Raw genomic sequence first — 54,680 nt, forward strand, 5'->3', positions numbered from 1 at the left:
TATAAAATTTAATTATACAAATTAGAGAAAGATTAAATTAAAAATGTTTATAATGTAATCATTAGCATTAAATATAAATTTGATATTATGTCTTATATCTTTGATATAAATTTATAAGACAGATATAGACTTGTTTATAATAAAAAAAAAAAAGTAACTGCGTCACTTTGATAAAGTAGCCAATTTAATTCGGGATAAATGCACGACGGGTGGCGCGGCGTTGTTTGAGAAGGTTTATATATTTGCCAATAAAACGATTGCTTATCATGTCCAATAACGACCAAGAAGAAGTTAATGTGCTCCTGAAAGTCTGTTTTAAACTGAAGCTGAACGTTCTCTACCCTACCTATTGAGTTAGCTCCAGGCTTGCGAGAGTGGGTGGGTCCGACACACGGTCGATCCAAGAACCGAATCGGTCGGTTGGTACCGGTACAACTGGTAGGGAGAGACGGATGCCGTGTAACAGTCGGGGCCCTTGGGGCCTCTCTAGCGACTCAGAAGAGGGGAGAACAGGGGGCAAAGGCACATTCCAAGGCAGAACGGCTGCCAGTGAAGGTGGAAGGCTCCAACACTCTCTCACGATATCCTGCTCCGCGTCTCCTCTCCGTCTCTACGTTATCGCGGTAATAACGTGAAAATTTTATCGAGAATTATCGATATCGTGTTGAGTTCCGACAAAATTTGAGAATATCTTTATTTCTTTTCCTGCTGTGCTGGATCACGTTTCGGAGTTCGACGCATTCTTGTGATTGTATGAGCCTACCTGTGTGTGGCGTAGTGTACAAATTGTGAAAATTTCGTCAGTTTAGTGAAGAGAACGGAAATTACAGTTTTTGCTGTTTGTGATTTATCGTGTTGGGTTCAACATCAGCGTGACATCGATATAAATTTTGTGAATAACAAATGTGAGTTCTAAGCTGTTCGTTACAATAATTAACTGCATTGAAGAATTCGTTCGTCGTTAGAATTTACTATAGGACAGACTAGAAAACTCTGGAAATTTTAAATTCCAAATTGTATGCAAAGTTCTTAAGTCGCCATTAATCAAGACTGACTAATTTCAAATATTTAACGGTTCTTGCCATCACAACGCTTGTTTGTGAGTTTATATATCAGTAATCCATAGTAATTTATAGAGAGAATCAATGTGCACTTCATCTTTCGACATTGCTTTATCAAGAAGCTCCGTATAAATAACCGATTGCTCAGCGAAATTTTATCGCCGTCAACGGAGGAACTCTCGAGGAACTCTTGCATCTGTTGCGCCGGCTCGTTACTCCTGCTCTTTGCCATGGGACTGCCATGGTTCCTTACGATATGACGCTTCCAGAAATATCGAAGCCTCGTTAAGAAGCGTCGCATCGGCTAACAATTGGGAAGGCAGAAAAAGGAAGAGAGAGAGGAAAAAGGACTTTGGGACACGCACCTTTGGAAAATGCACTATCTCGCAATAGCAGGAGGCTATTCCCGAGGGATAACGAGGAACGAAGACCGTTCCGTTGCACAACGGGGCCTTGCATCGTGCGCCGATCTTCGAGCACGCGGAAGGCAGAGCGCAGTCGTCGGGCGACAGTGATTGAGAGGATCCGGTCGACTCTCGGGAAAACCGATTCGCAGGTGAGCGCAAACGACGACGTTACATTTCGATCGCGCCACAGATTACGGCGGGCCTTTAAGTGCAGCCGAGCGATTTCGTAACGCTCGTGCGAAACGCGGGGCCTGTACCGCCGACGAAAAGGTCGTCACTTCTTCTCACGGTCTCGCAACCGCATCGGCGAGTCGTATCGCGAAAAGTAACCTGGAGAAACTCTTAAGCGTGATTCTGCGCATAATCGATTATGTCAACGGGAATTACTTAAAAGATATTTACGTGTTACATATCGCGCAATATTCTTTGGATGATGATTCGTGATTCGCATACGTTAAAACGTTCATCACGGATGCTATCAATTATTTTTCACTTCGTTGTTACTTATTTCGCAAATCAGTTTCGATCTAACTTGTAGATCCATTCCGCAATTTCGAGATCACAAGATTAGGCTTAATCGACAGTCTCAATCGATTAAATTGGATCAAATTTATGATTACGAAAAGTCACACCGGAATGTTCTTTGTAAGCGAGAGTGCTGGATCGATTTCATCGATGAGCGAGCGCGACGAGCGTTCAACTGTACTTTTCTGGATATAAGCGAAATTAAATCCACGTGTCGCGAAGATATTTCCATTCTTGCCGACTACTGCGAGATCATCGAACGACAGAAAAAAACTTGCGGCGTCCGAGCCCAAGCCATCGGCATCGAACTTGACCGTGGCCTTCGAAGTCTTTGCGCTCGTATAACGAGATACGAGGAATGTGAGCGGCCCGGAGTCACTGGTTGTACTTACGAAGACCACTTCGGACTCTGGTTGTAGCAGTTAGATGCCGGACATCAAACGAACTCGACGCGATATTAAAACGTACTTTCGCAAGGCAAAATTTTTATGCGCAAATTTTTTTTAATTTTTATAGATTTTCTCGTGTGGATGAGTAACTTGCACAAATTGGAATGGATTTAACGAGTTTCGAATGATATATCTGACACTGATTAAGAGAAAAGTTGCTGAAAGTATCTCATAAAACGCATCTCTTTAATAATTTACAGTTTTGCTTTATATCAGCAGAAATTAATAACAAAAATAAAATAAGAAATAAGTATTATAGACAAAAATTTAACAAGTTTTGTCTTGTTTTCTATATGCTATCAACTCTAAAAGAAACCAGATACATTTGATCTAAATTTTTTATTAACTATATCGCTGGTAATAACGCAATTTTATTTTGAATTATATTATATTTTTGTAAAAGAAGACTTGTTGTAAACCATTTTATATTTATTATATATGTATACATATTTACAATTTTTATAAAAATTAAATCAATATTTTTATGAATTCTGTCAAATTTCTTAACTCGTACCATCAGAAATTTTACTATAATATAAATAATACTAATGTAAGATTGATAAGTGATAACAGTGAAACTAATAATCGCTTTGAATAAAAACATGTCAATATGTCAATTATAAAATTAAATTTAAACTAATTTTATTTCGGTATTTTTACTGTTTTTGATCGCTATTTATTAATTATTAAATATTTGATCGCTTTTTTGATAAATTATTAATAAAATAAATATTAGTTAATAGTTCCTTATATTCTTAATTAATTTAATTCATAAATTTGGTATTTTTGAAGACGATACGATTTAAGAGATCATAAGTGCGCTTTAGGCGACCAATTTTCTAAATCTATATCTTTTGCAGCGTATTACAGAGAAGCTTATAATAAATTAATTTGTTATTACTGAAAAGCTTAACATGTAATGATAGATATCTGAACATAAAGCTACTATTACGAACTTTGATTTACATCCAAAACAGCTTCAAATGTAAAATGTAATAAAAAATTAATTTAAATGACATGCATTTGTCAACTTTTTTCTATAATCTTATTAATTAGTAAAGAAACAACAGAAAGATTTTGTATAAATTTTCTCCAGATTTAAGCAAATGGAACTTTGATAATTTTTAAACACATCTTCATTTCTTCTAAAAAAATATTAATATATTTTTAAACGTATCTAATATTATATTTCTTAAATATAAATATTTATTTAATTAAAACGAATCTATCTGGATAACTATTTTTAATAATTTATCTACACTTAATTATCTGTTTAAATTACAATCTGAAGTTTTCTCATGCCCAGTATAATAAACTTACAATTGAAATCCGTAACAATTCCTAACGAGGTAAACGGGTAATAAACCGCTTCAGTGCCTTCTTGAAGTCTTCTCACAATGCTTGGTCGTAAAAGACCTCCCATCTTTTGAAAAGTCATGACGAACCACTAAAGTCTTTTCAAAGATGTTTATTCAAGTTCGGAGGAAAGTCATTGGAAAAGTTTTAACGACGAATGGTGATAAAGTTTCGCGAGCGCTTTTGCATCCGACACCACGCCATCGTGGCTTGTCATAATTTAGAGATGCGTCAGTTTCATTAGCTGATTTCTGCTAACAAAATTAGCTAACAAAATCTTTTCAATATTTTAATATTTTTTTGTAATTTTATAGAACTTTTTTACCAGAATTAAGGATATTCGGTAAATTGTAAAAAAAAAGTTTATTCTAATAATAAAATTAACTATTCAATGTTTAATATAAAATTTATGAGATTTTCTCTTTAACATTATGAGCTCATTTAAAAATCATATTTGCATAACTTGTTTAAGAAATTATTTTAAAACTTACTTGTAACATTTACAATATAATACTTGTAATATTTGTTTAAGAAATCTATTTAAAACAATACTTTTTCAATTTTCCCTTTTCGCGTCACGCCGACAGAAGCGCATGTCAAATAGGAAAACTGGATTATAGTTATTCAGCAACGGCTCACGGTTTTTATTCGATTGCAAATGGATTCAACTCATTACTGTCATACGCGTGATAGCTCGAGACGAGGGTTGGCAGCAACGGCGTTGACATACCGGCCGTCTAGATCAGGATCGATGCGTCGAACGATTCACGAGTGCGCGATGACCGGTATTTTGTGTATCGCGACGAGTGGTGGTTCGTTTTGATGTCCTGCATCGTTGCACTTGATAAATCGCTTTATATTACGAAACAGCGGGAGCTACCACGAGCAACATATAAAAACAGAGATCGACTGGGGAGATCCGTCTAGCGAGCACTTTGTTTCACATCTTCTCATATTTATTATGCAGTTGACTAATACACTCCGCGTAATTTCTCTGTTATTTTTTGAGGAAGAATAAAAATCTTTATGAAACTAAGCTAGTCATTAAAATTCCTTTTTTTTACAAAATGAGTAATAATAATTACAAAAATTATTTGTATAATTATATTGTAGTAAGTTTTTTCTAATGTTAATAAAATTAGAACAAATTATTAAAAAATGCGCCAAGAAATCAGAATAAAAAAATTCTATAAAGATTCATTATTAAAGTTTCTTGAAATTGAAGCAATATTTAAGTATGTATTGTGAATCTTGCAGATTAAATCTGTATGTTTTGTACATTATTTCTAGATCTTAAAATGTCTCAACCAGAACTGATTAGCGATTTGGATGTGCCTGAAAATCCACAACATCCCTGTCAGTGTTCCACGATCAACAATATGGATCCCATGAGGACACCGAGAGACAGAATGGAAAGAAATATAAATAGTAGGATCTCCAACAATCAAGAACTCTCGCGAAATCTGGAGAACTTACAGAACGTTTTCGAGCCAATACGAAGGTTGGACAGTCCCCATCAAGATAAATCGCAGATCAATCTGGACAACGCTAGGAATGCCAATCTTCTGGAACATCAAACAAATATGTCGCCTAATTCTAGATCCATGAATAATCAGAGTTCGTTGCTATCCCTTCACGGACACAATCTTTCGTGCAGTCCTCGTAATTTAGATCTGTCTCGCAATCTGGCTTTCGAGGCCGCCCGAAGAGTCCAAGAAACATCGACTCTGCAGGACAACCAGCACAATTTAACTTCGAGTCCTAGTCCTTTGCTGGAAACAGGACCGAATTTGCTTGACACAACCGGCAAAGAATTAGATAAGCAGCTGGAAGATCACGCCAGCTTGTCGCCGCAGAAACAAAGCTCCAGCAAGGAAAAACTGAAAAACGTGCAGCAGGTGTTGAATCCTTACCAGCATCATCACGAGCCCGCGGCGATGGAGCGTAGCGTCCATGGACACTTTCATGGCGATATACACAACCACGTTCACAAGCACGCCGACAATTTCAGAAGCAACACGAATATCGATGAAAGTTTAATGGGTTTTCAACAACACCAACGACAACACACGCATCATCATCACAGCAATGTGAAAACGAACCATCATCATGGATCCGGAACACATCACGCGCATACGCAAGGGATGACCGGACATCATTATGGAAGTATGACAACTAGTCTTACTAACCACGTCCATGGAAATTCTGGTGCTTTAAACGGATCAGGTTTGTGTCTTGTATTTTTACAATCTTTCTAATCTTAATAACTATCATATGTTGTAATAAGTTGGCTGTTGTCGTTCCAGGTTCCGGTTCTATGAATCAAACCAGTTCTGCCACTTCTATCGGACACCATCATTCTACGGCGATGCCCATTGCGGCCACGATAAACCACTTAAACTCCCCCCACAGTCATCATCGGCTCAATGCCGGCTCCAGCCTGGCTCATCACTCGAACACTGCTTTCCCCAACGATCATCACGGTACTTCGGGTGCTCTAAGCGGCGCTTCGTCGAATTCGAGCATGATGAACCATGGCGGATCGCCCACGGTGCATCGGCACGTGGTCAATGTCAACAGTAGCTTATCGACGACACCCTTGGGTGGTCATCATCACGGCAGCTCGTCGGGTAGTTTAACTGGTCACTCTAGCGTGAACCATCATCACGTTAGTTCCGGTATATCGTGCGAGTCCTCATCGTCAAACGCTAATACTAGAACGCACAGCAGATTGGATCACGATCATCATCATCACCTGCAATCGGTGCATCCATTGCACGCGAGTCATCCCGAGACCAGGCCAAGAGATCGAGCGCCATCAAGTTTGGATCACCATGGACATCTCCATGGTCACGTGCACAATCATAGCCATCCGCACGGGCAGAGCGACACTAAAAACGCGGCTCTTATGGGCATCGACGCCATTCAGGTATGCAAATCTGGATTATTTTGATTTATTCTACATGGAATTCATGAACTTTTTGCACAATGACTGCTTGAGTCATTACAAAATTTAAAAACCTTCTCGCCTCCTCTGCATCCTCTCTTGTAATCGTAAAAGGACAGTAGAAATTAATTAGATCTTGCACGATTGCACTTCCATAAATTTTCTTCGTGCTTCGCCAAATGAGGAGAATGACTTATGCCACCGTTCCGCCCAACGGCTCGTATATTCCTAGCCGTTTTTGCCGCCACATCTGAGAAAATACATGTTCGTGAATCGCCATATCTCTATCCGCGCACGCTTGAGTTACGTTCGCCGTGTCCTGGCCACGCGAGAAGCTATAAATCGTGTACTAAGCAACGGTTCTGCCCTTAGAGCTTATATCAGGAAATATTTTCAGCCGAGGGCCAAATGTGCAGCGCGCGCACGAATGATTAATGATCGGTGCCCGTTGCAGAAATGTTCGAATTTCGCCGCGAGTGCGACAAAAAATATTTTATCGGGCATTCTTTGCCCGCAAGTGTTGATAACGAAGCTTAATGAGATGCTGACATTGAAAGTCATACGATCTAGTTCTCGCTCGACTTTTATAATTACCGCCTAGAGCTAGATAGTTAATGACCGAGAAAGAAAGACACCATATATATGTATAACGTCATTAATAATAACACATAGCGCACAGTGGACATTTACTGCTCGTAAAAATTAATTATTTTACTTTTATTATTTCGATACTGCTCTTAAAACTCATTAACAATTCATGCTCAGTATCCTTAGCAATTTGATATATTATGATGTAAATTAATCTGCATAAATTATGATTAGTTACTTCAGAGTTAACGATATAACACTGTTAGGTGTACAAATGATCCACTTTAAAATTTAGTATTTATTGTTGACACATACCGATATAGTTTAATGATGAAAGTAATTCTCATTATTTCTTAACAATTTCTTTTACCTTTTACGCCTTTATAGATTCCGGCTCGATATGAAAACTAGTATTTCTTGCAATAAATTCATCAGTTCATTTTTTACATTTCTTTTTTTTATTAAACAAAATATGTCGCATCAAACAAATAATAATCTAATCTCGTCAGACGAGGCCGAACATTGTCAAGCACCAATTTAATTGAACGATGACCTTTTCTTATCATCGCCAGTTGCAAATAAATTATTGCAACTTTCCTTCACCAGATCTGGCGTACTCATATAACGCTTTAGGATTATCATTTGTTCCTTCGATACAACACGCTTTATGTGATAAAAAAATAGATAAAAGTCAAAGAAATATGAAAGTAATGTCATCAAACAAATTTATCACAAGAAACTTTCTATCGAATTGGAATTCACAATTTGTCTGAAACGTGAAGAAAAGTATTGAAAAATAACACTCCGACAAAATTTAACTTTTTTTAAATTGTTTTCAAGTAGAGCGTCATTTCTCGAAGATTTTTTATTGCATAATTTAAATCCGTGCTCAGAAAAATACTATCACATCACATTTTTGAAAAAAATAGTGTAATATAGGCAAAACATAATAATTTGGATCATATTTAAAATGGCATCAGGTTTAAAAAAATTTAATTTTTGCAATTTTCTTTTCGCTATTTTAAAATGCAATCTTTTACCTGCAAAATAAATTTTTTTTTATTTTTGTACGATTTTTTAAGACCAAGTTACATGGGTTTTAAATTAGGCATCTCTCTCTCTCTCTCTCTCTCTCATCTATCTAGTAAGTATTATATTTTAGTTCGCGCGCACTTTTATTTTTGTGTGTATTACATATTTTGTATTTCTTGGACTTAATATTCTGATATTAATATGAGAGTAAAGATCAAATCGCTAAAAGATCATTTAGCTACAATATATATTTCCGGACCACGCGTAGGCAGCCTTTGTTACACTCTGTTTTTTATATTTCTTTTTATTTCACTTTTTTATTTTTTACTTTTTATTCTTGTTTTATTTTTATTATTTTTTATTTTTGTCTACGTTTATTTTATTTACAAAGTGACACACGGCCGACCTCGAGTGAGCGCCAGACAGTGATAATTTTAATTTCAAACCCATGTAACTTGGTATTAAAAAATGATAAAAAACAAGAAATCTTATTTTCAAGATAAAAGATAATACTTTGAGATAGTGTATAATAAAATTGGATAAATTAAATTTCCTTAACCGCAATATCATTCTAAATATGCCCAAAATTGTCATTTTTAGCCTACATTACCCTAGATTTTTTCGGAAATGTGCAATAATGCTTGCAAATTCTAAGGATAGTATTATTTTTAGCGTTAAAAGATACTCTAGAAATAGTATTTTGTAAGCCAAAGATAAGGTCAATATTAGACAGCGTAATGGAGATTAATTTTATCTTTAAATTATACAGATATTTTTCGATAATAAATATTTGATAACAAATAGTGGATCATTTATTTGTACGTCTAAAATTGTTATTGCAATTTTTTAATTTTATTCATGTAATGCAGAAAGATTTTTTATAAAATGCTTTCTTGCATCCTCCTTTGTTAGACGAACGCCATTGAGTCTTGACGTAATTTAACATGAGTACTTCGACCTTTTAGGTTTCAGTTCCAACAAAGAACAAATGTCAATGTCACGTAATGCAGTCCGGTGGAAACAACGGTGGAACTGAAGGCGAGAGTGACGAAGGCGTTGAAGTGGCATCAAGAACGCACCAACCTCCTGCTCTTCCACCGCGTCCTCCACCGAGGCCAATGAGACGTTACGAGGCGACTACTGCCAATCAATGTAAGTAACTTGATTTTTGCACGCTCTATTTACATAATTTGTATTTCTTGAAACAATTGGAGAAAGTAATATGTATAAAAAGTGGCATGTACACAAGTTTCGATACTCTTTACAATCGTCAAATCTAAAAAAATAAAAATTGAGTTTACGCAGTTTTTATGTGATTTCTCTCTCTACGAGATTTAAAGAATATTTAGAATTAATGTAGAACAACTATTAAAGCTTCAGTTGTAATAATTAAAAGTAAATTGGTTAACTATGTAAATTAATTCTGCATATTAAAATGTATATAGATGTCACTTTTATAGTTATCACTATTCTTTTTTCTTTGAGTTATAATTATGTTTGACTAAAAAGCTGCCGACGAAAATGTAACTCTACGTATAATACATAAAACGTTTACGGTTTGCTCAATTTATTATAATTAAATCTTCTATCAAATCTTTGCTTCCAACGATAAACTTTATTTATTATTGAATAATTCATGATAGCAAACAGAGTCATATTCTTTAGGGATTTTATTACCGCGTGCAATATTTCCCGTTCTTGCATGCCGATGTGAATAGTCGATATGGATGACGTTAACACCCACTCCATATGACTTAATTTCCATTCGAGATTGAAATGTCAGGCAGTCGTTGAAACGTCAGGCGGCGTTTCCTGAAAATTCGACCGAAATGACGTCGGAACGTTGGTCGGTGGTAGCTCCATCCTATGCCGGGTAGTTTCACGATCATGCCGACAATTGCACTAACAGCCGGATGAGGAGGTGGCGATGTTGGCGCGGGTGTCTTATCAGACGCGGACGCGCGTTATCGACGACCACGCGTTAGATTTCTACCCCGTTCGCTCGGGGAATTGCATCCCCGCATTCCTACAGAATTTCAACCCTCGGCCGCGCCGGGTCGCTCGAATCATCCGGGGGTATATCGACCAGTCGATGCACCAACCGAGAGTAGGACGATCCTCCCCGTTGAGGGATGCGAGCGACTTGAAAGTGGCTCGACGATACGATAGCCACCGCGCTAACGATGTGGTGTTTATGTGCTAAGCGTGTTTCGAATCGTCTCCTTGATATTAAAAAAAACTCGGTTCACCTGAATCTCGTGTGAACTTGACAAAATCATCGCTCACGGCAGCCGCCACCTGTGGGACACATCACAACGTGTCCGCCAGCGACCACTGTGAATTCTCTCGAGTGCGCGATCGTCGATACGAGAGTGAATTTTCGTGTCTTGGGAAGAATAGACGATGGAAATCAACAGGATGACAATTGAATCACTTAGATCTAACAAAGATCTGTGCGCGAAGCTAAATATTGAATGACAATTAATTGAGAATATTGGAGTTGACGTTAGTAATAATTTTCGATGACGACTATTAACGGTGAAAGTGAGTTGACCCAGCCGGAAATGCACGACGAACAGGTGACCTTGGAAAATGGAGAACTCTCATGGTGACACGTGACCCACGTAGAATATCGCAGACACGTATGGTCGAATGATAGCTATGCATTACTTATTATGTCGATTAATGCCGCTATAAATATTGAGTTTTTGTTCATAACGTCCATTATTCCTACGTATATAAACAATTGCAATTTTTGTATAATAATGAAAAACGGTTATTGCGTATAATCTAATTTATTTTAACTATCTTACGCTTTTCTCGAAGAGAATAATTTAGTTTTTATTAGTTTACATTTCAATGTAATGAAGTTAAAACAATTAAGTCATTTATACAATTATTTTCTTCAATATTTATGCAGTTTTTCTTTTTTTCAAATATACTTTTGCATTTATGTCAAATAAATTTTTAATTGATTTTTATTATTATTTTAATGGAGAAGATTTCGAGGAAAGAAAAAGAAGAAATTATAGATATTTATAATACATTTTTTCAAAAATAATCTAATGATTGTATCGTATTACAAAAAAATTTTTAACTTAAAATTTTAAAAATATTTGATAAAATAGTACTTTATCGCGTTAAAATGGACAAGCATTAATAATAATACAATTCTAAAAATTGATGATATTAAAAAAACAAAATGCTTCAAAACGAATTGTTAATCATTGCATTCTGATGCTAAATTAAATTTTGAACAATTTGTATTAATATGTTATTCATCCTTGTTCGTACTATTTTTATTCTATGTAGAATCAATCGAATGAATCAAGAATTCTACCCGATTTAGTCAAAATTATTCGCCGCAGCGGCGCGGTTAAATTGTCGGCGGCGCCATGTGACGACGAGTGATAAAAACACAGGAACGAGCACGCGGGATTATTGAAGATTGTCGTGAGCTGACGCAGAGCAACGCGAGGAAGATGGATGGCTACCCGGTGCTCCAAATAGTGCGTTGTCGCCTCGGAACGGAAATGGAAATGGACAACCAGGGCTATCCGTTCCCGATAGCGGCACACTCGCACTCGCACTTGCCGCATCCGGCGAATCACGCGCATTTCCCGAGGCCGCATTATCCGCATCCCTGTGGTACGCCGACAAACCCCTTTCGCTTATCAGCCACCCCTTTTCACGCTCCCTTTTGTGCACTCGTGTGCATGCTTATTAATAGGCACCGCGTGACGCTGTCTTAAGGCAAGGTCAAAGGTTGCGGCACCTCGCTCTTTCAACGCTCGCATAATACGCTGGATTTTTACAATACAATTTAAAATTAATAATTTTTAATTAAATATCGATGTATAAAATTATCAATCTTAATCAGCGCGTTTTGTTTGAAATTATTATTATTTTTTTTTATAAATGTCGCAGTATTCACAAAGTAACAAACTTCAGACGAGAGATCTCCTTTCGTATAATTTTTTTTTTATCGGGGAAAGAATGACTTTATATGTGTCTTCTCTATCAAGAAATGTGACGGCACAATTTGAGATTGCTTTGCTACAATATTAGATTCCGTTTCTATTTGCACTTTCTTAGACAAATATTAGATCGTAAATTTTCTGATGCGGCTATTACCGCAACTGATCCATATCACCAAGCCGAATAGTACCATAGCAAAAGTTGTTCTCGATGTCAGCTATCTACGCCACATATGTATAAAATATTTTTAGCTACGCGGCACTGAAATAGCATTCGCGAAATATCTACAATTTAGCGAAGATTCTTCGCGTCAGATTGTTGTACATTTGTATAAATTAGATCTAAAGAGACTACACAAATCTTTTGTTTCATCTTTATTCCCGTGGTAGCTGCAAAGTATCTCAGATATTCTGTCATATATTTTGTCACATTAACGAGAAACAACATGTAATCTTACATGTATTTTCGCATACAAGACTCAAAATCCTGAAAACAAACATGAAATACCTAATTCGTTCTAGACCCATTTAGGCAGAAATTTTTTCCGGCGGTAAATATAACGCAGGTAAGGCGTGCCGTGACAGGTCGAAGGTCTAGACATTGTGTTAGACCCAAGGAAGACCACAGAGCTTCATCCATTTCCCAACCGTGAATATTCCATTAAAGTAGGATGAGCGTACGTTTTGACGTTAAGGTCACCGTTTTTCCCATCATTGTCCTCGGAAACGTGAAAACGGTAGATTCACTCCCCCCGGAGAAAGGAATCGAAAGAGAGGAGTTTTCTTAAGGATTCCATTCGACTTTTCCCCTCTGTAAGAATTTCCACTCCGTAAATTTTATATCCCGCCTTTTCCAACGGTATAGATTAGGATCAGAAGACGCATCACGCTTCAGGTACTTTTTGAAGATATTTGTCGAAACCCGTGCTTAACGTATATCGAATCCCTCCCTGGAGTTTAAATCGTTCTTTCACCCCGGATTTTTATTTCAACAGGTCCTTTCAATTTTCACTAGTTATATCTTACGTTGGAAGCAAATATAAATTTTTGACATTAATAATTGCTTCTCGTCTTTATAAATATATTTTTAATGCCGTTTACGCTCCAATATTTTGTTCTGAGATATATTTGTAGTTCGTTTTAATTTTAAGATCATCTTGAGTATCACATCAAAAGATACTGATACAGCTTTATGATTGATTTACATCTTAATCTTTACTCTGCACTCAAAGTGATTTTAAATATAAAAACGGACTAGAAAAATTGACCTTAATTTTCCAATATTTTTAGCGCGTCAACAATTATCCGATAAAAAAAAATTAATTCTAAGAGCCTCCTAAAGATAGGAATATTAGTTCATTGTCTTCAAAGCTATGCGGTATATCGACGTTCGAGAATTCATTAAGAGAGAACTTCCAATACGGTTGGCGCACTGGACTCAATAGAGGAAGCTTTTGACAATGGAAGTCGAACCCGGATGCCGTCAGGCGGAGTAACACACAGCTGCGTTGAACGTTACAAAAGCAACGTCGTAGGCATTCCCCAATGTGGTCGGGATAGAAGCGGAAATACAATACGGTGGTTTCTGAGTTTCTACGAGAATTGCGAGATAGGCAATAAAAGCGATTGAAATTATTCATTCAGTGTTTTCGAATGAATAAACTGAAACACATCGAGCGCCACTTCGATTCCAATGCCTTTGCTTTAATTCTCTTTCATTCATTAATTTACGAGGCTCGACATTTTTCATTACTCGCACTCTTGTGATTGTTATCATTTATCACGTGTCTGTAAGGGCCTATCCGACGGCCTTAAATGTCCTTTGTGGGACTATCGACCCTTTCCGGGAGAAATCCCAGCGGGAGTAAAGCGTGCTGGGTCCTCGGTTAGCGGGATAATGATTGTCCTCGCGTGAGAACCCAACAGCCGTAGTCCTGATCTGGTCACAATGAGAAACGTGCCGCGAGCGAAATTCCTCGAATATCCGTAGACAGCGATTACCTTCGAACTCACGTTGATATTCACGTTTCGATAATGCATCGTCGGCGAGACTGAAATTAACTGCAGCCTTGACATCACCAGATTTACGATCCGCGTCATTGCGCACCGATAGCGAAATGCTCCTCGTGTATCATTTTATTTTTATCTCTAGGACCCGAGAGAAATTTGATAAGAATATTTTGTTTGCTGATATTCAGCAAACTTATTTTTGAAAAATCAGTTCGATTTGTCGTAATATTAGAAGTGAATTAGATTGTTGAATTCTCAAGGGAAGAAAACAACAATCACCTGCAAGTAGTTTTAGATCGAGTCGTGATCTTGCATTTATTATCAAAATATCGTATCCTGTGCACGCGCAAGGCTTTTCATCGAAGCGATTAGAATTTCATGGATCTGTTTTGCAGGTCACACCGGCGAAGGTGGTTGCTGCAAGAAGTACGTTGTCCTTTGCTACCTCTGCGGTGGATTGAGCGCGGCGGTCGGCAGTCTTTTTTTGGCGGTGCACGCGATCCTTTCGGCCCACACGGACAGTCTAGCGCTCTTCGAGACCGTACCGTCTTACATTCCCGGCATTATGGTGAGAGACAAGGATCAATTGGTCGTATTGCCAAATGCGTCTTGGCGTACCGATAACCATGCTGATGGACGCATGCAAAAAAATGTTAATGTATCAAGCAGTAGCATATCAAGCAGTAGCATCACAAGTAAATTAACTCTAGAACGTTAGTCAAGTTTTTTATACCGCTGGCATAATTATGCACATGATTAATTTCTTTTAATTTTATGAGCTCTCGCACAGCGAATCCGTAATGCGTAGTGTTTGTTTTATTCGTTTGATTACTACGCGTATAGTAAGGGAGAGTTGTCGAATAAGTACTCCTTAAGTTATTTTTTGCTTTTTATGTTTCCCATTTGGTACTGATTTATATACAAATAAACGTAAGAAATTATAACTCGATGTTTCAAGTACAGATTAATTATACGACTTTTTGCAACAGGCTGCAAAAGATATAATTTAAGCAACCGATTATTTAAATTGCACATACCTGTGGATCTCTCAAATTTATTTTTAATAATATTGATTTCTTCAATTGAAAATGTAAGATTAATAATAGAAATTATTAATTAATTTTTATTTTATTAATAATTTATATTTAAAAAAACAAATATTTAATAATTAATAAATAACAATAGTAAAAACATAAGGAAATTAAATTAAATTATTTTTGTAATTGACATTTTTAATTTTACATAAATATCACTTATTGTAATAAAATTTCTAGTGATTTAAGAAACTTGATAAATTTTATAAAAATATTGATTTAACTTTTATAATAATTTTTAATGTATACAATAAATGTCAAATATTTTACGATAAATTATATCTCTTTTACGAAAATATAAAAATTTAGAATAAAATAATTGTACGATTATACATTATTATCAGCTACATAAATTAATCAAAAATAAACATTAGTTATTTCTGATTTTTTAAAGTATTATTAGCATACACCAAGTAAGAGTTATAATTTGTTAAATTTTTGTCTAATCAGTCATTTTATTTATTTCATATATTTGTCAGTAAATAATGCTTGTATAAAATAAGAATAAAAAACGTTAATAAGGTACGATTTAAACTACCAAGTACATTCAACAACTCTTCCCTAATATTTGAAGATACATGTGATTTAATGGCGACCAAATAAGCGTAAAATCATTACTGTCATATTATTCAATAACAAAAATAATTATTCAATAGTATTTAATGTTTTTCTATATATGTTGTATACAATAACAATATGAACAAACTCTTACCATAACTCGGAATAATTTTTAAAACATTTCAACATCATGTATCGCAATCCTTTTAAATAATCCCTTTAAAAAATGTATACAATATTATTTTAAAATATTTAAATCCATAAAATATTTCTAAATGTTATTTTAATATTTCTTGATTACCAAAATAATTAATTTGTTGTTTCGTAGTTGATTCTGATGGGTTTCTTCACAATGCTGTTAGCTAGGCGAAAGCATAGATACGGACTTCTGGTAAGTTCGCCGCGTAAACTTTTCGTCCCCGCAGGAAAGCCGTCATTGCCGCTGACAGTTCTGCCATTAAACTGGGTTTATAACTTTTGCAGATGAAAGTCTGCGGTTCCGTGGGAGTGGTGTGCGCCCTGGTGTGCGTGCTCGTCACCGTCACAACTACGGTAATTCACATGTCCCGATTGCAGAACCTCCGCGAGTGCGTTTACACTGCGCGTGCGAGGTATGTATATCTCCCGCTTTCGTTTATTATATCCCCGAAGAAATTACGGCCGTAAAGTGGCAAAGCGCCTCGGCATCATTATTTACGAAACAGCCATATAGTTTGCGATGATAATAACGCTTCGCGTTATTATAGAAGTTAATCCTGCTATACAGTCAAAATCTCTCTCGTATAAATGTCAAATAGCCAAACGAATCTTTCTTAATTTATAAAATACGCAAGCGTTTTAAAAGTATCGATAGTTTTGCAAAACGAGCATCCTGCACAGATATTCATTTTGAGTTTCCACGTGATGATTCGTACAGATCGTGCACGTGTTACGGTGCACAGTCGAAGGGAGGGGATCCCGGTGTGCTTTTCGAAGGGACGCCTCACTGCGAGGCGGTGCACGGCGCGCTGTCGGACTGCCTGAGGGCCCTTTTCGGCGTGTCGGTGGCCGGTATCCTGGCTTGCATATTCTCGTGCATGCTGGTGTATCAACTGTTGAGCCATGAGAAGAAGAAGATGTACTGGGAGCAATTGGAACTAAGATGCAGATCGTTGTACGGCCAGGGCGGTACCGTGGGACCGCCGGCCGGGTCCTGCGGATGCTGCAACGATTGCGGGGGCGCGAATCCGTGGTGGGCACAGACACCCGGAAATCTGTACACGCCAAATCCTGATATGGCGCCGTCCAGGTATGTACGCAAGATAATAATATTATTCAGAAAATAAATATTTAAGAGCTATATTCATCATTCTCTTCAATAAAATTTTAAGGTACGATAAAACTTTTACTGACTAAAAATCTTTAAAAATCTCAAATAAGCAACATGTATTTTTTTGAAAAGAGTCTGTGTTTTATAATTATGTGTAATTAAGTAGCAAAATTACAGCTAGAGTCACAAAAGTAATAACAAAATATTGAGAGATTATTTTATGTGTTTACCAAATATTATAATTTTATTGGGGAAACTTGATTAAAGATAGAAACTTATTAATGATAAATATTAGAAATAAACTTGTAAACAAACTAAAAAAATTTACTGGATTGTTACTAATAAAAGATTAAAAGATATAAATGCAAAATAAAATTGCAATAAAAGTCTGATTTTGCTTTGCTTCTATCTTAATCTGTTATTGCTTAAGTCTGAGAAAGTGTGTAAAAGATGGTAAAATTGTAACAGAATAATGTTAAATAAACAAGATAATGTTACGAAACTAATTGTCCGGACACATAGATATTGAAAGTTTATTTTATGATACAAATTAAAAACGTACATTTGATGGAAATGCATCATTGACAAAGATTTTCACTTCCAATCAAATTTTCTCTAAAATATAATATTTACTGAATTTGTAATATATAAAATAAATTTCCGTATCTTACATCCGGACAATTAACTCGTGATTGTACATTTAATAAATATCTAGCAGACCTCAATATTAATACTTGATAATGATGAGTGTGCCGTGTGTTTAATAAAACTGATAAATTTTAAGAATTTTATGCAAAAATAACGTGCAATAAACATTTAAAATATAATATACAAAATAATGCATCCACGTTTTGCATTATATTCTCATAATCCGTTAATATACATTATTGATTAATACGGCATTTTTCTCGGTTTTCAATATTTGCGAAAAGATTTTTCAAGTCTCGGAAATGTATTTCAGTGAACAAAGCACCCTTTGAAGTTTACTTTTATTCGCCATGGCACGAACTGGCAATAAAACGCACGACCACGCACGTCAATTGGTTTTTAAAGTACATACACCAACACACTGACGCGGCTCAGTAGATATTTCTTTGAACACTCTATCCAACGAGATACCCGTCTGGTTTGGCATCGATTCTGAAAGTATACAAAAGAAAAGATAAAAGAAGATTATATTTGTATTACGTATGATACTCGAATCAGTTCGCGAACTGTCAAAGTTTCTCTTGAAGAATGATATTTCATAGTAGATGTAATTGATAAGACAACATTTTTATCAGCGTAATTTATTTTTAGTTTATAATAGAAAAAACACATCGAGAAACACAGGAAATATTTCTACAATTTTATTTTTGAGATTAAATCAGTAGCCGACAAACAAAATTTGAAATATTTTATTTTAAAATATTTCATATTTTCTAAAGTAATAATTATATATTATATTTTAACTATATATTCAATTATTTATTCAATTATTTATTTATTTATTCAATAGAGATAATTTGATAGAGATAAAAAATTATGGAATTATTAATATATTAATCTTAAATGTATTAAAAGTTTTAGAAAAGTAGAACATGTTGTAACGAACAAATTCACTTTTATCCCTTTAATTTTGGGATAAGAAAGTTTATAATTTTAATATTAATAATAATTATTAAACTAAATTAATATTATATGAATTAATATTAATAAATATTAATTCATATTATTTTGCTTTGTAGGAGATGGCGATTACCTTGGTCGAGGTCGAGAGGTCCAGCGCCGAGTCCGGATTCAAATTATGGCTTTCACACGCAAACACGACCAACGGAAACCAACGTGGAGACCGGAACCGGCCCTTATAGTGTCTTTAACTCTCAGTCGAGTGGTCCTTACTCCGTTTTAAACGCTCCGAATGCTCCATATACTCCGAGCACCGCATCATATAGCGTTTTGGAAACTCCAGTGCCATTGTGGGGACCGCCACCTCCGTATAGCGATCCTAACAGTCCCGCTAGACGACCGCAAATGACTGAGTCGAGAGCCAGAATTGCTAAGAGAATGGATAACTTTGAAAATAACGAAGGTAAAATATCGATAATAACAAATAAAAAAACTTTGAACAAAATAATGTTAAATAATAATCAAGTAAGAAGATCGAAAAGCATATACATAAAGAATCATTAATTCACGTCATTAATTTTGGATATTTAGCATTAAAAATTAAGCTTTTGTATTTTTCTGAAATGTTTAGATCATAGATCGAGGTCCGTAAAGCGTCCTTCTGATAATTACGAAAACGCCGAGGAGATTTCTAATAGTACGGACCCCGAGGGCGGGAACGAGGGAACCATCAAAAGTCGGAGAATTAGAAAACCCTTGAAGGGCGTGGAAAATGGGGCATTTCAACAAGAAGCGAATCCCGGCCCAAAGCAATCCGAGAGCGAACTATATTTTGGTGACGTCTCCTCGTGTTGCGGACCCGAGAGCAGTTTTTACGATCTGGCTGTGGAGAAAGAAGGTACTTATTAAAATTCTGTCTGCAACAACTGAATTGCAACTATTTCAATTAATTTTATGTGACGTTAGACTAAATATCACTCTTTCATTATTAGAAATTCTTATAAATATTTTTATTCATTGAAATTCTTTACCTAATTCAAAGAATAATTTATTTCTAAATTATTAATCTCAAAGTTAAAAATTAAATAACAAGTACAATTCTAGCTCTATATATGTATGCGCAATATCAATTTGTTAAAAGGTCAGAAAAGAGCGATAGTTCAGATGTTGGAATAAAAAATATAATTTATAACTAAGAGTTTTTACATGTACGTGATAAGTCGAAATGATAGTTCGACTGTAATTAAATTTCTCACGTTTTGGATAATGTAACCATTTAAATTGCGGATAAGCCAATCTTTGTTGTCCATTCTATTTTATTTTAATTCATTCAATGTAATTTCCATATGTTGATAAGGGACAAATAAGCCCGAAACATACATGTAAAAACTCTTAGTCGTAATTATATTTTTTACTCCAACATCTAGGTTATCGCTCTTTTCTGACCTTTTACAAATTAAAATTTTTTTAAAAATTTCTTATATTTTTTGCATGTTTAGGAGTATTTTTAGCAATATTTTTCTTTTGCAGGTGCAGAACATACGGAAGGTGTAGATTATCTGGCGAGCAGGATGGGCAAGCGTCAGCTTTCGAAGAGGTCTCGATTGCCACTTCCTTTGCCTGCAGTCAACAGCGATATTCCCTGTGACAATTATGCGAACAGCGACGAACCAAGAAGCGCGAGAGGTCCGTTCCTCGCTCCAGACGCGCAATACGAGGTGATTCAACAAGGTCGTTACGGGTCCTATTACGGTTCGAAGGATGACGAGGAGCTGCAGGAGGGTCCTGCGAGTTCCAGTTACTTCCGGGAAGACGAGAACGACAGGGGACGTGAAAGGGAATATAGGGATTACAGAAATAATCAGGAGGAGGAAACACCACAGTGTTGCTTGAGCGATTCGACGACTTTAGACTCTGGTTGGCAAAGCGGAGAGCAACAGCAATCGGACGATAACGTTCGACCGGTGAACGTGTGATCTTAGACTCGTATGATTCTCACCGAAAAGGAGACAAAAGTGACGAGCAACTCTATTGGTCTCCTGCAGGGAAATGTTATACGAAAACAGTTAAATCGAAATAGCGAAAGAAATGCGCGACAATAGCTTCTGATCTGTGAATAATTTAGATCGATAGTAAGTAGGTCTTGTTCTTAAGTAAAACAAAGCGAGTGACTGAAATTGCTGGGATCCAATTCTTTGAACTTAATTTACGGAATAGAGAAGTTAGGGGAATGTTCGAGTTTGACAGATCCTAGTCGAATGGTAGGTTCGCTTTTAAAAAGCGTAGCTAAACTTAATTAAAGTTAATACACCAAGTTTAAATAACGTAGTGTAAAATACTCTAGAATAGTATGCGTGTCAGTTCATATCGATTTTCCTTCTCGAAACAAGCAGAATCGCTAGAAAAGAAATGAAAGACAACATTTCGCGCGTTTTAAATAAATTAAGCAGTCATGAATGTGACGCACGGCGTAAATAATAATTATTTAATAGTTATTAATTTTCTTTGCTAAACAAACTTCGATATTTTCATTTCATTTTAGGTATTAAAATAAATATTTTTATCGTTAAGCCCGTGTCACACAGGTTGTCGTGATATTTTTTATGTTAATATCACGAAAGTTTTGAACCAGCTTCGACCGCAATAAGCTACTTATTTGTTTGTTTCTCCTAAGCGGTCTAGTTTATATTATATTTTTATTTCTATGTGAAGTGATTGACAAACTGTACAGATGCCATAGAAAGCACAACGCTAGAGTGAATACGCAGACAAACTTTAGTGATAATTTGTAGTGATAAAAAGTTATGAAATAACGTCAAACACAAGTGCTAATCTCGATTTTGACGAGAATAAACTGCCATTAATTCCTCTCGCAAGAAGCTTGCCAGTTCAATAATCTATACGTGTAAATTTTCTCTTTTAATTGAAGAATAGACGTGATACAAATAAAATACGATCAAGTAAATAATTTATGCTATTTCTCTATAGAATCGAGTAATGTGAACAATTCAAATTCGTGCGTAAAAAAATGCTTAAAAATTCGTCGTGTTTAGCATTGGATGTAAATCAACGATCGTAACGGATCAAAGCGATGTTAAAGCAACTTGATCAATCGTATTAAAACTGTTAAAAATGTTAATCCTGTAGGACAAAATATTCGCAGCAAATTGATCTGAGTATTTTTGCTAATTGCAATGTTGCTCGTAAATAAATAAATAATAGCAAGTGTTAAGTATAACCGACAAATTATTTGCGACTGAGGAACGAACGAGATGGAGAGTGGAAGAGAAGGGAATAAATATTAGTTTCGTAGTTCGGAATCGTTTGTTGAAAATACATATCCGCTTCAATGAACGGATGTACTATATAACTACTTTAAGAGGACGTTTGCTTTATTAGATATTCATTTATTATTTCGTACTATTTATTGTATTTGTCATTTGATAAGTAATTACGTTATAAGTACTTTTACCTGATGTTTTGCTGAAATTTTATTGGAATTAAAATCGACAATTGTTCTTTGTTGGATACGCGATAAATATCATGTACAAAAGTGTGCTTTACTCTTGCCAATTAGGTGTTAGCTGTAATTCTCAAATCGCTGACTATCTCTGAGATATCACCGATCAAGCGACATTCATTCTTAAACGTAAGAATTATATTTATAATGAGAGTTTAATCTTTTGCGATTAAATAAATCGTTTTATTGCCATTCATAATTCTGATTTATTTCTTAATAGCGTTATATCTGCGACTGAAACGTCATTTGTTCCGTATTTTCCTCTCGGTTGAGAATTTTATGTCAATCTTTTATTTGACGATTGTGTGCTGTTATAATTATAATATTTTATTACTAATTTCATTTCTTCTTTAAATATTGCGTCGCGAACATTTGCTTTTGGAATCACAATTCAGGTGGACCAAGGACAATATAGAGAGAGATCAATCAAACTAATTAGACTGCTAGAACACTCGTCGGTTGTCTATTTTCGTTATCGGCCGCTCGAGATACGCAAACGCGAATAAAACGCATATTTTATCATTCGGAAGCGGCAATAGTCAGACTGTAGCGCAGTAGCTTAATGCCATTTAAGTGAATGAAGTGTACCTTAAGGGCGAGCCGCGAGTCGTAGTAAGTCCGATGCGCCATCGAGCAATGTACTTGATAATGATTAAGAATAAAGAATGATTTTGCGAGGAAGGCTGCGCGCGATACGATGGTGGTCCTCTCCTCAAACCGTGGCTTGTTCTTCTTGTTATCACACAAATGATTCGATATGTGATAGATGTGATAAGCCGAGGCGGAAATCCCATTGCATGCTAAACGTACGTGTAAATCATATGATAGAAATAATAATATTTATCTCACACACAGAGTATATTTCTTTGTAATATATTTACTGCGAATACAATACCTCTCGCATTACCCATTCAAATTTATGCGGTACGAAAGCCGGCGGAGCATGGTTCGCAACTTCGCGCGCGTGAATGAAGGAATGCGAATTGCAAGGCGGCATCGCTATTGTTCGCAGTTTTCTTAGCGAATTCCGGTAGCTTCGTTGGCCAATACTGGATTAATATATTGTAACAAGCCGTTAGGCTTTCACAATGAGAAACGACGCGTGGCGTATAATGTTCTTTTCCCTGTGGTTCTCGCGAGACGCGCAGTTTTTTCAAAAGTTGAAATTTCTTGAATATTTCTCGAGAGATGTTGCAGTCTCATTAACATATCGTGCGATCAGCGTGCACATGTTATTTTTCCTAGAACCATTAGCAAGTAGAATGCAAAAACGGATGACATATCTTTAATACTAACATTAAGTACCGTTATTAAACTTGATTGGAGTTTCGTTTACGTGAAAATAAAATATAATCTCGTGTCACGCAAAACAAGTCTTACGGAGTTTTGTAGATGTTGTCAAAGCTTCCGGAACTCTGTAAAAACATTCTGTAGATATTGCCCCACGTTGTTAAGCGGTAATATATACGAGATACGTATCGCAGAGCACGTCAAATGTTTTTGTACCGTACGACGGAGCGCTTAATTAATCAGGCGGCGGCGAGCACATTCGTACGAAACTCTGTAAGATACGCTTACCTGTTTATACGATTATCGTGCGCATGATAAATATACGGTAAAGTGGCAATGGCTTTAAATAATTAGCTCATATAAATAATTACCTTTGGTAAATAAATTGCGTTTACTCAATCTCGAAAGTCCAATTGCAAACATGTTTACAGAACAGGTAATTAATTATTCTCGCTCGATTTTGATATGAATTCATATATTAATTAACCAATGTGTGAGAAAAGCATTTCTGATGTCTGTAGGAAATAATAGCAATTATAATTAGTATAGTTCATTGCTCGCCGCTGCAACATTTGCAATCAACGTTACGTTTGAACGCGATAATGTCTCGTGTCTTTCAAACGTCACGCAAATGAGTAAGTAAATAAAAGTTATTTCAGTACAATAGATGTAACAAATAGACGACTAATTATTCTATTTATAATTTTACAATTAAAAATAAAGTGTATATACAGCTGCTTCACACAAAAGAAATAAGTAGAGGAGAAGGTGAAATTATGAGCCGTGTAGGTATTATGATCTCGTATTATCTCTATTATTAGATGAACCCTAGCAATTATTTATGGAATCATTTGTTTAGAAGCTTGTCGTTATGTAGTGGCGCTGATATGACAATACACAATAACCAACTTTTGTTCCAAGGAATTAATTACTCTTGAGCACTTCGAAACTTTTTCAAATTATATTATTTTAATATTTAATTAATTCATTATTCTATTTAAACTTTTTATTCGGCTGTAAACATTTTGAGTTTAAATAATAGCATAGAATTTTGATAATGTGAAATCTGCGTACTATCTCAGGCCTAATACTGTTTCTTTTTTAAATCGAAAAAATTATTCGATAAATTAATTGTAGTTTTATTGCTAATCTATAGTTTACATTTTAGTACTTCATAATATATACGGAAGAGGTAGGTTATATGAACGTACATTTTCTTATATTGTGCATATTTTATTGTTACTGTAATTAAATATATAATTTTATAACGTATACTCTATTTTTCTTTAACAAAATTGATTTTTAAAATTTATTTTTGTGTCGGGCCATATTACCATCTCTCTTCCTGTTCAACCCATTGTATCCAGTGTCGCTACATTTTTATAAATAATATTCAATATAATAAATATGTCATAGCTCTAGAATCTATTAAAGAACAGTTTGATGAATAGAATCATCAAATTTTTAATTTAAAATTCAATTTAAAATTAAATTGAATATTAATAAACTTATTGTGTAAAATGTAAGTTGGTGGCTATAATATCACCATCTCCTCTACAAGTAATAATAAAGTAATACACAATATAAGAAACTGAGATCGGTGTAGTATTATTATATTATATTACCTATCGTATTAAATTATAATTTCTAATTTCAGGAATATCAAACAAAAATATTATAAAATATTTTCAGATTCTTAAGTAATAAAGCATTAATAACAATAATGACAATCGTAACAAAGAAATGCATGAAAAAGAAAAGAATCAGAAATTTTCTAAATATTTTAAGATTCCTGTGAAAAACTTATCAAAATTTGAGTCCATTTGGTATTTTACAATTCAGCTTCAAGCGCCTTCAACAATTCTATGCGCTGCCTGATTTACTAAGAATCTCTCTACTCTTTCTCTAAATTCTCTGTTAGATTCCGGTAAGGGTAGTCGCGGTCCGATACCAGCAAGACCTTGCAAATTCTGAAGAGCCTCGGACAACCGGCGATCGTGATCCAAGATGTCTGGTTTGGGTGCCGGGGATTTTCTCTTTTGTAGCGGCAATCTCGTCGTTTTTGACTTGACGATGGCATTACCGCTGTCTGGTAATTGGTTCGTCATACCGCAGAACGCGATCTTTGCGCTGAGCAGCGACCAGAAGATCTCCAAAAGAGATGCCATCAGGACGTTTAAGGTCAGTAACATTCTGGCGTGCGTCGAGTCCTCATAATGGGTGCGCCAGAAAGTCTTAGTTTTTTCCTTCGTTAAATTCATTGATTCTTGCGTAACGTTTGTAGTGCCTTTGTCCTGGAAAACTTCTCTCGATATCATCATCCTTTCTTCAAATATAAACGATGCTTCTGTCATCATGAGATCATCGTGATTGTCGTTTTTGGCATCCACACCGAAGTTTGATACGTTTAACTCGCTGCTGACAGATTTTAAAGTAGCAGGTAATTTATTGGAGTCGTTAATCTTCGAGTCATAACCTTCAGTTACGTCGAATGAATTATTTTCCATCGACGTAATATCATCCACGTGAGTATCGTTTGTAAAATCCTTGGCAGGATGAAGGGAGTAATGTGGAGTGTTGAGGATCTTCTCCAACGGCCATAGAGATCCACTGGTGCTGTTGGAAACCGCCGCAACGTCGAAGATTGTAACGACGAAGCAGAGGATCGCGACTATCAACGAGAAGAGGCAACCGTAGAAGAAAATTGCGATGTTCCGGTCGATGTACCAACGTCGCCAAGCGAGGAGACCTGTCACGAACGGCACCAGGCACGCAACAGACAAAATTGGGCCCTGCAGGGACAAGGCGAGGGTGCCCAGAAGGAGGGACAGCGCTCCGAGGCCAAAATGGACCAAGGACAGACCGCCGACTGTTGACGCCGAGTAACGACGCTCCGATGGATACAAAGACGACAACGGCGGTTTTGTTTTCACTTTGATAACGTACACGTTCTCCGTCATTGTCATCTTAACTCGCAAGTACACTTGATTGCAACATTCAATTTAGTAGATTTGATAAAAAAAAAAATCCGTCAAGTACAATGTGTCCGACACATTTACTCAAGATATTTTTAATTCGTGTAGTTCGTACGATTCACTGTCTTTCTCGTTCACATCTTTAAAACGCTTTACACTTCTATAAGTATCTGTCACGAGGCTGCAGAAGATATCATCCAAGTAAGGCATTCCTAACACTTCCTGTCCTGCACTGTCAAATTAAAGAAAAAAAATTTAATGAAATATAGTAGCCACTTGTTTGCATTATAAAATATAATTAAATATTATAATTAACGAATGTATGAAAGAATTTATAAGTTGAAATATTAAAAGCCACCCAGAAGTTGACATAAATTAATAAAGCTTTCGGAATATAAAATAAGATGTATTATTATAGAACTGAGTTATCAAAGACATACAGGTTTAAATTTATTTTTGTAATTGACATATTTTTATTTATAGCATTACTAGTTTTACTATTATCACTCATCAATTTTATATTAGTATCATTTTTTTTATAATAAAATTTGTGATGATACTAATTAACTTAAAAAAATGTATAAAAATATCAATTTAATTTTTATATTTGTAAATATGTATGTACAATAAATGTAAAATATTTGACAATAAGCTTTCTTTTATAAAAAACAATTCAAAATAAAATTGCATAATTACAATATTATTAGCTATAAAAGTTGATAAAAAAGTAGATATATTTAATTTTTTAAAACGTTGATAACACACACAAAGTAATATAAAATTTACAAAATTTTTGTCTGTATTATTTCTTATTTATTTTTATTTTTGTTACTAAATGTTGCTAATATGAAATAAAAATATAAAATATTGAATAGACATGCTTTAGGAGACCGATACATATTCAGTAACTTTCTCATATACATACGGTTGTTATTATTTATTATCATTTTTATTAATTTAATCAATAAAGTAATAAAGATCTTTAAACGAAGTCTTAATGTCTTTGTACATTCTTTATATCAAATTTATTTTTCAATTACTATTGCTTATAATAGCACATATAGCACATATCGAGCACAAAGTAAATTGGTAACTTGATTGATTGGAAAACAGAATATATAATTGAAAATGTATGCGATCGATTGTGGGTAAGCAAACGAGTCACGATGCGCGATTCCGATAATGTTATAGTCATTTATTTGGCATTCGATTATACCGGATATGCAACCTATAATGAAATTTAAGGCAGAATTGAGTTGGATGATCAAGAATGTTGATACGGCGTAAATTTGTCGACATTTGACTACGTAGCAAAAAAACCACATTGCAATGTCAGTGAAAAATCGACCAATTATCGCAACCACTTTTCGTGTAACTTAATTGAAGTCTTCGTCGCCCTCTGCGCTTGGATTCTGCTCCACGCGGCTTTCCGCGAGATAAACTTCTTACGCAATCTGTGGATAACAATCGCCCGCTCGTGACAGACTCTCGCGCAACTCGAAGCAACTCACATAATAATAAATATTATATTTCTGTCACAAGCAAAGTAAAGATGGAACAAAATTATATTGGAAGCACACGATTTCGAAATTGGTTTTTTATGCTAATACTGGAACACTTTGTAGAATAACGTGATATTAAAAGGAAATTGTACGCGATAATTGAATATAGTAAAGCAGGTAATTTAACTAATATAGTATAGCAAGCAAAGAATTTATTTCAAAGAGTTGCAATTAAATAAACCTAAAACCGGTTCTTATTTTGTAATTTGGTTCACGTGAATTGCAATGACTCGTGTGACTGTTTCAGTTAACGAGCTAAAGGATTAGATGCGTTGTTGCCGTCAATCTTTTACTTTTTTTCTCATACTGGATTATATAACTGATTACGAGACGCTGCGATTATGTCGCAAGTGTGCTCCTGTTTCCTCGCGTATTCGTTTTCACGTCGTATTAGCACGTCAAACGTGCAAATCTTCAGTGAAATTTTTAACAAACAATAAAACTATGTTTCAAGATAGACGTTAGTACAAATGTATAAAGAAGATACATTGAGAAAAAGTTGTTAACATGACTAAATTTTTTAACGTGATTAAATTTCTTCAAGTACTTATGTATTTAGATTCTATAATTGATTAAATTAAATTAAAATAAATGCTTAAATAAAAGTTCATTTTATGTTTTTGAATCAAATACAAAAATAATTGAAGTTAAAAAATTTAGTCAATTAAACAACTTCTTTTCTAAGTGCAATATACAGACAAAAAATTTTTCCTTTTTACACATAAAATTTAAATGAAAAATTCTTTTGCATTTAAGTTTTATGTGTAAAAAGGAAAATATAAACTTTAAAAAATTAAATATTAAATTTAAAAATTAAGATATTTCTAATTATAAATTTCATTAAATATTAATTGACGTAAGTAATATTAATTTTGTCAGCATAGCTCCAATTATTTTTTAAAGTCCAACATTTACTAATGTAAAACATTTGCTATATATCAAATTATCTGATATTCAAATCAAAGAAACATAATTAACTTCATAAACATACTATAAGACCAATGCTTTAAAACTCTACAAGAAACAATTAAATTAACAATATTTAAATATTGTTAAATTAATTATAAACTTTTAGTTAATAATTTGTGTTAATTTTATAACAATTTTATATTCTTAAATATAAAAATTTGAAGATAAATATTGACCCACAAAAACACATATGATATATTTAAATTTTGCATACTTTATATTATCGACGAGCTTATCAATGTGCAGTGGCGGTAGTACATTGACCACATCCGACCTTTTTCTTGCGGTAGTACACTGGCCAAATCCGACTTCTTCCTTGCGCCAAAAATTATTTTTAACTCAACAGAAAACTTTCAAAGAACGCGCTAGCTATTAAATACTGCATTTCGTCTAACTCGTTTTAAACTCGTGGCTTGATAAGCGGTCACTCGCGCGCGTTACTTGAATGACGACTGAACTATGAAGACTAGTTGAAATTGCTACAAAATCCTGAACGAGCCTCCCACGCAACCGACTTGCAGTGAAAGGGACAACAGAGAACCGCGCTGGATAAGCGTGCCTTCGACTCGCGTCTTAAATCCTGTTCACATCATCGACTTGTACTCACGGCCAAACGATCTTGGCAATGGGAGGCAGATATCATCTTGCATTTTCCTCTCACCGTCTATATTTATTTCTATATATAGCAGCATGCAAAAGAAAACAATGAAAAGTATAAGAAAAGAAAAAAATAAAAATAGTTATTTTTCAAATAAATTTCTGTGTTACATTTTTAAATGTTTTAATAAGAAACGAGTATATTAATACACTAACAAAATTCTAAATATTTAAGTTCTTTGACTCGGAGACCTTTTCGAAATAGTAATAAACTGACCTCACTCTCCTCTCACGAAAACACGACCCTTCCACTCAGTGTGAAAGTCCCGTTATAATCGAAGGTAACTCTCTCAGAGAGCAAATGTATCCCAGGGTCTTCGCGCATGAGCCAACCTTTATTGTTAGCTGCAGAACACGTGGGTTCAGCGCACGACCTTTTCGTTTGATCACTTGCAGATTGCGTTACGACAGAATGCCCATAGATGAATACGCAAAACAATGAAGAAGCGGTACAATTTTTCGGCTGCTACTATCTCAACTAGATTATAATAAATATGAAATGATTACTCTCTCAGTTTGTTACTTTCAAACGTCGTTTTATGATCGATCAAGCAGAGAAATGTAGCAAAAAGTATTTCTAGTAAAAGTTATTCTAGATATCGAGGTCATCTATTATAATATATTATCGTATAATCAAATTGATTGTCATGATTGTTGATGATATCCTAAGATGGACCATGTATATTTGAGCTAATATTCATCATTTTTAATTACAGAGAAACTTTAACGTAGCCAATTAAATCGTTAAAAATTAATAATTTTCTTCCACAGTCAATTTTATTATCTAGATCTCTGTTTTAAATTATTATATAAGTATCGAGTTTCTATTCAATGCAAGATAATCTTAACATCAAAAGCATATAGAAAATAACACAGAGATGAAAGACGAAAACCGCATGCAATTACCGCGTCTCTACTGAGATTTCTTCACGATAGTAATCACGGATATATAAGGAGTACAATTGCCTAATGCAAAGTGTGGTCCTAACAGGACCATCGTTATTAGTGTCGTTGTGTAATTAAGAAGACGATCGAGAAAGTGTCTTCCAATAGCTGCGGCGGATAAACTGCACATTGCACCATAACGGTGTACATCGCAACGGATCGCAAGAATCCGTTGGATTAGACGACTTTCACGATGTTGTAGCAAAATCGTTCCGCCGTCAATAAATCATTCATGCGGAAATTATGAAGTGCTTTCGAGAAGATCGAATGTCGCATCGGAGACGTCGAATTTCCGGTAAGATCGATTGAACCGCAAACTCGCTCGAGCGAATAATAATCGTGTTTTCAAGGAATATGAGAAAAGAACCAAAATCCTAATGCGTGACTCCTTACAATGCGGAGATAACCGCGATCTTTGCGATCTGTTGCACGTGACACAAAGAACGCAAAGACACAAAGAATGGCATAGCCATTTACGATGTCACGGTTAACGTCCTATGGAATGTGTTGGTTTTAAATGCTAGTCTACCGCTGTTGGTTCTTCTGACGAGAAGATGCGGTTTTCGACATTATAAACAAGAGTTTTCTTGAGTATCGCCATCTTTTTAACCATGAAAATAATCATTGCCAAAATGCTAATTTTTGTGTAAAGCAAGAATAATCGAGCTATATTCTGGCATACACATACAATGGTAACATAACATCATGCACAAATTATGTGAATATACATAATAAAATTCCTCGCACTACAAGAGTAAAACAAAAAGTTTTTGAAGACTTTCTTCAACTACTACACGAATTTAACCGTACTACGGCGACATGAAAGATCGTAATAAAGAAACAAAATCTGCCGAAGAGAAAAGTCCATCGTAAAAAGGAAATAATATTTTATCTATGTTTGAATTATGTTTTAAAGTTTAACATTTATAAATTGTAATAATCAATTAATGATACCGTCTATACTAATTGTATAATTTACTAAAATTAAAAAAAAGCAGTTACATTTTTAAATACACTATTTCATAAAAAAATTGTTTGTAAAATCTTTAAACTTCAAGCAATAATTGAATTAATAGTTATAGCATTTAAAAAACTTAAAAAATAATTTTGTCTACGTAAAAAAATTGTAAACGGAACAGATAAATATTGTACGAAATATTTCACGAAAGCGTATATAAAGTGTATGTAAATTTTACAAACTCTTTTTATTGGCAAGCTTGTCGATTAAATACTGGCAATATTAGAACAATTGTGTTTGATATTTTTCCGCATACCGAGAATGTTTTCGATTTAATCAGCTTTAAAACATTTTCGATTATTATTTTTCAATAGCGTGCGACATGATGTACAATCACTCACGAGCGATATTTGAATAACAACTAAACTAAGAAAACTAGTCTTTATTGAAATTGACTAGTCTTTATGAAATCCCTACAAACTTTCCTTAAAATCGTCTTCCTGTGAAAGAAATAACACAGAAAAACGCAAAAAAATCGATTTGCGTTAAATCTTGTTCATGTAAATGATGGCTGCAATCCTGGTTATAGGAGTTAATTGAATAGAATTAGATAAAATTAGATCATTTTCGTGGACAACGTTTTAACAATAGTAGTTTGTTTTAAAATGTGATTTTGGTTTTTAATATAGTTGAAAATTTTTTGCGAACCATTTGTGAATTCTTAATATAGAATTACTTTTTCCTCACATATCTGACATATTTAAATATAACATCTCCCAAACAACAAAATTTAAAATCTATAAGACGTCTTTAAGGCTACTTTTAAAAATGTATTTGAATAAAGACTTCTTTTAGATGACTAAAAAACATCTTATGACCCGACATCAAATAATCTGAGTAAGATAACCTTAAATCGGGAAGAGAGACTTAATGTCATCTGAGTCTGTTATTGCAAACATTCTTCTCATTAGTTTTAGTCTGACATTACTGTTGCGGAATCTTGATAGTATAAAAACGGATACAGTGCAAAACGTTTCTACAAAAATTTAATTCTGTATTATTTCATTATTAAGCCATGTAGTGCAAATTGCTGGTTTCGCATACATAAGAGTCATTCGTATATACGTGTTTATGTTCTCGCATTCGTATGTAAACTTCTTATAAAACGAAAGTGTTTCATTAAATTCAAATTGGTAATAAAATTTTTTAAAGTAAAAAAACTAAACTGTAAATAATCTAATCTAAATAATTACATGTACAATAATTGCAGATATTGTGCCAGGGTAATATATTTATTTTTATTTTAATAATCATAATCTTACAAAAATTATATGCGTTGATAATGAAAAAAATGGAGATGGGCATATTAATATTTCTTATCTTTGTGACTCAAGCACTACTTATTGTTGGAAAAGTAATTTTAATACACAATATTTTAAACCATGAGATGACATTGATATGTATGTCTGAATATGATGGCGGCGCTCTTGTATGGAATTATCGTACGTCAATTGTCGGTGAGGATAATATACTTGCTTTTATTTTATTAAATAACTTTAATTATAATCAATATTTAATTTACTTTCTGATATATTTTTTTGAAAAATATATATTGCTTTACTTATTGAATTAAAAAACAACATTCCTTTAACCTTTAATAAACATTTTCTTGAAATTTTTGAAAAACATTATTATAACATAATATTTACAAAACATTGCTTTTAACGTTAAAATAAACATTTTTTTTAATAAAAAAAATTATCTTTTCATTTTTAAATAATATTAAATAATTATGAGCTTTAAATAATAATTAGTTATTAAAAATGTTTTTAAAATAATTTTTAAAATATTTTTTAAAATAATTTTTTTCTTTTTAAGTCTTGCTTTTTAATATAATAACAAAAAAAACTTTTCTTATTTTTGGAAACATCACAGTTTTAGAATGAACATAAAAGATCTCCTGTGGTAATTTTAGAATTTTTTAAAATTTAAACTTCATTTATGAAATGATATTCAAAGTGTCAAATAAACAACACTAAGAAACGTTTTATACTAGAGCTAGTGATATTTCAGACAATTTTAATGTTTGTGAAGTTAAATGTAGAAAATAATCTTTAAATTTGTTATTAACACTAACTTTGAAAAGCTATAACTTTAATTCCATTCAATATATTTCAACTTTTTTTTATAAATAAAAATTTAGACTCTTAAAAATGTAACTGCACAATCGGCATTGCCGAAAAATGAATATTGTTAAAATATAATGAAAAAATCTTTAAGTAAAAATAAAGCATTATTTTTTAAATTATATTTTTGTAACAAAAGAATTTTACAATACAGCGTTTTAAAGCTAAAGAATATACATAGTTAAAAAAAAACTATGGTATTGTCATTTCTTTTAAAAAGTATAATTATGTAATAAGTAACATATGATATATTTTTATGAGTAACACAAAGTGTCTCGGATTAAAAATTGATACATTACAATATTAATTATAATTAATATATACACGACTATCATAAAATTACGCAAACAAACTTGTTTAAACGTGTCGTGTTCGGAAAACTTTTATATAAGATTACTAACAAAAAAGTTACACTTACACACAATATGGATTTTAAAGACTCCAACAAAACTGTTGCCGTTTGAACTCTAGTTGACTTATAAAGTTGGTTAACTATATATTAACCAAAAAAGGATATTTCAAACTCCTCCCCCTCCCCCATCGTCCTGTTTCGAAACACCAATCTCATTCTATCTTTACTTAACAATTAAGCGTTCGAAATTTTGTAGGGAATCTCTCAGACCCTAAAATGTGTTTAAGGTTTAATAAAGCTTGTTACACAACAAGTTTTTGAAATAAAAGAACGTTTTCCTTTTTTAGCTGCCATATTAAATTCGCCTTCTTAAATTTTGTCATTCTTGTGTCAGATTCATCATTAGAGAACCTAAAAACATGTTAAAATTAATTTTTATAACAATGGAATTTTCTAGCTGCTTGTAAAGTTTTTGTTTATTTGACATATTTTTTTATTCAATATAAGTAATTTTCAACGTATAACATATACGCAAACACATAATAATGTTTTTGCATTAATACATCAATATTATATTACAAATTCATTGACAATTGTATAAATTGAAACTTTAACAGTTTTGCTAACTTTATTGTGTTGGCTATATTTAATTTAAATCAAAATTAAATTTTACGTATAACAGGCTTATAGCCTGTTTATTGAATTAAGGAAATTTATTGTATAGGTTAAGAACAAAAGGTTTATCACTAGCTGAAATGTTGTCCACTGATTACGTGATTTCATAGGATTTCATCTGATTATAAACATCATCTGATTACATAATGATTTCTTGTAATTGCATATGTAATTATCAGATTTCTAACAATTAAAAATTATTTCATTTGACTAGAAATACCATTATATCGATTGTTAATTTCTTTTAAATAAAATTAAATTGAAAGTTTATCACTTAGAAAATTAGTACAAGTACACATGATTACTGACTTCAAGATTTTGTTGGAATGCATATTATGAGCAAAAAATTTTTTTAAAAAAAGCGTCATAAAAATTTTTGATGATTTTTTTTAAAAACAGCTTACTATGGTCTCTAATAATTGTTTTTTAATTAAAAATTGATTACAAACTTGAACTGATTCTACGATCAACTTTATGATAATTACATGCAATTTCCAATGATTACACAGATATCCAAAATGATTTCTGCTGATTACATATAATTTCATTGTGATTTCATATGATTTCATTATGATTTCTAGTGATATTATCTGACTTCATTATTACATATGATTGCAAAATGATTACATAAAGATTTCAAACCAAGGTGGGGAGGGGGGGGTGGGAGTTTGAAATATCCTCTTTTGATTGATATATATAGTTGACCAACTTTATAGGTCAACTAGAGTTCAAACAGCAACAGTTTTATTGGGGTCTTTAAGATCCATATTGTGTGTAATTGTAACTTTTTTGTTAGTAATCTTATATAAAAATTTCCCGAACACGACACGTTCGAACAAGTTCGTTTGCGTAATTGTATGTTACTCGCGTATATATTAATTATAATTAATATTGTAACGTATCAATTTTCAATCCGAGACACTTTGAGTTACTCATAAAAATATGTCATATTTTACTTATTACATAATTATACTTTTTAAAAGAAATGACAATACCATAGTTTTTTTAAACTATGTATATTCTTTAGCTTTAAAACGCCGTATTGTAAAGATTTCGAAATAATTTCAGAGACACTGTCTTAATGTAATCTGTCTCATGATTACATTAAGTGGTAAACTCCTTAGTTAAGAATTAAAGCTTCGACCAATTTTTGTCTACAAAAGAAGTTTTTTCGCTTACTGTGTATCGCTTGTTTTCCGTTTAGTAATAACACATTGCGCGCTTGCTGTTCTGAGAGAAGTTGAGGTTCTTCACGCGTCAATAACTTCAAAATTTTTTTCTCGAAAAGAAGCAAAACGCTATTAAAAACTTGTTTTTTAAACTGTAAGAAAATTAAAAGAATGTAAAAACCATTTTTTTATATTTTTCAATTCATTTTATTCGATCTTTCAATTGTTCAAAAAATTGTTACACAGTTTATCATTAAATAAACTTAGAAAACAACGATATCTGTTAGAGCACTATCGGCGTGTAATATTTAAGAAATTTTTGAGATAGATTATTGATCAAAAATTTTTTCTTTTTTATATGTATGTATATTAAAATTGTCATCAAACTTAAGTTAATGCTCAGTTTTCATACGGCGTCAAATTAACCCGGGCCTTTCAAAGTTTTACTTTTTATTTATTGCACATTTTGTTTTGTTGCAAAATATCTTAAGTACTATGATTTTCGTATTGGAAAAGTTTTTTTTGTTTCAGTTTTTAAACAATCGATTTAAAAAGTTAATCAAAATCGTTGCATTATAATTCAATATCTAAACAATAGAAAAAACGCTGGATCAAAAATAGAGTGTGAGCAGATAGATACTTCTTTGAAATATTGGCATTGCGTGTTAATATGTACTAAATAAGCTTAATCATAAGTCATTCAAAATTTTATTACATTTATATGTAACAATTTTTTTTATTATTAATCAATATTTCAGATTATTATGGGATGAATGGACTTCAAAAGAGTGATATAATGTGTAAGATGAATGAAAATCGAGGATGCTTGGAGTCATGGACTAAACAAGATTGGAATCTTACAGATTCCTTATTAACACCTATGGGTCCAGTATTTGATCAACGATGGGAAAGTAAAAACTTTGCTGACAGAATATTCTGATACATATAAAATTTATTTAATGTTATAAACAAAATATACTTCTATGGTAAAAATATTCACTTAAAATTTTCAGAATTTCGGCAGTTTAATGTTCATGACTGGATGCCTAAAATTTTGACAACTAACTTTAATGAAGTAAAGCTTTCTTTTTCGGTTCGTACGACGGACAGCATAGTGATATTAATTTGCAAACGGGATTTTTGCTATTGGATCATAATAAATAGTTGGAATTATACACAACCTACCATTGGAAAATGTCCAATAAGAACCTCGACTGCAGTTTGTTTTTCACAACTATCACAAAAAGTAAATAAATGACATTGTGTTTTTGCTGCTTAAAACTATCTAATTTCCAATTTGGTATATTGAAAACGTTTTTTAAAGCATATATACTGAATTTAAAAATAAATCAGTTTAAAAACTTCCTAGTCACATTCAAACATCATTCTAACAAGGAAACACCATAGTGTTACCTTCCAATTTTAAAAGCTTTGGATATGTCAAAATATAGATAAAAATAAGATATACATATTTTTTATAAGTTGAGTCGCTCGTTAAAGTTTCGCCTAGTGAAGACTGCACTGGATTGCATTAGGCGAAACGCAGCGAGTCGCAAGCGTCCAGCAGCAGTCTTCGTTGATTTGTTGCTGTTGGCCCAAAATTCAACACTGATTTTAGACGAGCAGCAAGTTTCATTGATTGGCTGCTGCTCGACGCCTGCCGCTCGCTGCGTGCTGTCTGCATTCCGCAAGCCAATTTACACACAAAATTCCCGAAGAATTTCTTACATTAAAGCTTCTTATTTGTTCTAACAGCACAGCATTGTTCTTTGTTGTAATTTCCAAAGAGCTAACTGCTGATTTTAGATGTACAAAGTCTCAAATTTTTATGCTTAGCAAATGTTGATTAACATAACTGTATTTTTATAATTTTTTTGGTTTTTATAACAAATTATAGTCACTACCCTTCGTTATTGTCTGTTTTTCCAAGGGGATAACCACTTCATGTAATTGTGGAATAGTGTCCCCAAAATCATTATAAAGTTTTTATGAAATCCTCATGTAATGAGGAATAAAAAGAAATCATATGTTATATGTGCTTGATAAAGTTAAAAACTAAAAAAAATGTACATTTAAAGCAAATAAAAAGAACTGCTAAAATCAATTAAATAAAGTTTTTTAAATAATAAAATTAAAATTTCATAGTTTAAATTACGTGAACTATATAATTTTATACTATTGTTTGCAGATGTGTAATCGGAGATAATTGTATTTAAAAACAACGTGATATATCAATCAAATGTACTTAAAACCAAAAAATAATTAAAAAAATCGGTTTTCATTTTTTTTTCGACAAGTACCATTAAATTCAAAAATCTAAAAAAAATCTTGAATATAATTTATCATATGACTCATCTACTGAATTTTTTTAAAAATAGCCACTATTTTAGATCAAAAGATAAAGCGATTTAAAAAATTCTAAATTTTATTTGTATTTTTATTTGTATTTGAATTTTTTGTAAAGATTAATTTAAATTTAACAGAGAAAAAAATATTAATAAAAAATCACATTTCTTGCGATACTCGAAATTTTCTATATCTAGGTAGATATCTTGTCCTATATAAGGATTGATTACGCGCGGGGCCAAAAATCACTCTTGTTATTCCGCTATACCCTTTGATTTGGATATTTCAATTTGGAATATACACAGATTTAGAAATGGTTCAGAAAAGTTTATATTAAATTCTTATCCAAAACGTTCATTTAAGGTTCGTTTTTTTGCTGCTAATAAGCATTACGCAATGATCATTAGGTGGATTCAAAACACAGTCTCACGCTCGAAATTCAAATGGCTAGTGATTATCTCACAACTTCTCTCTCTCTCTTTCTCTCTCTTTCTCTCTCTCTCTCTCTCTCTCTCTCTCTCTCTCTCTAAATAACAACTTTATATGCCAAGTTTAGACACACATTACAGCATACATTAAATTTAATTACATTATTTGAAAATTATATTTAAGAATTTCGAGCTACTCAAAATTAAAAAATTACCATTTAATATATATTAAAAATTATATATGCAAAAAGTACACTTATAAAAATTACTATTACCTGTAAAATTAAAATTCAGTTTTTATAAAAACACTAATATAGAGTGACCATCTGACAATGTGTAACTGTAAGGAAACAATTTTAAAAGAAGTTTTTAGAATTTAACACGAATTATACAAGATGTTAAGCTATCTCATCACCTTTCACGAACCCCGTCTTTACTCTACTAATTTTAAAAAATGTTTTTTATTTACGTTTGACAATACTCGCTACAGTTTCGACTATATTCGCTTAGAAAAAAAATCCAATTTTTTTAAAGGAATGTTTCATTTACGCGACTAAGAACTTACAAAAAAATTCATGACTCTTGTTTTTATCTATAATCAAAAAGGAACACTTGGTTATGTTCTATTGAATAAGATCTTTAAAATTCAAAAACCGCAATAATTGTTGCATGATATTTATGTCCCCATCCTTGCATCTAAAATTATTTTATAGTTAATACAGAACTCAGCGTCTGAATTTAAATGGCAAACGTTTGTTATTACATGGAATTTTGACATGGGCAAAATAATTCTTTATGATACTGATAAGATTATTTACTCATATACAAATTTCCTTACAAAGAAAATTCAATTAAACTCATCGTCAGACAATAATTATTACATGTTGGCTGCGAGCTCAGGTAAAGGGTCCATTCGATTGCATACATGTGAGTACAAATAATTCGATAATAAATTCCTGTCAATCAAGAAATCATTTTATATTAAATATTAATTGAGTAACAAAAAAATAATATTATTTAAGAATATTATGTGTATTTAGATAAGTTTTTGCATACAACTGTTGAGAATGCAACTTTAACGAGTCCAATTTTTCAAATTTATGACAAAGTGATATGTGTACAACTATTAGTTGGCCTTTGCGTTGAATGCGATGCACAAATAATATTGCGTGATTCCACGAACGATGCAGTATTAGTAATGGCAATAATAAAAGGCTCAACGAAAGCCGCAGTTCATGGCTTACCTATGTGGCAATCTGTCACTATCAAGGATAATTTGATCAACCATAGTAATAATAGGGTGATCATCCAATTAATTCCTAAACTCAATAATCATAATATCAATCCGTTGTGGGCGATAGCAAATGTTCGCCAGTGTCCTCCAAATGGTAAGAATCTTGTCTCTAAATGCCTTATTATATTCAAAATCTTATTAATAAATCACGCACTTTAGATAATGCACCCAATAATTATAAAAATTTTCCGAAAATTTAATTTGTTTATATGTACAATTACATGTGTATTGATTTTAATATTTTTAGGAACTTTGAGGAAAAATGTTATATCTTTTCACCACAAATCTATTGAACGACCAAACGTGACATGTCAAAAATTATTTTACAATGAACATGCTATCGTGAGTTCTAAATCAAGCATCAAATCAGATGTAAATCTAGGTAAATACGCATACTTATTACTTATATTGCATAATAATTAAAGTTTTATAAAATCGCATATTCATTAAGTTACTCGAATAGTTATAAAAATGGAGATAAAAAAATTATTTTGAAATAGAAAATAATTTTCCCAGATGCGTCATACTGTCCCCTAGGAAAAATTGGGCCAAAGTGCTTAGTTTCCTGTAAATATGATTTGCATAATAACTTTAATTGCAAAGGAATTCAAATTTGTTACGAAGATGGTTGCACGTGTGATGCAGGTTTTTCAGGAGCACATTGTTTTGATTGTAATTCCTAATACCAATTACATATATAGTATTTATTTACAAAATGTTAATCTGTAATTAATAAATTGAAATTTTAGCATGTGATTCAAATACATACGATTATAACTGCAGAAAAACATGTGGCTCATGTCTCTATAACGAAACGTTATCTAATAATCGGTGTGACACAAGAACTGGGATATGCAGTAACGGATGTAATAATACTAATACAGAATTTTACATTCCACCTTTGTGTCAAACAAGTAACGATTTTTTATATGATATATTGCTAAAGCTGCTTTTCAATTGTATTTTCTAAATGTCTATCATTTGTTAAATATAAATAACCAATATGTCAATCATTTTACAGGCATAGAGAAGCCAAATGCACCTACAATTATCTCAATAAACGAAACGGCTATTTGGATCATTGTTAATATAACGTGGAAAGACGAATACGAAGAAATACCGATTTATTACTCTTTTGTCATTCAAGTAACTCATACTCTCACAGACACATTTAAAATACTATTTTTTTTAATATTATTTAAAGTTAATACGAATTATTATTTTAGAGGAGAAAAGAGTATTATGGTTACTGTCGACAATATGGCTACCCCCCTATTTCCGTTATTAGATGATTAGTATTCTAACAATTGCTTATGGAGTTATTTGTTTAGCAGCTCGCCATTTTTTAGTGATGCTAATATGGCAATACATAATGAATGAGAATTGTTATAAGGCATTTATACTTTTTAGCACTTCTAAACTCTTTCAAAGTACACTTTTAACCTTTAATTACATACACATCCTCATTATTGTTAAACTTGAGTGTATTATCACACAAAGGTGCATACATTCAAGTTTTTTTGTTATTTAACTTTTCGGCCGTATACATTTCGAATTATACAAAGTTAAAACAATAACATGGAATTTTGTTAATATAGTTTTTTAAACGAAATTTTTATATCAAAATATTTCTTCGATATTTGATTGCCATTCAAAAAAGCGGTGTTTAGAAACATAGAGATATTATTTTATGGTTGTTGTTTAATGTTAAACAGCAATAAAATTATATTTTTCATGAAATTTCTAATGGTATTTCTAAAGCTTCTGAACGCAGGAAAATTTTAAATCAGGAAAATTCTAAACAATGGAAAATTTAAAAATATATAATTTTGTAACAAAGTACTGTGTTTCTTTTAAACTAAACTAATTTTTTAAAATTATTTTTATAGATAGCCATATTACAATCACTTTTTTCTTCCACCAATTATGCAGTGCATTAGATTTTTATAAATCACGTCCTAAATAAAAATTTTTTAAATATTGTTAGAATCTGTCAAACAACACTCTGATGAATGTAATCATTCAAGTTTCAATAGAAAATATTAATTATAAACAAAGTTAATTAAGAAAATGAAAATGGGTGCCATAGTACCCTCTTCTCTTTTATTATTTATTTAAAGCCGAAATTAGCTATACAATAGAAAGTTAAGAAAAATCAAAAATCGAAATTGATTAAGATGTAAGACAAAGAATAATTTATAAATTTACGACCAACACAAATATAAGATTCATCAGAATTCAATGTCAAATATAAGATTCATCGGATTTCGATATGATTCGTAAAAGAATTTTTTGAACAAGAAGTTATTAAAAGTTTTCATTGCTTTAGTTCTTAAAAAAAATTTAAAGATTTCATTTTTGCAACACAATGCAGAATATTTGATAACCTGTTTCTTAGAGACATTATTATATGCATGATATCTGACAACTGATTTCAACCGAAAAATCATTACAAAAACCAAAAAATTCAAGTAGCCACCATGGAATTTATCGGATTTCATAGACTTCAGCGAACTAGTAAAACGGAGTAAAGCACCAAAATTTAAAAGCGGTTACCACCACTCATTTTTTTTCAACATTGTGATATTATCTTTGAATAACAAATCAGCGGACAAAAATACATTCAAAAATATCTATTCACACTTATAAAGAAAAAAAAGTTTTTTTGTATAGGGTACATTACGTGAAAAAAGAGTCGTTTTTAAAATTTTATATTTTAAAAACAAAATATTGTGCTAAAATAAATCAAAATGCATTTTAAGAGTCGATATTTTTACGTGGTTATAACAAATTTTGAAAGAAAAATTTTCTACCGATTCTACGTCATAAAATCTGTCAGAAAATGTCATTTTTGATGCTAATTTTATCAAAATTTTGAACCAATTTTTAAATTTGGTATTATCAATATCGTGTCTAGTAGGCAAAAAAGCATAAGTCAAAAAACATAACCATCATTCAATTATCAAAATACAGAGACCTTATTGTCCAGTATAATTTAATAAAATTATCAATTCATATAAATCCGATTAATATTCGATAACAAAATAAAAGAAAGAGATCAATTTCATAATTTTTTTACAGGAACACATCAAATACAATCAGCAATCATGGAACAAGTTATTTCGAAATATGACACAAGTAACAAAACATTTTGAAAATGTGGAACCTGGATTTACTTATCATATTCGTCTAAGCTTAAATATTTCAGGTGTACAAATACACAGCGATTGGAAAGTAGTTGAGACTAAATGCAATCGTGAGTTAATATTAATTTAGTTTATACAATGTTTATATTTATAATTTACAATTTAATTATTAATAATTTATCAATAACTAATGAATAATTCCAGCAAATATGATGACATATTAATAACGTTAAAAATATTTATGGCCATTGACGTAAAGTGATTTACAATGTATGCCTTTTTTTACATGATCTTAATATCGTGTTACTAATTAAATCTGTATAATTAATTATTATCCTTTATTATTACATTTACTTATAATGCCATATATAGTAACGTAATTTGCATAACATAATTTATATTTAAATTGAGATAAACAACTATTTAATTTAAAGCAGATCTTAAAAGTGCTCAAAATAACTTTCAAGAATTTATATTACAGTACAAGTCCTCGAACTTCGTGCCATATGTTTACTTATAGATTTTAAAACGCAGCCATTAAGTAGATCAAGAAGTATAACTTTATAAATTAAATTTCCAGTCAATTTAATAATATTGGTGCCTCAAAAATGTTTAATATATTTAATTAATATTGATTTAACATCACTACGATTTCATTGCTATGTCTCGTTGGGATATATTATTTCAAACAAATTTCAACTTTATTTTGACATTGAATCAGCGGAAACAATAATTGAATAGAAAACAATAATTGAATAGTGATATACTTTATAACTCTTTCAACGTCAAATCGACCAAAATTTCAAAATTCGATTTTCGACTTTACATTATACATTTCTGATTGGATATACATAACAAAGCATTATCATCATGTTTGTTGGGACAATTAATGATACAATCTATTACATAATTAACAATTTTAATATTTTTAATGAAACAAATTAAAATTATTAGACAAGAATGTTATTATTTTATGTGTTTGGTATGCAGAAGTAATTTTAGTTTTACATGGGATAATATAAGATGTATCAAAAAAGTAATAAAATAACTAAATTATTTAACAGCGTGTTTAAAAGCTATCATAATTTTATTCATATATAATCATAATTAAAATATTTTAGTTTTTTATCTAGTCCAATGTATAATGCGATGATTCTTTGTGCTTAATGATGTAGCGGCTGAAAACTTCGACATAACATCAGAAGAAAACGGCATGATAATTGAACAAATCAATTCAAACGTATGTAGACGTTTTATGTTATATACGATTAGATTTCTTTTAATCTTGATATAATATTGTTTTTATATTTAATAATTTTGAAGAAAAAATTTGTTTTTGTTTTTTCTACTACAGCAATTATATTCATGTCCGGCAAGGTGGTATTATCTGGTAATTTACAATAAAGATACGAATGAAGAAGACGTTTCTACATTAGTTCCATCTTTTCCATATGAGTTTAAACATTTATCAGCATACACTTCTTTTAATGTGACTATATCTCACAAAAATCGCGTGTTATTTTCAAAATCGATCAGCGTCAATAATGTTTCACCGACACTTTATGAAGCGTGGAAAGTACCCATTACGACTATTACATCAATCTTCGTCGTGATAGTAATAGCATCTTACTTGTACCGAAGGTATAACATCTTATAATTTATTTTTTGGAACTTTGTAATATTGTTCTCATTTCTGTCTATTAACATCTAGTGTAAACATTTAGTTTTACATACACTCTTTGACAAAAGAGTTACGCACACACATAGTCGTTTTTAAATTTTCCATTTTACTTTTTACTGAAGATTTTCAACTATGGGAGATAGAAGTAAAAACTTTCCACTTTAAATGATTGTAGGACCATGAAAACTTATTTATAGTGCGATACATGCATGAACATTATACGAAATAATAAGATTAAACGTAAGCAAAATTTAGTTGGAATTAAAAATCATATATATGTCAATTTCCAGTTTTCTTTATAGCATATATAACGAGAAAAACACTTATGTGCTAAAATTATCCAATGCGTACCACTAAAACTATTTTTTTAATATATTCGAATTTGTATGTATTTAGGATGTTAAACAAAGTTGGAAATTGTAGATTCATGTTAAGAAGTAATTTATTATATAACATATTAAATTTTTTGATTTTAATAAATTAATTTATTATAAACCTTCCTATAACATGTTGTAAAAAGTATAATTTAGAAAACTAATAGTACCGCTGTAATCTCTTAAGAGGATGCTATACTGACGGGAATTACCGACCATTACAGTGTTCATTAATTTTCGAATTGGCTTTACAGATCACAAAATCCTTTTGCAAAATAAAAGTACGCACCAAAACAAAGTCTGCTCTGGTAAATTTTATGAGAAAATCGATCAAAAAGTTAAAAATTCATTTATTTTCGACTCGTGGATCTGTCAACCAAGGTTAATTTTTGTTATTTACTAACGTTCTGTAGCTCGTATGTATAAAATGAGACCAGGGCGGACTTCAGAAAACTCTAATAAACAGCACTGACTGTGTATCGTTCAGTCAACAACCTAACAAAAAAGTTTAATAGGTGAACAGCTGTACGTGTCCAACTTTTGCTTAGCGCACGTAAACGATAGCAAGAAGAGCAGTGGCTGTAGTTGATAGGTCTTTTCGCAGATGGCGAAATAATCGAAAAACAAAGACAGATCTATGCGTTGGACAAAGAGCGATAGCCTGGTCTCCCTCGAAAAATAATCTGCAATGCCGACGCCGAGGAAGTTCTTCGGTCACTATAGCATCCTCTTAAGCCGTATTGTCTTTGGAAAAATATAAATTAAATTAATTAGAAATATAAGGATCTGTCAAAACTAATATTTATTTTATTAATAATTTATTGAAAAAGAGGTCAAATCTTCTATAAGTAACAATAATAAAAAGATATAAACACTAAAATAAAACTTAAACTAGATTAAATTTATGTAACAATATATTTTATTCATAATTACTAATTTTAATATTATCACTTATCACTTTTACACTAACATCATTTTTTTATAGTAAAATTTGATACGTATTACGGAAATTGATAAAGTTATAAAGATACCAATTTAACTTTTATAATAATTGTAAATATGTATAAGTATACAATGCATGTCAAATATTCTACAACAAGTCTTTTAATATGAAAATATAATAATTTAAAATAAAATTGCACAATTACGTTATTATTAGCTACATAAATTTATAAAAAATATGTGATTTTTTAAAATGCTGCAGTAAGCGTAAAACAAAGTAAAACTTGTTAAATTTTGGTCTGTACTACTAATTATTTATTTATTTTTATTTTTGTCCTTAAATGTTGATGATATAAAGTAAAAAAGTAAAATATTGAAAAAGTATGCTTGAAGAGACCTGTACGCATTCAGCAACTTCCTCCTACATATACATTATAGACTCACTTGTCTTTCCTCACCATGGTATTCTATTAGCCGCAAATTATTTTATTTAGCGTTTATGTATAAAATTAGAAACAAACCGCGTATTATGTATGTATATAAAAATCTTAAAATTAATTTGAAAATGATTGCGTACAATCCGTTAATCTTTGGAATATTTTATGGGTCCGATTTTGCTATGTTGCGAATCCTTAAAAAGATTGATGTACAATTTAATTTACAAAGTTATAATATTTCAAAAATCAACAACTCTATACTTGTGCGTAATTTTTTTCTGTTAAAGAATGTAAAGCTGTTAAAATTATATATTTAATTATAATAAAACACAAATTAAGTCTGCTACAATTATACATACAATTGTTCCAGAAAAAAACAACAATGGAATGAAGAACAAATACGAAACGAAATAGCTTTGTCGCAGGAATCCGTGAATTGTGAACACGAAACGACATTCAGAATATCGAATAGAATAGAATTCATGGGAGGTCTGTCTCATATTTATGAAAGTATATCTTCATTGCAGGCAAGTACTCCGGAAGCGTTGGTAACTGCTACCACGCACAGTGAAGAAGAGGAGGCGGAAATGGTATCATTGGTAAAGGTGAAAGATTTTGAGAAATATGTCAGACAAGCGATACAGTCAGGATTACTGGATAAGCAATACAAAGTAAGTTCTTGACTTTCATTTTAATTGTTGAATTATATCAAATTGTCTTTTAAAAATATTCGGAAAACTTTACAATTGTACGATTAATTTAAAATGACGTCAAATTTCTACGAACAGGATTGCCATATTTTGAACAGAACAAAGTTGTTTCCATTACATTAAATAACTATGCTAGTTTATAATTATGTAACATAATAGATAACAACATAATTTTGCAAATATTCGCTCGAGACGTTTTCAAAAGAACCAGCCATCTGACAGCGGGAAATTTCCGCTCAAGAAATCTATTAACACGAGAATCTTATTGCGTGTAAGAAATTTGATCACAAACGCGTTGTACTTATGTAGTAACGTTTTAATATCAAATTAATATAGGCAATAAAAAAGGTGATGAAGAACTATACGGATGATGCTTACCCCGACTACATTAACGCTAATTACATCACTGTAAGTGCTAAAACTTACGATTAGTAAAAGTATTATTACAATGAAATGCCAGTTGTTATACTTCTGTATTTATTTGATGTTAAAACAACAATTTTTTAATTTGATTAATAATTATTCAAAAAGGGTTATCAAAAAGAAAAACGTTATATCGCCATGCAAGGGCCCGAACCAAATACTGTCACCGATTTCTGGCGCATGATTTGGCAAGAAAACGTTCTTATTATTTGTATGTTGACAAATGTAGTCGAAAATGAAAAGGTAATCCTTTTACTTGAATGAAATTAAATTCTTATCTTTTTGCATAAATACCAAACTTAATGATTTTTATAGACAAAATGCGAGCAATATTGGCCGCATATTGACAAAAAGATGAAGTATGGTGACATTACTGTATTAAACAAAAAACAAAATATTTTTGCTGATTACTCTTTTAGAACTTTCCAAGTGACTTATAGAGAGGAAACTCGAAAGGTACCAACATTTTTAAATAACAGGACACAAAACTTTTATTAAATAATATGTCCATATTATATAGATAGAACATTTACATTACACGGCTTGGCCGGACTACGAAGTGCCATTAAATACACACTCAGTAGTCACATACTTGAAGAAATTGTTATCGTTATCACCTGGAGATGGACCCATGGTAGTTCATTACAGTGGCGTTGAAAAAACAGGGATTATCATTTTGTGCGACATTTGTCTTCGTCGAGCAGCGGCCGACGGGGTAATGATAACAACCCGTTTAACCATTTTTGTAGTAATACCGTCTGGATTAATTAATTACATCAATTATTTATTAATTTTAATACACGAATTGTATTAATAATCTCGATTATTTGCAAATAAAATTGTCAGAAAGTTGATGTTCTCGCCGAAACGATATCCATTAGAAGCGAACGAAATAACATGATTAATAATAAGCAACAATATCTCTATGCGCATTTGGTGTTAGTGGAATGTTGGTTTTCCATTTCAACTCCGTGTAATAAGATGTTAATTACGCGAATTAAGAAGTTGAAAGAACAATCGCTGGCTGTTCAGCAAAGGTATAGCTTAAAAGTTCCATCTTAATTTTTACCTTTGAGCTGACTAAGCTAATGTTAAAAAAGTTGTTTATTATTCCATATTCTTTAGATTACAGGACACTGCATGGCAAGATGAAATCCTGGGACAAGGTAGGTCCCTTATCTCTGTTGGAGGGTAATCGAGTCAAAAACAGATTTCGAGATTTGATTTCAAGTTTGTTTGCTTACATTAAATTCTAATTCTCAAACTTTAAAATACTAAGTTTTGACTATTATTTGTATGATGAGTAGATCATGAAATTAAACTAGTATTTTGTGTAGTAATCAATCTTAGACATAATAGAAGAATTGAATGTATTTAGAATAAATTAGTCGTTTTTTTTACAGATAAAGTGAGTAGAGTATATTTGAAGAAATATCCGATATCGGACGGGCAGAGTGATTATCTACCCGCCGTTTATGTAGACGGAGTAAAACTTCAGAATCAGTATCTAGCTACACAGCTTCCCATACAATCAACGTTCGAAACATTCTGGCGAATGATTGCCGAATACAAAGTTGAACTTATTGTCATGCTACAGCCGCCAGATCCTGTACGTACATCTTTTACATGTTAATTCAAAACGTGAAAGATAGAATGCATTTGCAAAATATACCCTTTAAATCTAAATCAATGAAATCTTATTAAATTGCTGTGCTATAATTGTCGTCATTGTCTTTCAGTAATTCCAATTAAAAAAGAAGTTTTCTCACTGAATTATAGTATATTGACATCGAAAAATAGCGCAAATATCACTGATTAATATAGTTATGAGTCTAAAAATCAGACTATTACCTATCTTTAATAAATAATAAACTAATTCCGATTTTAAGTATATTATACACTATGACGAATATTTTGTTTATTTTTTAACATTTTTCAATTTATACGCAATTATTTAGCTAAAATAAATCAGTCACATAATTGAGACGATTTATTGAATATATCAAACAGTATCAAGTATGTCAAAGTCATCATAAAAAAGATTACTCAACATAAATATTTTTATGTACTCTCTAAAACGGAGACAACGAGTTATTGACTGGAAGACAGTCTGACCTTATTGTCATTGCTGTTATATTTATAACTATATCAGTCAGTGACATACATACTTCATTGATATTCATAATAAACTGATTTCAGTCCGTGACAGTATCCTTTTCTTAATCATTGAAAAACACTGAATAGTCAGTGATGATCACATCTATAAGTATTATATAGCACTGCAATTCAATAAGATTTTACTCATTTATATTTAGAGAGTAAATATGATTGTCTATACTTGAACTTTTAGACTTGCTGTGAGATTGCTCCTACAAGCGGTGAATTTGAACCAACCCCATATTTGCATATTACTGTGAAAGAAGTTGTGAAGGAGAAATGTTATACATCACAAAAATTATTGCTTGTTGATAATTTCGAGGTACATCAAATCACTACCATAATTTTACAATTTCAATGTGCTATTACTTACTCAACACAATGATTCTTTGTCGCAGAAACCTAAAAGAAAGCAATATGTGACTATAACGTGTTTAACGGAATGGAAACCTGGACAAGATCAACCACTGCCTTCAGTGCGGTCAATGGTGACCTTTTGGCAAGCAGCTGAGTCCATCGCAAGAAGCAATGGACCCACTGTCACACTTTGCCAGTAAATAATAAAATATTATTATGTGTGTATAATTTAGAGATATACAAATTTGAATTCGAATCGATAAGAATCGAAATCAAAAGCAGTTGGTTCGATTCAAATTCGTTTTCTGATTCAAATAAATCCATAATCTTGAATTATCGACAAATCGATTTTAATTCATGTTTAATGTATTAGTTTATTAAATCTAAAATTTATGTTTTTTGTCGGGCGTTCATTAATAGTTCATTAATTCATCAATTTTCTAATATTTAGCGCAGCATCTTTGCGCAACACAATGTCCTTGATGGAACTTTTTTCCATAGTAATTTTCTTATTAAAGAAAAGGATTTGCAACATTATTTAAAATATCTTATTGTTATATTCAAAGTAAAACGTAACGTAAATTTAAAAAAATGTGACGTAAATTCCACTCATATTCGAATTGAAGGGATTTATATATAACGATTCGATATAAAACATTCAAATTTATTTCAATTTGATTTCAAGCATATTATAAATGATTCGATCACGGAGATGTTCAAGCCGCACATTATTAGTATAAAATTATTTAAAACTTATGAAAAAACTATTACACTTCATGTTCGTTTTAAGCAATATAAATTTTTTTTTTATATTTTAATTGTATTTTAGTTTTTTTATTTTTTAAATAATCAATTTTGAAGTAAATTATTGTAACAATTTTTCCAATCACCTATTTGATTCGTGATTTCAAATCAATGTTATGCCAAATGTTTAAAAAGTAAAACAATCTTTCAGTGACGGAGTAACTGGATGCGGACTCTATCTAGCATTGAGTTTCTTATTGGAACGAATGACTGTCGAAAAGGAATGCGATGTTTATTTAGCAGTGCGAGCTGTCAAACGATCAAGAACAGATTTTGTTCGTTCTATGGTAATTAATCAATTTTATAATAATAAAAAGAAATATTTATAAAAATTTTATCGATACAAAATTGTAGTCATCTCTTCGGTGACACAAAAAAGATTATAGAGCTATTATTCATAATCGATTCTTATATTAAAGTCTGAAAAATGCTATTTTAAGATATCACTAACCAATTACAGAGACGAACTATTATCTTTAAACATTGCTTGACGATTTTTAAATAAGATTCGATTATGAATACTAGCCTCTATTATAAAACTTTAAAAACATATAAATGGTTAAAGTAACTTATAAATTTTATTTAATGTTTAGGAACATCTGGAATATCTATATGATGCCGCGGTGACATATATGGAGTTTTTTCAAAACTATGCGAATTTTTTGTAAAACAAGAACAATCAAGCTATATTCTCGCATACATATACAGCTGTTCTTCGACATCATGCACAAATTATGTGAATGTCTATAATAAAATCTCCCGCACTACGAAGAGGGTAAAACAAAAGGTTGTCGAAGACTTTTTTCAACAACTACGGCGTACTATCGCGACATCGATGATCGTAAAAAAGAAACAAAATCTGCTTGGGACTAAAGTCTACCATAAAAAAATAACTTTTTTGTTGGCTTGTCGATGCAATATTGGAACGATTGTGTTCAATACTTTTCCTCATGCCAAGAATGTTTTCAATTAATCAACTTTAGAATATTTTCGATTATTGCATTACAACAGGGTGCTACAAGATGAACGATTACTTGCAAGTGATATTTGAATAACAATTAAATTAACAATAAGAAGACTAGTCTTTATTGAAATTGATACAAAATCCGCTCAATCTTAAATCTTGTTTATGTCAACGATGATTGCAATCCTGGTTATGAGAAATAATTAAATAAAGTTAAATAGATAATTAGATAAAATAAGATTATTTTCATGTACAAGGTTTTAAAAATACTAGTTTGTTTTAAAATGTAATTTTGGTTTTTACTATCATTGAAAATGTTTCGCGAACCATACTTCGGGAATTCTTGATATAGAATTACTTTTTCATCACATATGTGACATATTTAAATGTAACATCACCCAAACAACAAAATTTAAAATCTATAAAACGTCTTTAAGGCTACTTTTAAAAATGTATTTGAATAAAGACTTCTTTTAAATGACTAAAGACGTCTTAAGACCCAATTTGACATCATGTTATCTGACCAAGTTACCGCATACTTCCTTTTCATCGGTTTTGGTCCAACATTACTGTTGCTGAATCTTGATAGTATAAAAACGGACACAGTGCAAAACGTTTCTACAAAAATTTAATTCTGTATTACTTTTGTATTACGTTATTAAGCCGTGTAGTGCAAGTTGTTGTCTTCGCGTACATGAGAGTGATTTGGATATAATACGTATTTATGTCTTTGTGTACACATATAAACGTCTTATTAAACGAAACTGTTTTATTAGATTCAAATTAGCAATAAACTTTTTTAAAGTAAAGGAACTAAACTGTAAATAATCTAATCTAATTAATTATATATACAATAATTGCAGATATTTTGTCAGGTTAATATATTTAACTGTATTTTAATAATCATTAATCTTACAAAAATTACATGCATTGACAATAAAAAAAATGGAGATGGGCGTATTAATATTTTTTATCTTTGTAACTCAAGTACTACTTATTTTTGGAAAAGTAATTTTAATACACGATATGACATTAAATCATGAGATGACATTGATATGTGTGTCTGAATATGATGGCGGCGCTCTTGTATGGAATTATCGTACGTCGATTGTCGGTGAGGATAATATACTTGCTTTTATTTTATTGAATAACTTTGATTATAATTAATATTTAATATACTTTCTGATATCTTTTTTTGAAAAATATATATTGCTTTACTTTATATTACTTTACTTTATATGGATTAAAAAGAAAGCATTCCTTTAACCTTTAATAAACATTTTCTTCAAATTTTTGAAAAATTTTATTATAATATAATATAAAATTTAAATAATTTTCGTTATTATAATATAAAACGTTATTATATTATAATAACGATCGAAAAACGATAATATAATATTTAAAAAACACTGCTTTTAACGTTAAAATAAACATTTTCCTTTTATAAAAAAAAGAAAAATTATCCTATTATTTTTAAATAATATTAAATAATTATGAGCTTTAAATAATAATTAGTTATTAAAAATGTTTTTAAAATAAGTTTTAAAATATTTTTTCAAATACCTTTTTTTTTTGAGTCTTGCTTTTTAATATATAAACAAAAAAACTTCTTATTTTTGGAAACATCGCAGTTTTAGAATGAACATAAAAGATCTCCCGTGGTAATTTTAAAATTTTTTAGAATTTAGACTTCGTTTTTGAAATGATATTCAAGATGTGAAATGAGCAACACTAAGAAATTTTTTACACTATATAGGTAGTGATATTTCCGACAATTTTAATTTTTGTGAAGTTAAATGTGACCTTTCAATTTGTTATTGACACTAACTTTGAAAAGCTATAACTTTAATTCCAATCAATATTTATCAACTTTTTTTATGAATAAACATTTAGACTCTTAGAAATGTGATTGCACAATCGGCATTGCCGAAAAATAATTTATTGTTAAATTATAATAAAAAAATCTTTAAGCAAAAATAAAGCATTATTTTTTAAATCGACTATTTTTTAAATCATATTTTTGTAACAAAAAAACTTTACAATACGGCGTTTTAAAGCTAAAGAATATACATAGTTTAAAAAAAAACTACGGTATTGTTATTTCTTTAAAAAGTATAATTATGTAACAAATAAAATATGATATATTTTTATGAATAACTCAAAGTGTCTCGGATTAAAAATTGATATGTTACAATATTAATTATAATTAATATATATGCGAGTAACATACAATTACGCAAACAAACTTGTTCGAACGTGTCGTATTCGGGAAATTTTTATATAAGATTACTATCAAAAAAATTACACATACACACAATATGGATTTTAAAGACCCCAACAAAACTGTTGCCGTTTAAACTCTAGTTGACCTATAAAATTGGTCAACTATATATCAACCAAAAGGAGATATTTTAAACTCCTTCTCCCCCCCCCCATCC

At 31.7% G+C, this 54,680-nt stretch overlaps 3 protein-coding genes across 3 annotated transcripts in view; 2 read left to right on the forward strand and 1 right to left on the reverse strand.

Annotated features, from left to right (window-relative positions):
- The first annotated feature begins 489 nt into the window (after positions 1-489).
- On the forward strand, positions 490-23,122 carry LOC105202167. The gene is made up of 11 exons (XM_011170558.3): positions 490-1,617; positions 5,089-6,024; positions 6,105-6,727; positions 9,331-9,517; positions 14,748-14,920; positions 16,333-16,395; positions 16,488-16,615; positions 16,921-17,292; positions 19,041-19,384; positions 19,553-19,819; positions 20,452-23,122. Exons 2-11 carry the CDS (start codon positions 5,097-5,099, stop codon positions 20,895-20,897), a joined length of 3,531 nt encoding a protein of 1,176 aa, XP_011168860.1. The 5' UTR covers positions 490-1,617; positions 5,089-5,096; the 3' UTR covers positions 20,898-23,122.
- A 365-nt stretch (positions 23,123-23,487) lies between these two features.
- Positions 23,488-29,897, reverse strand: LOC105202174. The gene is made up of 2 exons (XM_011170568.3): positions 29,452-29,897; positions 23,488-26,938 (listed from the first exon to the last, which is right to left on the reverse strand). The coding sequence occupies exon 2, from the start codon at positions 26,695-26,697 to the stop codon at positions 25,576-25,578; it is 1,122 nt and encodes a 373-aa protein (XP_011168870.2). The 5' UTR covers positions 26,698-26,938; positions 29,452-29,897; the 3' UTR covers positions 23,488-25,575.
- A 2,858-nt stretch (positions 29,898-32,755) lies between these two features.
- The window catches only part of LOC105202166, a 24,420-nt gene continuing 2,495 nt past the window's right edge, over positions 32,756-54,680 (forward strand). Inside the window, exons 1-25 of the mRNA XM_039453478.1 lie at positions 32,756-32,990; positions 33,068-33,314; positions 36,938-37,090; positions 37,193-37,425; positions 39,667-39,880; positions 39,994-40,341; positions 40,495-40,629; positions 40,764-40,919; positions 40,997-41,161; positions 41,269-41,393; positions 43,329-43,503; positions 44,569-44,633; positions 44,748-45,034; positions 47,198-47,498; positions 47,874-47,945; positions 48,069-48,203; positions 48,276-48,416; positions 48,481-48,675; positions 48,807-48,997; positions 49,086-49,126; positions 49,364-49,569; positions 50,311-50,439; positions 50,516-50,670; positions 51,430-51,565; positions 51,872-53,356. Coding sequence (XP_039309412.1) covers positions 33,140-33,314; positions 36,938-37,090; positions 37,193-37,425; positions 39,667-39,880; positions 39,994-40,341; positions 40,495-40,629; positions 40,764-40,919; positions 40,997-41,161; positions 41,269-41,393; positions 43,329-43,503; positions 44,569-44,633; positions 44,748-45,034; positions 47,198-47,498; positions 47,874-47,945; positions 48,069-48,203; positions 48,276-48,416; positions 48,481-48,675; positions 48,807-48,997; positions 49,086-49,126; positions 49,364-49,569; positions 50,311-50,439; positions 50,516-50,670; positions 51,430-51,565; positions 51,872-51,946 — 4,008 coding nt within the window. The 5' untranslated portion in view covers positions 32,756-32,990; positions 33,068-33,139 and the 3' untranslated portion in view covers positions 51,947-53,356. The remainder of the gene's footprint in view (positions 32,991-33,067; positions 33,315-36,937; positions 37,091-37,192; positions 37,426-39,666; positions 39,881-39,993; positions 40,342-40,494; positions 40,630-40,763; positions 40,920-40,996; positions 41,162-41,268; positions 41,394-43,328; positions 43,504-44,568; positions 44,634-44,747; positions 45,035-47,197; positions 47,499-47,873; positions 47,946-48,068; positions 48,204-48,275; positions 48,417-48,480; positions 48,676-48,806; positions 48,998-49,085; positions 49,127-49,363; positions 49,570-50,310; positions 50,440-50,515; positions 50,671-51,429; positions 51,566-51,871; positions 53,357-54,680) is intronic.

Source organism: Solenopsis invicta, chromosome 9, assembly GCF_016802725.1.
Source record: "Solenopsis invicta isolate M01_SB chromosome 9, UNIL_Sinv_3.0, whole genome shotgun sequence".
Taxonomy (NCBI): Eukaryota; Metazoa; Arthropoda; class Insecta; order Hymenoptera; family Formicidae; genus Solenopsis; species Solenopsis invicta.

What these genes read in the sequence shown, in the direction of transcription:
- LOC105202167 (XM_011170558.3), top strand. Translation starts at nt 5,097, where the DNA reads ATGTCTCAACCAGAACTGATTAGCGATTTGGATGTGCCTGAAAATCCA. An exon ending in GGCGACTACTGCCAATCAAT is followed by an intron (nt 9,518 to 14,747) that starts GTAAGTAACTTG and finishes TCTGTTTTGCAG; the next exon opens with GTCACACCGGCGAAGGTGGT. An exon ending in GTTTACACTGCGCGTGCGAG is followed by an intron (nt 16,616 to 16,920) that starts GTATGTATATCT and finishes TGATTCGTACAG; the next exon opens with ATCGTGCACGTGTTACGGTG.
- LOC105202174 (XM_011170568.3), bottom strand. Translation starts at nt 26,697, where the DNA reads ATGACAATGACGGAGAACGTGTACGTTATCAAAGTGAAAACAAAACCG.